The sequence below is a fragment of the Lissotriton helveticus genome, chromosome 8, assembly GCF_964261635.1.
Source record: "Lissotriton helveticus chromosome 8, aLisHel1.1, whole genome shotgun sequence".
NCBI lineage: Eukaryota > Metazoa > Chordata > Amphibia > Caudata > Salamandridae > Lissotriton > Lissotriton helveticus.
In genome coordinates, this window is record NC_136069.1 from 1,703,046,907 (window position 1) to 1,703,118,995 (window position 72,089).

General features: G+C 45.5%; 1 protein-coding gene across 1 annotated transcript; it reads left to right on the top strand.

Moving 5' to 3' along the window:
• Window positions 1-24,180: 24,180 nt before the first annotated feature.
• On the top strand, window positions 24,181-39,106 carry LOC144773641 (pepsin A-like). The gene is made up of 9 exons (XM_078658789.1): window positions 24,181-24,332; window positions 27,353-27,509; window positions 28,087-28,204; window positions 32,959-33,077; window positions 33,186-33,382; window positions 34,903-35,019; window positions 37,092-37,236; window positions 37,527-37,625; window positions 38,873-39,106. The coding sequence occupies exons 1-9, from the start codon at window positions 24,280-24,282 to the stop codon at window positions 38,996-38,998; spliced, it is 1,131 nt and encodes a 376-aa protein (XP_078514915.1). The 5' UTR covers window positions 24,181-24,279; the 3' UTR covers window positions 38,999-39,106.
• The last annotated feature ends 32,983 nt before the right edge of the window (window positions 39,107-72,089 follow it).

Here is a 72,089-nt window from a genome sequence, read left to right on the forward strand (position 1 = left end):
CCCTCCGTTCACCCGGCGTTTTCCCCCATACTCGCTGTTAGATGAGCAGTTTCGAGGAGAAATAGCGGAAGAGATAGAGCGCTACTTCGAGACCAATGTTTGTTCCGTGGACAGTTTTCAAACTGTGTGAGAAGCCTTTAAGGTATACATACGAGGCATTGCCATGTCTAACCACTCCAGTGTGCTCAAATCTATTAGACAACGGCTCGCGCGGATAGAACAACAGCTGACGCTTCTGGAGAGACGACAACAGGGCGGGGCCGACCCGGTAGTCGACGAGGAAATCAAAACTCTGATTACTGAGTAAAACGAGGAGGCGGACAGAGAAGTACAACATATGGGGAAATATGCTACTGCACGGACATATGGTGAGGGGGAGCGTCCTAGCTCCGTCCTAGTTAAAGTGCTGAAAGGCACGCGAGGTAAAACTCAAATCTTGGAAATGCTCGTGCCTGGTGGTGACGTGATCACGGAGGAAGCTGCAATAGCTGACGAGTTTCGGAGTTATTACTCGAGCTTATACTCCACTAAATGCGGTGACCTCTCAGAGGAAACAATGGACTATCTTGGGCATATAGACTTGCCTCTGCTCTCAAACTCTGACCGCGAGTTCCTCATGTCACCAATAGGTAAGGAGGAAATAACGGAGGCACTAGCGAGTATGCGATCCGGCAGCGCACCTGGTGCCAATGGCCTCACTGAGGGCTTTTATAAAGCATTTCAGGGACTACTTCTCCTACACTTGAATACGTTATTTGACGGTAGCATGCCGCATTCTATGCGAGAAGCGCTGATTGTCGCCATACTTAAGCCTGGCAAGCCCAAGAACGAGTGTAGCTCTTACAGGCCCTTGTCCTTACTCAATGTAGATGCTAAGATAAATGCGAAGGCTTTGGCTACGAGATTGGCGCTGCTGGCCCCCCAGCTAGTGGCACCTGAGCAGGCGGGATTTATTCCCACTCGGAATCTCAATTATAACATCCGAACAGTGCTGGGTACGATGCAACACATCAGGCAGGTTGCAAAAGCCATTGCGGTATTTCTCGATATGGAGAAGGCTTTTGATTCCATGGAATGGCCGTTCATAACTCGAGTGCTACGGCGCTTTGGCTTGGGCGAACCGTTTCTTCAGATGATAGGAGCTTTATACCATGGTCTGACAGCAAGGGTTCGTATAGGCGACTTAGTGACAGATGCATTCCATATCGGCAGGGGTACGAGGCAGGGCTGCCCCTTATTGCTGCTACTTTATGCCCTAGTGGCAAAACCTCTTGCCTGTGCGCTGCGAGAATACCACAGTAGCGAAGGGGTGAGCTTTCCAACATACAAAATAGTGGTGTCGACGTACGCGGATGACACCCTTCTTTATGTTAGGGACCTGGAGAATAATTTGTCATCTATGCTCCGGGAAGTGGTGCGGTTCGGAGCGCTAGCTGGATTGAAAGTGAATTGGTCTAAGTCGGTGGCATTCCCCTTAACCCCAGCGACCTGCAGATTTGACATGGAATTTCTGCTGCAGTGGACGCAGGAGCCGGTCCGATATCTAGGGGTGCAACTGCATACTGATTCAGACATACACCTCAGAGAAAATTATGGTGTGGCGTACAGCAAATTGGAAGACAATGTGGAGAAGTGGTGTAAGCTACCCCTATCTCTGATGGGGCGCATAGCCATCATGAAAATGGTGTTGCCCAGATTCCTCTTCCTGTTCAGCGCGTTACCGATTGTCCTGTCCAAAACTTTTTTCAGATCCATGACACAACTCATGATTATGCTGGCGTGGGGTGGCAAACAGCCTAGAGTGAAATGGTCGCTGCTTATGCTGCCGCACGAGATGGGAGGCCTAGGCACCCCAGACCTGGAGTTATACTACAGGGTCGCGGAGGCAGCACATCTGCATATATGGATTCATGGAGAACGTATCCCCCATGTTCGCATGGAGCGACTCTTCGCTGATCCCCTGCCGCTACCATCAATGGTATTCAAGCCAGCAGTCCGTAGGACAGGGTTGCTGGATTCCATCACTGCAATGAATCACGCGTAGCACTTCCTGCTACAAGCGCAACATGGTTCTCTCCTCTATGCCCCTACCATGCCGTTGGGATGGGCTTTGTGGCTGTCTCCAGTCAGGGAGAGGGGGGTGGTGCAGGCACTCCATACACTGGGAATCGAAAAAGTAGGTGACTTGTTCTTGGACGGACAGGTGAAGACGGGGGAGCAGGCGGCAGAGGCACAACATGAGCCCTCTCTGCTGCTTGGATTTCAATACCACAGAGTGCAATGTGCCCTCCTGGGCCTTCTAGGCCCGGACTTGGCGGAGCCGCCCGAGGTGCCGGAACACACGTACGTCATCAAGTCTGAAGCTCCGCGCAAGTTGGTCACAAACCTGTACAGGACGCTGATGTCACATAGAGAGCAACTCCTAATGAAAGCCAGAATAGCCTGGCAGTCCGATCTACAAGTCACAATTGACAATAGCATGTGGAGGTACTGCTGCACGAGCACGAAACAAATTTCACTGAATGAGAGGCACAGATTAATCCACTTCAAGTTTCTTCAAAGAGTCTACTATACTCCGGAGAGGCTGCACAGGTATGGACTCAGACGATCGGCAGAGTGCGAGCGTTGTCACGAGCCGACCGCTGACTTCATGCATCTGGCGTGGTGGTGCCCGGGGGTCCAGAGGTACTGGTGCACTGTTTCTCAGAGCTCAATAGAATACTGAAATTAGAACTCGCTCCAGATCCGGCATTGGCGCTAATCGGATACTCCAGAGGTTTGCCGGTCTCAGCCCGACGTCTCGTTGATATGGGACTGCTGATCGCCAGACGAGTTATAGCACTGTGTTGGATGAGGGTGCCACTGCCTATGGCCAAGAGATGGGCGCATGATATGCTATACTGTTGCACGCAATGTGAACATTACAGTGAGCTTCTACCCCCTATAAGCCGTCTGAAAAACTTCTGGGGACTGTACCAAGCGCAGTTAAGAGATAAAGATGCAGAGAGCTCCACGGAGATGGAGGTAGGAGGGGAAGATACACGGCCGATCGAGCCATTAGCTGAAGAGTAAGGTAGTAGCGCAGCTTAGAACTTTGCGATGGACCATGGGTAGGGTAGGACCTAGCTCCAATGGGGGCGGCACTGACACTAGTGAGGTTGGGAGCCATTTTGTGGGTTAGACGGGTTTCCGCTTCGGGTCCTTTCATGGCGGTGGCATTCGGGAGGGTGTAGCGGGGCCTTCTGGGCAGGATAGATGACCACACAGTAGTGTTAGGGACACACGACAGGTGACATTACGGGTTGCAAATAGGGGTCGGGGGGATAGGTGTGCAGAGATTTTCCAAGGGGTGGGGGGTTGGGGTAGTTTTTCAGCAGGGTTTTCTGATACAGCACATTACAATCTGATTAGGGTGTAGGACGATAGTGCAGGTGACAGGGTAGAAGCCAAGCGATACACAACCACCCCTTCTGGAGAGTACACGAGGCACAGTTTGGCCACGACTGGAGGAGCAAGTGATGATGTCATTCGCTGCCGGACCCTAGGGTTGTCGGACAAAGGGCTGTGTAAAGATCTGAACGTATATGATCCTGAATTTATTACTCATTGCTGCCGGCCTCCGGGTTGTAGGCTATGTGCTGTGTGTATATATATATGAGAATGTGCAATAAAGGTTTTAGAAACTTTAAAAAAAAAAATTGTATTGCATAAAATAAAACCATTCTTAATCCAAAAAAAAAAAATACCAAAAAAATTAAAACTGTGGAGGGGTATCGGATGGCAGACAAAATATCGATTTTTAAATATCGACATATGATAGCTTCTGCTGTACTTGTGTTGGGACCACTTATTTTGTCTTTCGCTTCTGCGCTTCTTGACCTGGAACCACAGATGTGCCCTCTAGCTTCTGGCTACTTGAGCTGGAACCACTTATGCCCCATTTAGCTTCTGCGGTAATTGACACAGAAACATGTGTGTTCCCTTTACCTTCTGCGCTACTTGACGTAGAGCCATTTATTTCTTTTTCAACTTCTGCAATGCTTGACGTGGAACCATATATGTGCCCTCCAGCTTCTGCCTCACTTGACCTGGAGCCAATGTCTGACAAAATATAGAAAGACATAATATCGAGGTACAAAAATATCGGAGCATTAATATCGATGTCAACAATATAGACATCCTATCTACAACAAGGTAAGTACAAAAATATCGAAAAAAAATATCACACAAACTATATTATTTTTAATAAAAAGAAATATCTAAAATAAATTAAATAATACTTAAACATATAATAAACATAGTTAAAATGTTTTATAATATTTAAAATTAATAATTGATATACATAATTTAATAAAAAATAATGAAACATACATTTAATATATAATATATATACTTACTTAATATTTACTTTTAATAATTATTTTAATAAATTATAAATAATTAAAAATATTATAAATTACAAATTCATCTATACACATAAGGGGGCCGATTCCAATTCGGGAAAAACCACTCCGAATAGCCGTACGAATCGTACCCTGCAACCTCCCCCGTACGTGCGATGAAGTATGATTCGTACCAGGAGGAGGACTCCGTACGAATCGTACAAAGACCAAACAACTCTTATCTCCTTACGATTCTCCCTCGGAACCCACTGTAAGCAACATCCGTACGGTTCGAAGCAGGTTTTCCCGACCCAGCAAGTACGATTCGTGTTGGGTACGCCTCAAAACAGATATGGAACGGCCCCCCCGGGTAAGGTGCCTACACTCCATGTTACCAGGGGTACGGTACGTACCCCTGCGATCATGGAGTGTACGCACCATACCCAATGATGCGGGGTGTACGCACCGTACCCCATGATCGCAGGGTGTACGGTGCATACACCCTGCGATCATGGGGTACAGTGTGTACACCCCATGATCGCAGGGGTATGCACTGTACCCCTGTGATCATGGGGTGTACGCACCGTACGGTGTGTATGTGATTGTATGGTTGTCCGTACGAATCGCCCTTACCTGACGTGGACCATACGAAACGCGTCCTCATAACCCGGTCCGGATCGTACTCATCGGGTCATACGGCATGATTACGATTCATAGGAGAGGGATCCGGATACGATTCAGATGGACGCTTTTTTTCCCGAATCGGAATCGGCCCCAAAATATTAACATAAATAACAATTAAATAATTATGCAAAACAAATTAAAAAAAAGAAATTAACTTTTATTATTTTTAAAATGATTAAATACTACATTAGCTAAAACTATACAAAATATATTAAATAACAGAGGGAATAAAATACTATTATCACTCCAAAAAAACAACAGTAAGTAAAATGTTGGATAGCATAGAGGTAAAAATTACTATTCCCACTCCAAAGAGTGCAACAGTAGGAAAAGCGTTGGAAAGTGTAGGGGTAAAAATTACTATTTCCACTCCAAAGAGTGCAACAGTAGGGAAAGTGTTGGATAGCGTAGAGTTAAAAATTACTATTCCAACTCCAAGGACAGCCGCAGTAGGGAAAGTGTTGGATAGCGTAGGGGAAAAATTACTATTCCAACTCCAAGGATTGTAACAGTAGGGAAAGTGTTCACTAGCTTAGGGGTAAAATTTACTATTCCCACTCCAAAGAGTGCAACAGTAGGGAAAGTGTTGGATAGCATAGGGGTACAAATTACTATTCCCACTCTAGAGAGTGCAACAGTAGGGAAAGTGTTGGATAGCGTAGGGGTAAAAATTACTATTCCCACTCCAGAGAGTGCAACAGTAGAGAAAGAGTTGGATAGCGTAGGGGTAAAAATTACTATTCCCACTCCAGAGAGTGCAACAATAGGGAAAGTGTTGGATAGTGTAGGGGTGAAAAATACTATTCTCACTCCAGAAAGTGCAACAGTAGGGAAAGTGTTGGATAGCGTAGAAGTTAAAAACACCATACTTATAAATAAATTAATATTGTAAAATATTTTAAAAAGTAATTATTAAATGAATCTAAACTATTTACAAATACCAATACATTATTATTAAAAACATAATTACCAATGATTAAGTAAAAAGAAATTAATAATAAATACCAATTAATAATAATGAATTACCAATTAATAATTAATCACCAATAATATAATTAACAAAACAATTCATTAAAATACATTATTACTTAATTACATTTAAATTCCTCCCACCCTACTCCCCTATAAACTCATAAACCACTACAGAACATAATTATCAATTAATCAATTAATAAAAATGAATTACCCATTAAAAATTAATTAACAATTATATAAATAACAAAAACAATTAATTAAAATGAATGATTACTTAATTACATTTCAATTACTTCCCACCCTATTCCCCTATAAACCCATAATCCGCTACAGAACATAATTATCCATTATTCAATTAATTTTAATTAATTACCAATCAATAAAAATTAATTACCAATTAATTAAAATGTATTTATAATTCATACAAATTAATAATTAATTTAGTATAATTAAATTACTTCCCACCCTATTCCCATATAAACCCACAACCTGTTACGGAACATAATTACCAATTAATCAATTAATTTAATTTAATTATCAATTAATATAAATTCATTACCAATTAATTACAATTAATTTATAATTCTTAAAAAATAAAAATTAAATTAGTATAATTAAATTACTTCTCACCCTATTCCCCTATAAACCACAACCCGCTACGGTACTAAAATACAAAATTTAAATAAATTACATTACAAAACAATTAATTCATATTAAATATATAATATTATACATAAAAATCCTATAAAAATTGATATTAGTAACATCGATATTACTAACATCGATATTAATAACATTGATATTACTAACATAGATATTAACAAAATCGATATTACTTAACTTCGAAATTCGGTCCCATCGATATTAAAAATATCAATATCACTTACCTTTTATATTCTGTCCCTTCGATATTTAAACATCGACATTATTGTATGTCGATATTTAAAAATCGATATTTTGTCTGCCTACCGATACCCCTCCACAGTTAGGAACAGTTCTGTAACTCCTCATCACCAGTATCTAGACCACCAGGTGTTACACATTGTAGCGCTGCGAGGTCCTTGTTAATGAAGTGACCAGGTGTCAGACATGCTGCCCAGAGTGGATCTCACACTCGTCGCTAGTATGGAGTCTTGCGATCTTCAGTAGAGATGACATACTGCACCTGTGGCTCATAGAGTTGGGTTGGTAATACAAGCATGGTGATGTCGGAGTCTATGTGAGCTGCTGTGGTGGCAGCCACTGAACCATTCTTGAGGTGGCAATGTTTGGCTGGGCAGCCCCTGCTTTGATTGTTTGATCTTAGAGATTTATAGCACACAGCTATGCTCAAACTGAGCATCAAGGCACTTAAAACCACTTGTCAGATCAGACAGCAGCAGACAAAAAGGAGTTAAACTGCAGAGAAAAAAAAGCTTTTCAGGTTCTTGGTGAATCTATGATAGTCATCAGTGGCACAGAGTGAGGAGAGGAAATAGTTCCAAAGAGTGGAGCCCAATATTGTGGCCAAATTGCTGCTTCTACATGCTCCACGCTATGTCAGAGGAAGGATCAGAAGTGCATTGGTCGATCTACGGACTCTAGAAGGAGCAAGCGGTTTTGGAGAGTAAGCGCACTCTTAAGGTAGACTGCATGATGAAAGTGCGAAAGAAGGTAAATTTGATCCGCTTGTGAACTGGCAGCCAAGTGCAAATCAGAAAGTCAATGTAGATTGAACATCTTCTCTGAGGACACACAAATCTAGCCAGCCCATTCTGACCATGTTGAAGCTTGATGGTTAGTTTTTTTAAGCAGGCTGATGTAGAGGGCATTGGAGTAATCAAGCCTTGAGAGGAAATCAAGGCATGCTTTACTGTTTTCCAAGCACTCATGGGTAGGAAGACGAGTACCTTACTTATGGGCTTCAGAAGTTTGAAACACATGGATATTACTACGAGAATTAGAAGTGTGAAAAAGAGGAAACTATCAAACTTAACTTCTGGACTGAACTCACATGGATGGAAGGCTGGCCTAGTTCTGAAGGGTACCAGCTGTCAGTCCATCTTGCTGTGTTTTTGCCTACCAGGAGGACCCAGCATTTGTAAAGAGCACAGCAACCTTCAGAGAGGTGTCCCGGCACTGGGGGCAGTCGCGTAGATTAAGCAAGCTATGTTGGAATTAATTTGAGAAGATTGGCATGCATCCATGAGGCTGCTGAAATGATCCACTGCCTAAATCTTAATTGTCAGCAGGCATCCTCCTGTGAAAGGGAGATAATCAGCTGAGTATCATCAGCATACAACAGCATTTGGAAACCGAAATCTCGGATAAGGGCTGCAAGAGGGATCATGTATATTAAGGAGCATTGGGATAAAGGCTGAGCCTTGAAGGACTCCACTCTTGAGCTCGGCTGGATACGAAATAAAAAGATGGAGTCTCACCGACAGGGTTCTGTACGAAAGAAAATTGGCAAGCCAGTCGGGAGTTGTGCCCTCAAAAACAATCTGTGTGAGCCTCTGAATAAGAATGCTATGAGAGGTTGTTTCAAACAAGATACCCCAGGGGTGACAGTGCTGCGCTGTACGCTGTCAAAGATCCAAAAGAATAAGTGCTGCAGCAATTGGATAGGGTGTTCCACTGTGGAAAGCAGGATTTTATGTGAATATGTAGAGCTCAGCTAATCACTCGTTCAGGATTCAGAAACATTCAGGAATTTGGATAGAGAAGACTCTAAGAGGTCATGAGCCTCCAGGTATTTGAGCAGCTGTTGGTTTATATGGATCTTTAGCACGGAGGAAGAAGTTAAGAAATAGAGGGAATATTAGTATCTGCAGTAGATTTGGGGTGACAAGAGATACTTTCCACTGTGTGGAAATCAACTCGGAGTGGATTGAAGTGGATTGAAGTGTTCAAGATGTCGCACAACACAGGACTGATGGCAGAAATACCGACATTAAACACAGAGGAGGGAGGGCAGGATCCATAGGTGAGCTGGATTTTCAGTTAGCAAGTAAAGAATCCATTTAGGAAGGATTGACTTAAGAAAATTAATGAAGATGGTTCTTCACCTTATGATGAGAAGAGGAAGAATCATCAGTAGAGGGAGGTTTTTGTACTGTTTAGCTTGTTTGATTTTGTTTGCATAGAATATAGCTTTGGTTGATCTAATTTGCCTGTGATGGATTTTCACCGCGAATCAATGTTGAATCTTATTCTTCTCCTCATGCGACAGGCGCCATCTATTCTTGAGCTTATGACTCTTACTTTGAGGAATGAGCAGATACGAGTTGAACCAGGGATCCGTTATGGTCTACTGTTGTTTTAAGTAGTTTTTAAAGGAATGATGTAGTCAAGGGCAGACGTGAGTCTTCGTATGTGGGGACGTCCAGATTACTATCCTAAACTAGACTGTATTACTGTACCAGGGCAATTAAGGGGTAGTGCTTGACTCCATCGACAAGGATGGCGTGTCACATCTCAAGCCTCATTTTAAGGGTCTGACGCTTACCCCTGAAGGCTTATAAACTCCTTGATAACCCATATTGTGGGCTTTCTTTGCCTGAAAGCTCCGTCACCTGGTGACCTTCCAGGAAGCCCTGTGATCCCGTACTGTTGTGAGTCAATTTTAAAGTGCCTTATTGCCCTTTGCCACCAATGAAGGCCCTCAGGTCTGCGATCTGTAGCATATCCTGGCCTTCCTGATATCAAGAGAACTTGAGAAATTGAATTTGAGACTTCTTCCTGTCCCTACCAAAATATGTAACTTAATCTCAAGCTTGACAAGTCAAATTAAAATACTCCCATCTAAAGCAGAGCTTTCTAAGGTTGTCTAGGACCAGTAAAATCCCCTTAAGGGTTGTCTGGACTGGTGCAGGGTGCCCAATTACCTACGTGTACACCATATACCAAGCCAGCTTCTCACAGTGTGCTATCATGACTGTCAAAACACAGGAGGAAAACTACACTACTGTGACACAGAAAGCTTAAGCTCAACAACAGTTCACCAAAGAAGTAGGCCCACGAGACAAGTGATGTGGTGAGGACAAAGATCTTGGTCACCGAAGATTCTTGAGGCTGGGGCTAATACGAGCCTGAAGATATTTGGTGGAAGGGAGCCACCAAGCCTTTGCAACTGCTAGTCAACCTGGTGCACAGAGGTTCGATTCCTGCAGCTCTGACGATTGATACTCGCCTCAAACTTGGTGAGAGGACAGGGCAGGCCTCAAGAGATGTGATGAATCACAATCTGTGTTGCTGAGCCTTTCGGAGTCTGTGGGAGTCCAGAATCAGCAGACCAGTCAGCTTAGTTGCGGTGCCTGCAGATGCAGGGAAGTGACTCCTTCACTTCAAGTGAGATACCTTCAGGATGCCCCCAGGCCTTGGAATGTTCCTGTATGAAGCACAGGCACGGATGTTGTGGCAGATGAGCAGGGCAAAGAGATTAAGAGCAGCAGGAGTCTTCCCAGTTGCAGCCTTGATGCCAACAGCAAAGTCAGCAAAGTCCAGAGTGCCCAGATAGTTGAAGAAGAAGTGGTGTCTTGAAATCTTGTCCCACGATGAATCTAGGATCCCACCCTCAGGTAAACCCTTAAGTACCCCAGGACAAGGGTTGGTATGATTCAGGGTTGCCTCGCAGGGGAAGGGTCGGACAGTGAGGAGGATACTCCCATGTCATTTGTCCAGTTTTGCACCAGAGTGGGAGCCAGCGGCTCCCTGAGCTGGTTTGAACTGGACTATGGAAGGAGAACACCAAGTGTGCGCTTAAAGCAGACAGCATGGCGCTAGTTAGCAAACCCACCAGGCCCAAATACACTAAGCCTTTTCTGGGAGGTAGTCACACCTTACTGTGGCAGAATACCTATTGGTCTGACTTTCCCTGCTCGATCTTGGCTCAGCAGAAGGAGGGCAGAATTATGTCTCTGGTCGGCAGCAGCCATGTTGTACTGTCCGGGTCTAGAAGACTGGTACAGGGAGCACTGAGGGCTTCACGGAGGAGCTTTACAATGCATGGAATCATACCTCCCACACCGTTTATGGTGTGCTGGTATGATTGCAACATGTTTGATACCAAAGATGATGGGTTTTGTTACAGCCAGTTTCAAGAAGGTCATCGCATAATGACACTGTGCCCCTCTATATGCTGCCTCACTTACAACCTGGGACAATGGACTTCGTAGGCTGTAGGGGTGTCCCATGCTTGCATGGGCAGACGGTCTTCAAGGCATGTTGACATGTGAGTCTTTGTGCCATCCATGCATGGCAGATAGCCTTCAAGCTGCGTTGGTACGTGCAGAGTCTTTGTGCCATGCTTGCATGGGGACACAGTCTTCAAGGCAGGTTGTCACGTGCAGAGGGTCTTTGTGCAATACTTGCATGGGCAGACAGTCTTCAAGGTGCATTGGCATATGCAGAGAGTATTTTACATCCTTATAGGGGCAGACAGTCTTAATGCCATCCTCACATGGGCTGAGAGTGTTCGCTCAATACTCCCATGGGCAGACAGTCTTCCAGCTGCATGGGCACTTGCAAAGTGCTTTCATGGGTAGACAGTCCTCAAGGCATGTTGGTGTGTGCAGACAGTCTTTGCCACCCTCATATGGGCAGACAGTCTTTATGAAATCCTCACATGGGCGGAGAGTGTTCACGCAATACTCCCATGGGCAGTCAGTCTTCATGCCATGCTTGCATGCGCTGAGAGTCGTTATGCCATGCTCGCATGGGCTAAGAGTCTTTATGACATCCTCACATGGGCAGACAGCCTTTGTGCCATGCTCGCATGGGTTAAGAGGCTTTATGCCATTGTGGAAAAGTAAATTTTGCCATGTTCTGTGTCCCTACGCCTCATCCATCATATGTTATGTGTGCATGACCAATATGCATATGTTATTCCCCATGTCCGATTAATGACGCAATTACAGTTGTGTCCACCTCTGGTATGTCATTTTCCAGTCCTCGTGAATACTACGAATATCAGGCCTATGTAAAGTAATGTTGCCACGTTTCCCAGTGTGCACGTTATTCCATTATAAAATCCCCGTTTCCAGGCCTCAAAAGGGCCCGGACCACAGATTCAGCTCCTGTCTCCTGAAAGCCTCGCTGAGGAGCGATACAGCCCCCACCTGTATCCTCGACCCTTCACTTACTTCCTGCCTCGCAGTGCCCGGTGCAGCTTGGCTCTGCCTCTGAGTCTGCCAAAAGTATGTTATAATTCCAGTTATCAGTTCAGTCCTCCCCTTCTGCATTCCTAAGCTACTGAACTGCATCAATAGTTCCCGTCATTGTCTAGCCTTCTCGTCTCCATGTTAGAGAAATACTGTATTTAATAGTCATTTAGTATTCTTCATCACGCACTACATGTAGAATAATGCATGGTCCAGTCTTAGAATCAAGTTAGCTTTTTCCCTCATGACTTCTAGTTTATATCAACATGTTCCCTAAACATTAGATACCAGATAGGGTTTAGGTACATGTCGCTCCGACCCTCCAGACTTTAGTCTCTGCTCCTAACACAGAGTTCGTAGCCCCCAGCTTCTCCTAGTAACACGTCATTGCCAGTTTTCGCGCACCATTAGGTTAGAGGTCCCGGCTCCTTAGGTAGCCCCCTCCTATGTTTCCGCCCATTCATGACATATTCTGTTACGTTTGCATCACATGTCTATGTATACTCCCAGTTACACCTCTTTTTACTGTTATCTTTCGCGACTGCTACGCGTCATGCCTTTCTGCTCCACCCACTGCTACGCCTACTGCAATGTAATGCTATGTGTTCGCGCTATGTATATATGCCTGTGTTTTGTTATTGAATGTTAGCGCGCTCATCCCCGACCTAGCCCCAGCAGCTGCTGGGCCTCTTTTCCCCTGTTGGGCCCCAGTTGTCCTGCTGGGCCCTGTCATTCTGTTCCTATGCAGGTTGTCCTGATCCTGTCCTTATGCTGTAATAAACCTGCAGAAACTCCTACTACCTCGAATCTTGACTCTTATTTATTGAGCTATCTGTTATGCTATAAGTCTAGTCAAAAATAGGGTATTATTTATTTATTTACCACATAATGGCGCCCGAACAGGGACTTGCCCTTTCCCCACGCGTCGGTGAAGCCACGCCGACCCCCTGACCCTCTGCAGTCGTGACGGAACTCTTCTGCGCAGTGGCAGATATTTCTGCTCAAGTATCCCTCAGGCCCACGGAGGAGACGGAGGAGGCGGTCCAGCATCCGAACGAGACGGTGGAGGAACGCGGCGAGTCCCGACCAGAGCCCAAGCCGAGAGTCCAAGGTCCGAGGTATCCGGAGGCCCACCTGTAACTGAAGTCCGAAGTTCGTCGTCCGTCGTCCAGTCCAGTCCGAGGCCTTCCGTTCCGTGCTGCCCGGTGAGTACCATTGCTGGGGTAGTATCTAGACAGGACCAATCTATATTGACTCCTGGTCAGTGGGTTGGTGGTGCCCAGACTCACAAACGAAGTGTTCACCTAGGTGGATACGGGTCTTGATGTGTCCCTTGATGGGACCGGTATGTTCCGTACTGTTACAGCAGTGCATCCAGTAACTCTAGTCTGTTCCGTTCTCGAGAAAATCTGTTCTATTTCTGTTCTCAGTATTCCAGGTAATATTCTGTTCGAACTGTTATTTATAATGTTCCTCATGTATTTTACTGTTGTGGTATGAGTGCGATGTGATTTCGTGTTTTTATTGTGTATTGTATTGTGTCCAGATTACAGTTCAGTCATGCCTATATTTTCCAAGTTACGTCAGATAAAAACTAGAAAAGGTTTATTAGAGGAAGCAGTTCCTGTCCCGCCTAGGGACAGTCCAGGTCACTTTATGTATCAGAAACATGGCATAAGCGCCATATTGTATCTAGATTTATGGGTAGAGTATACCAAACAGTTAGAAGAAAAGTACAGATGGCCCGTATCGGGTACATGGGATGCCGAATGTATCATGCGAGTAGAAGAAGCATTATGGAAAAAGAAAGCCAGACAGTCACAGAAAGATGCCATCGAGTTATGGCGTAAGGAAGCGCATAGAAGAACGGAAAAGGAAGTCAGAAAGTCAGAATTATGTAGAGAATCCCAAGAACGAGCCCAAGAAAGAGAATTGATCGAGATAGGTGAACAAGTCAAAGCCGAACAGTCAGACAGACAGAGGCATGCCCTTATTAAGGGTATGTATCCTCTCCTTGCCGAAGGTTTGCCAAAAGCGACCCCAGAGGCATCCAGTAATTTCCCGCCACCATTAGTTCCGACTAAGCTACGTCACAAACCGACCGCAGCTGATATTTTTATTTCGTCCTATCTGGACGACACAGTCCCCGAATATGCAAATCCTGTTCGCGCTCCGCCAGTCCCTGTAAACCAGGTAATTCATGCTCCTCCAGACACCGGAGTACCTGTTACGGTACCCCCGGTCCAGCCTACAGTTCCACTTCCCACTCTGCCAGGACGTAGAGCCTCAGTAGACGACTCCAGTCTAGGGGCCGCAGGAGGAGCTACTCCTCAAACCCCGCCGCCACACAAGCGTTTATCAGCACTCGAATTACATGCTCAAGCATCACAGCGTACTCCTAAAAGTAATAAGTCTGTCACAGAAATCAGGCAAGCCCTTAACGAATGTGTCTATGATCCAGTTCCAGGCGAATATACTATGGTTTTATATTCCTTACGTGTAAGAAGAGTGACCGAGTATCTAGTCACCTTACCGAATATGAAAGAAGATCTAGACAGAATATATCGTTTCATCCGTACAGGGGATGATCCAGAAAGTATTGGCGAGATTATGTCTCAAAGGAAAGCCGAGATTCAGCTCATGATATTAAAGTTCCTGATCAATTGTCTAATAAGAGAACAAGATTACCCGTCTAAAGATTCCGCCGAAATGAGAATCCTGACAAGGTGGAGTGATAATATAGCCGAGGGTAAGCACAAGACCGTCAGTGCCATGGAGAGTATGTACAAGAAAATTCGTAAAGAAATAATAAGGTTACACGACCAGCGTAAAGCAGCACAAGTAAGCGAGAAAGAAAGTATCTCTGATCCTGAAGAGGAAGAGAACGAGAATCCCGCCAGAATAGCGTATGTAGGAAAATCCAGATTTCCAGATCGCCATTTACGTCTAGAACCCAAGTCTATTTTTCATCTAGCACCCGAACAAGGTTCTCTAGAACAAGTATTTCAAGCTACCGATCACATTCTGAAATCACGAGTCGGTTACAGTGAATTAAGTACCATGCATGAACAAGAACTAGCCCGATCAGCAGTCCGATGGATTACTGATTCTACCACTTTTCCAGACGAAATAGTGGCACAAATGTTTCTGAAACTGCCCCCAGCCGAGCAACGACTGGTGGGTATGTATATGATCCAGCACCTCATCACTCTGTATGAGGGTCAACATTCTGATCCAGGTCCGTTGCACGATATCCTGAACGAGTTACTCCAGTATAGATGGAGAGGTCTAGGTACTGATTTAATTAGTGTCATTCTAGAACAGCGCCACAAATATAGAACGTTCCTGAACCCGCATTTTGTTCATGTCTCACCCCCAGAAAGTAAATCGTTTTACATAGACAGACAGAATCCGTTACGAGAAGTCCACCCAGTCCAAGGGGCGGGTGGCGTAATGCAACGAGTGTTTGTATACACTCCGATTTCAAAGATGGAACTTCTTGAAATGAAGAAATTAATTCCCTGTCATGACAAAGATCCAGCAGGGTTCCATAGAGAATTAAAAGACATGCTCCGTATGGGAGAATACACTTACCCAGATATCATTAAAATGTTAAAGGTCCTGTTACCCGCAGGGGTGTATGAAAAGTTAAAGGAAAAAGAATGGGAGGTGGGAGAGAAAAAGATCGATTGGACAGCTCTAGAAGCTGAAGACAAGGCACGAGTACCAGGTACCGGTCTTGGAGATAAATGTAAAGAATTACCAGAATTATTGATTCAAGTTTTACCCAGATTATTGACAACTAGGAAAGAAGACTGGGATGCAATCTCAGCCTGTAAACAGAAACAAGATGAAGATATTAGTGATTTTTATTCTAGATTTGAGAAATGTTTCAGTATCAACAGTGGTCTCAAGACAAGTAGTGAGTCATACCCTCATCTTTTTGTTACTAAATTAGTCGAGAATTCAAGCCCACAAATTAAAAATCGAGTTTTGAAAGTCGAAAGCACCTGGCAAGCAAATACTCCGTCCCAGATGCTCCAGATGCTCCAGTATCACCAGAATAGAATCAGAGAAGAGCAAGAACACGAAAGAAAACGTATGAAAGACACGAAAATGAAAGTGCTAGTTGCACAATCTGTTCCTCAAGACAGTCAGAAGAGGGGTCCGAATCAAGCCAGTCATCCTGCAGCTCCCGTTAAAGGGAACTGCAATTATTGTAAACAGCCAGGTCATTTTATAAACGAGTGTGCAGTTCTGAAACACAACATAGCTACTGGTAAGACTAAAGAAAGACCACGTCCGCCTAGACAAGAACAAGTTTCACAGATTCCTCAGCCACAGAATGCACAACAGACAGTTACAGTACCGCAGCCTATTGCTGCAACACAGCACGTTACATCACAGATGTACCAGTATGCACAGTCTGAGTATCCAGAGTACCAGTCATATTCATGAAACAGCCTAGAGAGGGAGGTAGGCTTGCCTCTCATCGAGATACCTGTAGATCAAGAAGGCCCTTATGTTCACAGTCAAGTATTAGGGAAAGACAGAAAGTTTTTGATCGATACAGGGGCAAGTAGGACCACAATTAGTCATGCCGAAGTTCCAGGGGCTCCGCTCTCAGGCTCAAGAAATGTTTCCCTTGGATTTTCAGGAAAACCAATAGTTAATGAGATATCTAAGCCAGTCACTCTAGAGGTAGGTCCATTGTCCCGTACTACTGATCTGTTACTTACTAAGTCATGTCCAGAAAATCTGTTAGGCATTAGGACACTGAAAGAGTTAGGTGCAGTTATTTGCTGTTCCCCAGAGGGAATACGTCTGTTCCTACGTGACTTTAAGGGTCACTATGTATTACGAGATTTTGATTCAAGACTGTCTAATGTTCCGCAGCACTTATGGGCGCAAGGTCCAACTGATGTAGGTTACATGCAAATCACACCCCATCGTGTGACTCTCAAACCAGGTGTAGTGTTACCACGAATCAGACAGTACAGATTGCCACCTGAGGCTGTAGCAGCCTTATCCAAAATTATTGACGAGCTCATGGCTCAAGGAGTAGTTGTAGAAACTGACTCCAATGTATGTAATTCTCCGATCATTCCAGTCATGAAACGTACTGATCCAAATGCACCCCCAGTATATCGATTAGTGATTGATTTACGAGAGCTTAATAAATGTATCATTCCTCAGTACCCAGTTGTCCCAGATATTTCTTCCCTGTTAACAGCCATTGATTCCGAAGCCATGTTTTTCACTGTCATAGACCTCAAGAATGCATTTTTCAGTGTTCCAATTCATCCAGACAGCCAGTTTCTTTTCGGATTCTGTTTAAATGGAAGGAGCTATATGTTTACACGCGCTCCTCAAGGTTTCACGGAAAGCCCTAGTATTTACAGTCAAGCACTCAAGAGACAACTAGACAATATTCACATGCCAACTGACACTGCCCTGCTCCAGTATGTCGATGATCTACTGATCACAGCCCGTTCTGAACGTGCTTGCGAGCGAGCATCCCTTACAGTTCTGTATTTTCTCGCCGAGATGGGGCACAAGGTGTCACCTTCGAAGCTTCAATTCTGTGTCCAGCAAGTGGTATACTTAGGACACTTGCTGTCCAAGAGGGGTAGGCAGTTGACACCCGACCGTATCCAGTTAATAGCGAGTCTTCCCCAGCCCAGAACCCAGAAGGAGGTACGTGCCTTTATCGGCCTTACTTCTTATTGTAGACAATGGATTCCCCAGTATGCATTTCTAGCCAGGCCACTGATACAGTTAACGACACAGGAGGCAGCCGTATCGACTGTCCTCCCTTGGACATCTGAACATACACTTAGTTTTAACGAGTTAAAGAAAGCCCTATGTCAAGCTCCAGTTCTAGCTACACCGAACTACAGTAAGCCTTTTACACTTTTTGTTACTGAACGCGAAGGTACAGCATTGTCTGTTCTCACACAAGATCAAGCAGGACAATACAAGCCCTGTGCTTATTTTTCGAGCACATTAGATCCAGTCGCCCAGGCGTTGCCTGCGTGCCTCAAGTCAGTTGCAGCCACAGCACTAGCTATCAGACAAAGTGATTCCATAGTTTTAGGACACTCCCTGACAGTACAAGTCCCACATTCAGTAGAAGTTCTTTTAAACCGAACACAAACTCAGCACTTGACAATTGCACGTTTAACAGGTTATGAATTGACACTGTTCCAGCCACACATAGAAATCAGACGCTGCAACGTTCTGAATCCTGCTACACTGTTACCATCAGTTAATTCAAATCCAGACCCACATGATTGTGTGGAAGTAGTTAACATTACGACTAAACCAAGACAAGACCTGACAGATATTCCGTTATCAGATCCTGACCTGACACTTTATGTGGATGGTTCATGTATGAGAACTAGTACAGGAGAACTAGTCGCCGCGTATGCAGTGACTACTGACACTGAAGTTATTGAAACACACCGTATTGACACCCTGTCCGCTCAAGCAGCAGAGCTAGTCGCTCTGACACAAGCCTGTATACATGCCAAGAACCTGAAAGTTAATGTTTACACAGATTCACGTTACGCATTCGGAGTTGTACACGACTTCGGAGTGCTCTGGCAGGAGAGAGGTTTCATGACTTCTCATGGAACCAAGATTCAGCATGGTCTCCTTATTCAAGCCCTGTTAGATGCCATACATTTACCGACATCCATTGCTATCATGAAATGCAAAGCACATACGAAAGTCACTGACATTATTTCCCAAGGTAATGATCTAGCAGACCGCACAGCCAAGCTTACAGCACAGACTCCAGACATTCCAGTTAATCAGACACGTACTCCAGATCCGATTACATGCATGACAGTTAAGGACCCTACACAAGATGTCATAGATATCCAGTTACATGCTACTCCCGCTGAAATCAAGAAATGGTCTGAACAAGGAGGGGTCCAGACAGATCAAGGATGGTTAACGAAGGGTAGAGCCACATGGTTTCTCCCCGATTCTATGGTTCAAGTCATTATCAATACCGCACATAGTCCAGCACATTTAGGAGAAAAAGCTATGTTAGACAGTATCCAGAACATTTGGTTCAATAAGCATTTACGAGCTGCAGCCAAGCAGAAAGTCCGTACCTGTATGATATGTTGTCAGTTTAATCCAGGTAAAAGTGTCCCGGTGGAACAAGGTGGTTTCCAGCCCCCTGACCACCCTTTTGAGGTCCTCCAGATGGATTATATTCAGATGGAGCGATGTCGAGGTTTCAAGTATGTCCTTGTAGTTGTATGCGCTTTGTCCAGGTGGACAGAAGCATATCCAGTCCCAGATTACACAGCCGCGACCACTGCCAAGCAGTTGGTTCGTGAATTTTTCCCTAGATACGGACTCCCTAGAGTCGTATATTCTGATAACGGTCAGCCATTCTCCTCAGAGTTAATGAAGCACGTTTCCCTTTTGTTAGGGTACCAGTGGAAGTTCCATTGTGTACGCCATCCTGAAGCAGCCGGTCTCGTAGAGAGACATAATCAGACTCTGAAAATCCGCATTGCAAAAGTCTGTAAAGACAAAGGTGTGGACTGGTTAATAGCTCTGCCAGTCGCTTTATTTTATATGCGCATGGTCGCACATTCCAGACCAGGTCTGTCCCCGTATGAGGTCGTATTCGGCCGCCCCCCTAACATGTGGGGTACTCCTAGACCCCGAAGTATTACCGATGTTTCATGTAATATGCTGACAGATTACCTAGCTTCCTTGATGTCTGCCCTCAACTCATGTCGTTCACAGGTTGCCGCCGCATTTCCAGACAATACCGAGGTGGCACCGCACGAGATCGTTCCAGGCTCCCTTGTGATGGTCCGGAATTTCGACAGATCAAGTCCGCTGGAACCACGTTGGAAGGAGCCACGTCAGGTCCTCTTGACCACCCGTACTGCCGTCAAGTTGGAAGGCAGGAAGGGGTGGGTCCACCTTTCTCATGTAAAACTTTTCAATGGATTGAAACCAGCCTCTAAAAACATTTCCAAGGATTTCCAGGATTCGAAAGATTGCCAGAACATTGTTTTAAAGGACTGTCCCGCACAAGACATTATTACAACCCCTCCCTTGTTAGAGAAAACTCCGCAACAGGAGTATAAGCTCAAATTAAGGTCTAGTAAAATAAGTCAGTCAGTTTGATTGTATAAGTCCTCCCCTAGGTGAAACGGTTAGATTGTTTCTGACATGTATAAAACAGACCCCCATAGTGAGAGAGTCAGTCGAAGTTCACTTCAATGTATCGTTTTTCTGAGTTTCATATTATTTCTCAGCATAATGATTTCCTGCACTAGTTACGCACTTTTCCTGTGTTTTCCAGTTCCTCATGTAAATATGTCTGCTAATGCTACAGTAGAGCACACGTTTAGTGATCTGCCTCCTCACGAATATTCTTACCGCCTCGCTATGCGCAACAACACATTCATCCGTATGTTACATTATTCACACCAGACCAGCAATGCCACTAATTGTTGGGTATGTGGTCGACTCCCCCCTTTTCAGACACCGAAGGGAGTTCTGCCACTCTTTCCTTATCCATTCTCACACAATGGTTCGTGTGGAGCATGGTCCACGTTAACGTCATCCTCAACAGATATGTCTTTTCTTAACAGTACATGTTTTCCAGACAAGCAAGGTTTCCCCCACAGAACAGGTTTAGATCTAGAAAACGAAGTATATAATTTAGGTAATTATTCGTCGAATTTCATGGTCCTGAATGTTCAGTCTGATACTACTCCAGACTTACCTGCTATTTCAGTACTACCAGTCAAAGGCGAATTATGTGTCCGTAGTTATGGTTCTGTACATATAGGTCATAGTGAATGTACTACTGTTATCAAGTATAGTGACAGTGGGAAATCTATTTTCAAAGCTTCACGTCATTCTTATTTTATTTGTGGTCAAACTGCATATGTCCGTCTGCCCCTCGATTGGGAGGGAACCTGTTACATTGCTTTCCTACTGCCACCTGTTTTTCTAGCCCCATCTGATTATCACAGAAACACACATCTAGTACACATTAGACATAGAAGGGAGTCCCCAATTGTCGATTATACTGAAACTACTCTAGAACAGTATACAGATTTCAATAAAGGTTTCTTCTTCTTTGTAGGACCTGTCCAGAATAGTAAACTGATCCGTAGGTTAACAAGAACCCTTGAAGCTGTAGTTAATGAGACTGCTTCTGCTCTAGGTAACCTAACCGAGGAACAATCTGCTATGAGATTTGTCGTTTTGCAAAATCGTCTCGTCCTTGACGTCATACTGGCCGATAGGGGCGGGGCCTGTAGAGTCATCGGATCTAGTTGCTGCATTTTCATTCCAAATAACGCGCCGTCTGTTTATTCAGCTATAACCAGACTCCATAAAATTGCCCATCTGTTACACCAAGATCCAGGCACCTGGACATGGTCCGGTTGGTTCTGGAATATAATTTCCGCATGGGGATGGAAAGTCCTGTCCTTTCTAGGTATTGCAGTAGCGATCATATTTAGCTGCTGCCTCTGTATACAATGTGGCCCTGCGATTTGCAGCATGTGTGCTACCTCTTGTATTCCTAGTCCCAAGCCCCGTTCTAAATCCCGTTCCAAGACAATTCGAGACGAGCAAATGGTACTGTATGAAATGATAGATGGTATCATGAAAATTGATGTTTCCTGATGGAAACGTAGTGACAAGGAGGGAATGTGGAAAAGTAAATTTTGCCATGTTCTGTGTCCCTACGCCTCATCCATCATATGTTATGTGTGCATGACCAATATGCATATGTTATTCCCCATGTCCGATTAATGACGCAATTACAGTTGTGTCCACCTCTGGTATGTCATTTTCCAGTCCTCGTGAATACTACGAATATCAGGCCTATGTAAAGTAATGTTGCCACGTTTCCCAGTGTGCACGTTATTCCATTATAAAATCCCCGTTTCCAGGCCTCAAAAGGGCCCGGACCACAGATTCAGCTCCTGTCTCCTGAAAGCCTCGCTGAGGAGCGATACAGCCCCCACCTGTATCCTCGACCCTTCACTTACTTCCTGCCTCGCAGTGCCCGGTGCAGCTTGGCTCTGCCTCTGAGTCTGCCAAAAGTATGTTATAATTCCAGTTATCAGTTCAGTCCTCCCCTTCTGCATTCCTAAGCTACTGAACTGCATCAATAGTTCCCGTCATTGTCTAGCCTTCTCGTCTCCATGTTAGAGAAATACTGTATTTAATAGTCATTTAGTATTCTTCATCACGCACTACATGTAGAATAATGCATGGTCCAGTCTTAGAATCAAGTTAGCTTTTTCCCTCATGACTTCTAGTTTATATCAACATGTTCCCTAAACATTAGATACCAGATAGGGTTTAGGTACATGTCGCTCCGACCCTCCAGACTTTAGTCTCTGCTCCTAACACAGAGTTCGTAGCCCCCAGCTTCTCCTAGTAACACGTCATTGCCAGTTTTCGCGCACCATTAGGTTAGAGGTCCCGGCTCCTTAGGTAGCCCCCTCCTATGTTTCCGCCCATTCATGACATATTCTGTTACGTTTGCATCACATGTCTATGTATACTCCCAGTTACACCTCTTTTTACTGTTATCTTTCGCGACTGCTACGCGTCATGCCTTTCTGCTCCACCCACTGCTACGCCTACTGCAATGTAATGCTATGTGTTCGCGCTATGTATATATGCCTGTGTTTTGTTATTGAATGTTAGCGCGCTCATCCCCGACCTAGCCCCAGCAGCTGCTGGGCCTCTTTTCCCCTGTTGGGCCCCAGTTGTCCTGCTGGGCCCTGTCATTCTGTTCCTATGCAGGTTGTCCTGATCCTGTCCTTATGCTGTAATAAACCTGCAGAAACTCCTACTACCTCGAATCTTGACTCTTATTTATTGAGCTATCTGTTATGCTATAAGTCTAGTCAAAAATAGGGTATTATTTATTTATTTACCACACCATTCTCACATGGGCAGACATGCTTTATGCCATGCTCGCATGGGCTAAGAGTAAATGGGTGAGTGAGTGCATGGGTAGGAAATTATGGAATACATGGAGGGAGGGGTGGATGAATCTAGTAACATATGAATGGGTGAATAGGTGAGTTATGTTTTTTATCGCAAGGCAGTGGATCAGTGCATCTATGGCCGCAATCTCATTAATGGCATTGTTGCTTCTTGCTCAAGGATGCACCTGTGAATTGATCCGGCTATGCACCCGGCTACTAAAATGTTTATCCATCTGCATTCATCCACTCACATGGCTCCTTCTTCAAAGAGAATACACCCTTCCAGTGTGGCAATGCACTTACAGGCACACCTAGCTGCTCCTAATCCCTCTGTATCTGCCAATGAGTTTTACAACATTTGTTTTGGTGTGACTCTTTCTGTTGCTCCAGTGAACTTACTGTGGTTCTCCCAAGCACTCACAGTTCTGTGGCTTGCAGTACCTGAAAACTAAGCACAAGTATTAACATTGGAGAAACACCTAATGATTCCATAATAATGACTGCACATGAACATATCCGCCTTGAAACTCCCTTGGCTCCTCTTCTGTCACAGAGAGATTCCCTCTAGGGTGAGGACATGACACTGGCTGGACTTGAACACAAGCTCTGTGGTTTGTGAAATGCATGAGTATTCACATGTGAGCTAGTCTAATTCTTGGCCACAGAAGGCTTCTTGGAAGTTGCCTGTGTGTCTGACTATTGCACAACACACACTAGCTCGATGTGTCCTTATCTCAAGGCCCTGGCAGTATCCAGAGGACACGTGCACCGCTACTCTCCCACAGGTATGTACATTTCCAAGAATAGCAGTACACACCGCATCTAATCTGTACACATGATATGATGTCCACAAAGGCCTGTGTGCATTATTAAACATTATAGAGATCTACTGAGATTAGAAGTCTGTGAATAGACTCTCTCTTTGGTGTTGGATAAGAGCCCCTGGTTTATCTCACACACGCACTCCTTGATTGCACGTGAAGGTTGTCCAAGGGACGCCTTCTGCGGTATATAAGGAGCCCATTCACCTGGGATTTTCACAACTGACTCCAGAGTCTGAGATCTGCCTTGGATACTGTGGACAAAAAGGAAACCATGAAGTGGCTGCTACTCCTGGGGCTGGTGGCCCTCTCTGAGTGCCTGGTCAAGTGAGTATTTGCTATGAATCTCTAAGTGTGCTGTAGAGTCATGAGATGGGAGATTAGTCAGAGCCTTAGTGTCTGGTCAAATGAGTATTTTGTAAATACGATGCATCCATGGTGGCAAAAGGGTTTTGCAAACAGGTGCAGGGAAACTGACACATCTCTGCTTTAGAGCACGAGCTGAAATTGGACACATCCTTATTTCAGACCACGCACCGATTCACACATTGTTTGAAACAAACACGGGGCACAAGTCGGGGATAGACACAGGTACACTGCATCCACCCACTATTTTCCCAGTGTGGGTGCCGTCCCCCCTGCCAAGAAGTTGGGCCCCACAGAAATATGCTGAACTTGTCCTGGTGTCATTTTCAGAAACCGGGCCACATTCACTAGCGTCTGCACATTGTCTGCTTTACATTCCCAGCAGCAACTTGCATGGAGCTTTTTTTCACCTCCAGCTGGGCCGAAGTTAAGGGGCCATTAGGTCTCCTTGTATTTGAATATAGTGACTGGAGGTAGCCTGGAACCTCACTCTTAAATGTAAATGCCAAGGAGGGGACATAAAGGCTCACAGCTTGTTATCTCTTTGCAGGTACCTAAGAGAGGAATGCTTGTGCCTTTGTTGAGTCCCTGTAATTAAGAGATACATGCACTGTAAAAATGTCAGGTGTGTCTGTATGTCCCAAGTATTTACACAAATAACAATTTCAATAGTACCATTGTATTTCTTTTATAGCGCTACCCAATCCAATGCAAGGTGTCAGAGCTTTTTATGTAACATACACTTTATACATTAACAATAAATCATGCACATGTGTAAACGAATGCTTCTCAATGGTCCACCTGTGAGAGACAAGGTCACTGTATGCACTACTAATATCATAACAGAGAATGACAAGCGGATGGGGATGATGGAAGTCTATGGGATGCGTCAAAAGGTGTGCTGAGAGGTTTCCTTACCTCAGCTTCGTCTAGGCTGAACACCTGTGAGGGCACACCTAGAATCCACACTAAGGGAAATAAATAAAAGGAGGGGTGTGCTTAATCTCAGTTGCAGAATGCTCACTCTGAGGGAATAAGTGAGAGAATTGAATATGGACAAAAAGGAAAGCACCATGTTCACCGCTAAACAACGATTGTACGATCTGGGCAACAAAGCTGGATGGATAACTGCCTGAAGGCGTAATTTATTAATTTATTTTGTGTACTTATAGAGCGCGATCCTGTCACCCAAGATGAAGTGAGTGAGTGAGTGAGTGAGTGAAAACACACTTGAAATACTGGAAAGTGGTGGTAGGGTATTCAGGATGAGTTGCTAGCATGTGTAGTCATTTCTACTTGAACGTTGATACAAAAGAAACTGTCAGATTACAACTGGTCCAGCTGTATTTAAAAGACACAAATGTACATGTGCTTACACCAGGCTGAACTGGGATGCCCCACATTGTTGTAAGGAACCAAATATAGCTTTTATCACCTGAAAACGGGCAAAACTCTGCAGCTGTGAGGTTGTCACCTTATTTCATAAAAGTTTCACCCATGTCCCGATCCTGACACAACTTCTCAAGTCCTTTTCTGACTCTGTCTTTGGAACATTTCATTTGGAAACAGTCCTCTTGGTTCATCCCTACACCGTGGAAACATTGTTTTTCTGTAGTTCATACCAACCAATCTCACTCCTTAGTCTTGATGGAACAAATGTTATTGGTCTATTAGTGGCTGAGCTGATGCCGGTGATCCCTGAAATCATCGACCCAATCAATCTGGCTTCATGAACAAGGTACACTTTGGAGATGATACAAAAATGGTATCACACATGAATGTCAATATCTGAATCTAGTTATGTTAAAACATTTGGGTGTTGAACCTTTCTTTTTCTGACAACACCATTTGTTACAAACCAGAGTGACACATCCTGTATACATGTCTCAGTTTCATAGAACAGGATGGCTTTGTTTCAGGTTTTCTGTTTTAAAAAAATGTGTGGCACTGAAAATTGATTTGAAAAAAAGGCAAACTGTAAACACACTACAGATAAGTAGTGCACATATACCACATTTGTGCTAATTTCCTGTGGTTAGGACAGACTGATTCCCTAAGTGAGGTGGATCCTGTAGAACAACTGCATGTACCAAAGTATGGATTCATATGTTCCAACCACATTTAAATCCTTCCTCAAGGTCAGCACCAGGTTGTGTTTAATGACTGTTTCGCTTTGTATTTCTTAGTTTGAATATAAATGTAAGGGCATATACAAAAGTGTTTCAGTTGTTACAAGTGAGTGAATGAGTGAGTCATTGTTAAACATATAAAGAAAAGTCAACCATCCTTTGATATACTACAAGAGGACAACCATGGTTTAAGTCAATGTGTGAAGCAATGTTCCCTACATACGGGGAAAAGCATAGTCAACCCTCAATGTAGCTAAGGCGCTTGTTACTATTGAGATAATATTGGGGAAAGGGTAATGTATGACTGGAGCTGAGTACCACTGGTACGCAAACATATTTGGAGTAAGGACTTAAGAATAGAATAGGATTGTACATTGTACATTAGGTTGTGTATCAGGTATAAAAGGATAGGGCACAGTTAGAATCAGGAGTTTGAGCTCACTGTGGTTTAGAGGCCGAAAGTTATTGTTCGTCTCTGTGGTCATCCCTTGGAAAGTGTGAGTATAGATATTGAAGCTGACCGAGGTGTCCAGACAAATGGCTGTTAAGTGGGTGATGTTGAAAATATATTGAAATTTGAGTTAGTTCAGAATATGATGCTAATCTTCTAATGGTGCTGCTCCTAAAGCTATTACATGTTCTAAAGATGAACCTTAGACACAACTTGCCTTTATTCCTTACTACTAGATACATTTTGTTATTCCATATTACCAGTAGGAAGCTCCTCTCATATGGGGGTCCTCAATGGTTCACTATTTCAATTAAAACCACCTGCAGACTACTCATTGAATTAATTTTTTTGTCTTCCTTTTCCTATTCATGAGTTTCTTTCTTTTCCCTCTCATTTAATAGGGTCCCCCTGATAAAAGGGAAATCCCTGAGGGATCGCCTGAGAGAGAAGGGCCTACTGGATGAGTTTCTGAAGACTCACAAAATTAATCCTGGCAGCAAATACTTCCCAGAGTTGGCTGCTCAAGTGGCCAGTGAGCCGATGACCAACTACATGGATGTGAGTGAAAAATACCTCCCCTGTGCGTGTTTTCACATTTCCATTGGAACATTCAGCGCTCTGTACATTGTATGGTGTGATGTGTCAACAGGCATTGACACAATGGCTGTGGAGGATGGTGGATCTGTAGGCTGTGCTTGCGTGGGATCTCAGCAATGAGTGTGCAGCCATCCTCTGAGGTCTTGATGCGATAGAGGTTTGCTGGATGTGGTCGATGGATACCTGTCATTGACCAGCAGGAGTGGAGGCCCCGAGTTATTCAGGATGAGCTACTGGGGTTGAGTTAATTACAAACTAAGCACCAAGAGACAGTGCATGACAGACAATAGAGCAGTGAGGAGTCTGTGCAATGGTCTGTGACCTCTGGTATGTGTGCATTTGTTGTGCTCAGGGATGTTTCTCGAGGTCCTGCTCAAACACTAGAGCCATGTGCCCAGCATTTCTTGCGTGGTAGTAAAGTGACAGACATTGGAATCATGTGCACTCTGACATAAAAAATTTATTTCACAAGAATAAAGCTGTTTATGTGACCAACACTGCTAAACATAATTTAAAATCCCCTTCCAATACCCATTAGATGTCTTATTATGGGACTATCTCCATTGGGACTCCACCTCAAGACTTCAACGTGATCTTCGACAGCGGCTCTTCAAACCTCTGGGTCCCATCTGTGTATTGCTCCAGCTCAGCCTGCTGTAAGTATCTTTTGAGGTCTCAGCCATCCATAGGAGCCTCTTTCAAAGACTAGGAGTTGCCATGTGTTATGCCTGGATGTATGACGTTACAACGCATACTTTTACCACGCATACCATTACAACGCGGTTTTTACCACGCATACCATTACAACGCATAGCACTTTGGGGTGCTGGATAGTGAATAGTTTAAATTACTATACCAACTCCAGTCCCCGTGGACACTAGGGAAGGTTATTGGATAGTAAATTAACCTATTCCCTATCCTAGAGCGCCCCCCAGCGCAATGCGTTGTAATGGTATGCGTGGTAAAAACCGCGTTGTAATGGTAGTGCGTGGTAAAAAATGCGTGGTAAAGGTTGTATACCGTTATGCCTTAGCAGAACCCATTCCATGACTCTTCGGAATGGCCAATGTAGTTCTCAAGATCAAATAGAGTGAGGAAAGTTATGATGTCATCTTCTCAAGGTGCTCACATGTGTTCCACTCCAATCAAATCCCTTCACACTGTTCACTACAAGTGCTTGTCCTAATCAATGTCCTTGTGGCCTCTGCTTTCACTGATGTGGGGCATGTGAGACAAGAGGGCAGATCAGTGACTGAGTAGGAAGGAGGCGGTGTAAGGGGGTAGGTGTAAGGATGAAAGGATGCAGGATTGAGTAGACTTTGGAGAAATAAAACCTTCTGAAGATGAAGCTATGGAGACAGATGTTTCATTGTTTCTCAGGTCAGTAATTAGGGAGTGATCTCCCTTGACTATTACAGACACAATCCCCAGAGTGGAATGTTCACCTATAAATAATCCATATTCGGTGCATTTATTTAATGACTTCAACATCAAGAATGTGCTCGGTTACAACACTGAAGTCCAAGGCTGGGAAAGGTGTGACCAGAATAGAGGTGGTCACTCTGCCCTATACAGGCATTAGGAGCAGACTCTCCAAACTCATGATCCGACTCATAAACCTTCAACACTTGAGTGTTTGTTTGAAAACTCTTCTATCAGCACTCATAGAATGAGGAAAAAACGAAGGTAAATGTTTACTGGGGTGGTGTAGCATTCTGACACATTCCCAGGTTTCCGAATTCTCGTAAATCTGGAAATGCGGCAGATGCTATGGTTGTTGTGTGGGAACACCCACAGAAAAGCCCGTGGCATGCCCCTTTCACATGTCTGTAAAGGGGCCATATTTACAAGGACACAAAAAGCATACAGGGTGGCTTTACATGTCCCTTTAAATATGGGACAACATGTTGCTCCGTCAGAGCGTCACAAAAAGTGACGCACCGGCAGCCCAAGGGTCTTGTAAATAAGCCCCGATATTTCTATTATTTTTATATTTCTTAGTTAAACCCAAAATTATTTGTTTTATCATCATACAAGGTTGAGTGAGCTGGAATTAGCTGCTGATAAAGATGAACCTGAGAGACGGATGTCTCTTCAACAGTGTCAAAAGAGTGAGCTGTATATCTCTATTCCTGAATGGGTGTATGGAAGAGAAGTTTGTCTGCATGCATCAGTAAAGACAATGCTAAGAAACATATTCTATGTTAGTAACAAAGGTAACATCAAGACATGTGTCTCAAGTTTCCACTGAGGGCAAAGTCTAGCATCGAACTTTGTCCACCACACGCGATAACATTGAGTGGTCGAAGGATCAACATGAACCATAGAGGTACCCAAAAATAATGCAGAGTGGCACAAAACGCTGCTTTGCATTACTAAGCATCAAAGGGGCTTTGCATGGGCAGTACCTGGGAGTGCTCATGCAACCACCCATGCTTTTTGATGCTAAATCCTACCTACTAACATTAGTAGCCAGCCTTTGCCACCAAAAATGAACACAGCTAAACACTGCTGAAAAGCAGCGGTTAAAAATACAAATATTGTCATTTCTCCTTGCTTTTCTGCCTATGCATGTGTGCTGCATGATACATCACACATGGAAAGCAGGATAAGGCGTTACACTTGCCTAACCATATGGCCTAATTTACAAAGAATTGGCGTGGGCAGCGCGCAAGTCTTTTTACTGCACTGCCTTGTTCCAATTAGAAAAGGCAGGAATGCACTGTATTGACAAAATACAGTGCATTTCTGTCCTTTCAGCGGACGCACAATTTGTAGACGAGAACCAGCGCAGGCACCCTTGCACCATGGTGCAAGGGTGTCTGTGTTGTTGCCATGGTTGTTTTTGTGCAGGAAGGGGTTCTGGGTGTGCAGCTGAATGCAACACACATGGAAAGAGTAAAAAACAAGAAAGAATTAAAATGTGTCTCCTCATTACACCTGCTCTGGGAAGCGATAAGGTTTTGTGCCTGACCTAGTTTTTATGTGATTTGTAAATCTGGGGCAGGGTCATAATTCATGGGTGTAGCGTGGAAACACCCAAGCAATGCCCACGGAACGCCTAATTTACACAGAATAAGACAACGCAGCATTTTGTGCTGCTTTCCCTTACTCCATATCCATGATAAAATGCAAGGCCACCCAGAGTGGGTTTTCGTTGCGTCGTAGGTATGAAGCCTGAGTGTCAAAAATAGTGCTGCTCTGGCAGCGCAGGCCTCTTGTGAGTGAGGCCCATTATGTTCTGTACAAAGAGGGTAAAATGTTTGAGCTTCTCTAGGCATAGTTCTTTTTATGGGAAGGGTAGAGTCAGGCACACACCATAGCACTATGACGCTAAGGTGTGTGCCTGGCGCCCGACAGCTGAAATCAGCGCCGACGCTAGCGAGAGGGGAGAAGGTAGCCATATCTGTCCTGCTCCCTCCCTGTAACGCAACGCAGCACAGCATTTGTGGGTGCTATGATCCCTGACTCTTTTGAGAATCTGGGCCCTGATCTCATTGGCAGCAAGTAATGCATCCCAGGCTAATGTGGGGTACAAAGACAACTTTATTTGTAGACGGTTAAAAAGATTGGGAGCCTCTATCTGCCTATGACCTGACATGGTTTGTCGGTAGTCCTCATTTCCCTAGTACCACTGACTGGCATGGACTCCGCCCAGAAAGAGCTCTTGTTACCTCTTCTCTATCAAAGCCATGAAAGGTCAAACGATTCCCAGACCCAGATGTACCCAGTGGAGGTCTTTTGGTCTCTATGAGTCTCTGTTTGAATATAATCCTGACATTAATACTCTAGAAATTAATTTACAGCTTTTTATAGGGTTATTATATTGGTTCAACCCTTTAGACTTATATCAACTTTATGGCACATCTGGGAAACAGTGACTGTATCAAAACTGTAAAGATTCCCAATTTCATTGTAAAACCTGGTATTTCAGTTTCAAGGATGCATGAGCGAAATGCGTCGGTCTCGCCTGCTCCAGTATCATGGGGTCGATTATGATGGCGGACGGACTTGCATCTGTCCGCCACCCCCGAGGTGGACGGACCGTCCGCAGAGGCAGCGGCGTTCCCTCCATTGGAATTAGGATGTGACCGCCACCCTGGCGGTCACATCCCATGTATTTAACATTGCGGCGGGTGCTGATTTGAGCAGCACCAGCCGTAAAGTAAAAAATGCATGCTGTGCATTTGCATGCACAAAGCGGCAGGCACCGCGCGCAACGGGCCCCGAATGCAAGGACCGTATGCCTTTTCGTGGCGGCATTGCCGCCACGGAAAGGCATAGCCCCAGCACACCCTAATATGGCTGGCGGTGTCTGATAGACACCGCCACCATATTAGAGCTTTTACGCCGCAGTCGCAAGGAGACCGCGGCGGAAAAGCCGCGGACGATCTTCCCGTCCGCCACGGTCCCGTCTGCCATTGTAATATGGCAGGGGGAAATAGGTGGCGGACGGGCAAGGATGGCGGACGGATCGCCACCGCCTGCATGGCAGTGGCGATCCGTCCGCCATCCTAATTGACCCCCATGTGTATGGACTGCAAATATTTCTTTGGGTTCTTGTTCAGTCTTTTTAGACATTAAATCTAATTGCTCATTTTCTGTGCGATAGGAGCCTGTGCTGAGAGTAAAGATGCTACAGGAAAAACATATTGGTTTTTTAAAGTATTGAAAAAACCTTAGAATTATTTCTCCATCAAATTAGAGATGTTAAACTAAAAAACTGTTTATATCCAATAATGCCCTTACCTCATCTAGATTGATGGAAATAACTGTTGCAAAATACCTCCCTGCACAAAAACATCCTTTGAGGCATATTCCTCTTTGCATGTGTGCTGCAGAATGCAAAGTGGAGGTAACACGGAGATATTTCTCCCCGAGACACCAGACTTGGGGAGCTGCACCATTTTGGTACAAACCCAGGTTTGCAAGTCTTTGTAAATATGGGTTTGTGTCAAAATCCATGGCTGGGTTTATTACAATATCGGTTTTTACAAAGCCAATCAAAGCACACAAATTAGGCTTTGCAAGGATTTGTATATCCCGAAGTTTCATCTGGCCCTTGCCAAAAACATATCCGGGCCAATGTGTGGTGGACTTGCAAGTCAGAGAAGGACAGCCAAGGTGGGCCTGGATGGACAACAGAAGAACAGATCATATTACAAGTTAATAAAAAATGATTGGAAACAATCAACACTTTGATGTTTTAGTTATTTTTATGAATTGCAAGTACTGCCTCTTGGCTTGTTATACCTTTGTATTTTCTAAGGGGAAACACAAGTCAACAGTCACACTTATAGGCAGAGTTTGTAGCCTCAAAGGGCCGATGCCAGGGTTGAGCAGCTCCAGCCTGTCCTGGAGGAGACCCTTCTGATGATTCTGCGCTAATGATGCCTTTTTAAACCCACAGCCAATCACAACAGGTTCAGCCCTTCCAGCTCTTCCACCTTCCAGTCCACCAGCACCAGCCTGTCCATTGGGTACGGCACCGGAAGCATGACCGGAGTCTTGGGATACGACACTGTGGAGGTAGGAGGACCAGGGTCATCACCCTAAGCTAGGACAGATGTGTCGTAAGGACGTCCACAGCTGGTCTTTGCTTCATTACCTTGACCATCTCTTCCCTTCTCCTTGTAGGTTGGAGGCCTCACCGTCACCAGCCAGGTCTTCGGCTTGGCCTACACAGAAGCAGATTTCTTTTCTGAAATGCAGTTCGATGGCATCCTGGGACTGGCCTTTCCAAGCATTGCATCTGATTCTGCCACCCCTGTCTTTGACAACATGTGGAGTCAGGGGCTGCTCTCTACAGATCTCTTCTCCGTCTACCTGAGCCCGTAAGTCAGGTTGTCGTCACACATCCTACCCAACATATGAAGGAGTAACCACATCACATAAAATGAGTATTTGTGTACATTGATTATCTTGTCCGGGAACACCAAGTGTTTATTGATACCCAAGCCAGTGGTACTCATCCTATCAAACTCAGGAGAATGAAAGGCTGTGTGGACCTGCCGGGATTCAAAGCTGTGACCAAGAGGTAGCAGTAGTGTTTCTAGGGGTTTAACTAGAATCACTTATAATGTCAGTGTTAAGGGTACATTCAGGGAGGCTGCATGTAGTAGCACAGACACTACAATATCACTAAGTGTAGTTAAAGAACCAGCAGTCATGTTACCAGAAAAAATAATGAAGCTATCAGGAGTAGTGTCATAGTGCTAGGGTTAGAACTTTGTATATACTAGAACTAGTAATACTAATAGCAGCAGCAACATAGGTTATGGGTTTGCAATAGGGGTAGTACGAACTGTAGCATTACTCACACCAATGGCATCAGTAGGAGTACTAGTATTCTAGTAAAGTAACTTAGAGCATTTGTAGTCAAGTAAGGTCACACAACTAGTAGTACAACTAATTGTGGGCAATCTTGGCCTGAAGGTAACACACTGAGGCTCCGCCTGCTGTGATGGCAGTCACCATGACTGAAAAACAAGTGGGCTGGGACTTAGTTCCATAGGGTGCACTTTATACCCTACATAACTGCACACATCAAATAAAACAGGGACCTTTACTTCCAGGCACACACAATATCCATCTTAGCGTTCCTCACGGTTCCCCTCGGTACCCCATCTTACTTAAGACTTATACGCCCGCTTCAGCAGCTGGTATGGATTCCGGTACGTCTGTATATCCCACGCATGCAGATGGCACCCAGCTCCTTCTGATGGTTGAGGACCACTCTGACAATGGCGGTTGATGGCGTTGGATCTCGCCATCCTGCTAAATCAAGCACCAACCTGGGCGTGATCTTCGATAGAGACCCTCCTTCTGTCTGCAGATAAAGGGGGTTTGTGAGAATGCCTTAAAATCCTACATTGTCTCCCACCACAGGGAAGGCTAAAGCTTACCACACTTTACCACATCAAAGGTGATGAATGACTGCACTCCAAATTAAATGACTAGTCCTTTGTTCCCTACCAACCACCTGGAGTCCCACCTCTGTCAATAACAAATTCTTAACATCATGAGTTCTGATATGAAAGATTTGCTGGCCACTCCTTTCTTTATCAAGGGAACTTCCACAGGAGCCCCACAATGTGACAACTTGTTATGAGTAGAATTTACACTTCCCGCAAGTTAGACATTGGTTGTCAATCTGAGAGCCACATCAACAAAGCACGTCCCTCTGACTTTGCACAGGTGCGAAGGTTGCTCACACCGATGTGGCGCACATTGAAATAGACGGAGAAGAGTTTTCCACTCAGAAGACAATACCACATACTGTTGCATATGTGAAGCCTCTCATGTTTGTACCCTCATCATTTGATCCTCAACTTTCTCTTCTTTGTGATCACAGGAATGGAGCCAGCGGGAGCGTGGTGATCTTTGGTGGCTACGAATCTTCCTACTACACTGGAACCTTGAACTGGATCCCTCTCTCCGCCGAGACCTACTGGCAGATCACCCTGGAGAGGTAGGTGCAACAAACAGCATGTCAGGAGTAACAAAGGACAGGTCAGGTGTAGGGACGGTCAGTTGCAGACAGGCGGCAGTCAGCAACTCAATAGATCAGTGATCTATGGTTAGGGAGAGAACCACTCCACACAAACCCACCCGGCTGTTAACAAATGTTAGCTCTTCTGCTATTGGTGCAGAGGAGGAAGTGATGAGCGGGCCCCTGAGCACCACCTCTCTGCCCCACTGAAATTGACACCAAACCCAGTGACAGTTTCAATAAAATCCTTGGAAATTTCCACAAATTATCAATGTATGAGGATTGAGGACTCAAGGGAGCGTTTGATCCATGCTAGACACACAGGAGGAGGGCCTGTTTCACAAAGGTAAAGTTGGATCAAAAGTCTACATTCGACCAAAAGTCTAACTTGATTACATTTTCAAAATTCTCAAAGGTAAGTTGCAATGAGTAAAGTTAGACTTTTGATCTAAGTTAGATTTTTGGTCTAACTTTTATCTCGGTGAATCAGGCTTTCTTCACAACAGCTGCTAAATACCCATATGTCCACTGCAGCCAGGCCCAGAACATTTACTTTGTGGGGCAGGGGAACATCTTCTAAATCTTTTTTTTTATTCCACCCAAATACAGACATTTGGTCAGAAGTTTCTGACCTTTCTATAGGCCAGTTTGCTAATCAGGCCATTGATAATTAGATACCTGTACAGGGGAAGTGGATACCTGCACCTTTGTGTGCAAAGTCTCCCTGCTCCGCACAGGAAGTACACACATGATGCTCAAATAGTGAACACGGTTGGTTATAATATGGAGGGCCTCATTTGGAGAAGGGCCTTAGTGGGACATCTGACAAATGTAGTCAGCGGCCTTGCCGCCTCCTTTTGTTCCCCTCACTGAAATTGCTTTCAGATTGTGGAATAACTGCCAGCTGCCCTAGTGAAAACTCAGGGGCATATTTATGAGCCGCTTGTACCACTGTAGAATCACTTATTACAAGGCTTTGTTGGTGCAAACCACAAAATCCTTTCAATGAGGCCACACAAAGCAAATGCCTCATAGATATGGAGTGAGGCAAGACAGCACAAATCACTGCGTTGCCTTACTCTGAGTTAGGGAGGCGTTCCATGGGCGTTGCAGTGGGGGTTCCCAGACAACACCCATATATTTGGACACTTCCCTATATTTACAAGACCATTTAAAACAGTGGATGCGTCAAAACCTTACGCATCTCCAAGCGAGGCGTAACAAGGGGAAATACCTTTGTATCTCTTCTTTCTTTCTTTCTTTCCTCTTTCTATGTGTGCTGCATCCTGCAGCACACATAGAAAGAGGAAAAATACTCCTAAGATTGTTTTTGTGCAGGAAGGTGCCCCATCCTATACAAACACAATCCTGCTGACAACACAGGCACACCTGCACCATGGTGCAAGGGTGACTGCATTGTCACTTGGCTGATGAAACGGCATCCGTGCAGGGAGAATGGACAGAAATTCACTGTATTAGATAAATAAAGTGCATTCCTGCCCTTTCACTTTGACGTAGGGCAGCACAGCGGGGTGACTTGCTGCGCTGCCTTACGCCAAATCCCCATAAATATTCCCCTCATTTTTTTCCAGACCTGAGGATGGGGACGAATTTCGCCAGAGTTTCCACCCAATTTTCATGAGGAAGTTTTCTGTCTAGGTATGCCATCTATATCATGATGGCCCCAGACAAAAAATGTTTTAAAATGTCCAAGTCACTCAGGGACAGAGCTCCAAGCACTTTTGGGACACTATTGATGCTGTCCCTGAGGATGGTCTCCTGTTGTGGCAGATCCCTCAGGCGGCCTTCGCATGGGATGCTGGATCTGCTAACGTGGTTTGGTTTCCCAGATGCACCATCTGCAGTTGCTATAGGAAAACGGGTTGGGGGACACAGTGTGCTGGCTAGGTAGACAAAATAATCTCATATATGCACCATAAAAGTGTTAAACCTGTACTTTTTCTTCAAGACTTGCATTCAAAGATGAATAGTTAAATTCAATTGGTAGTATCCTTGTTGTAGTCCAATTCCTCTTCCATCTCTACCTCTAGTGTATCCATGAACGGGAATGTTATCGCCTGCAATGGAGGCTGTCAGGCCATCATCGACACTGGAACGTCCCTGATTGCTGGTCTGTCTCCCGGGATCTCAAACATCCAGAATGCGATTGGAGCTTATCAGAGTTCAAATGGCGAGGTAAGGGATTGGCTACAGAGGGGGGATCATTCCAGGACCTTGTCCATCACTGGGAGATCATGATGCCTGAAGCTGCATACTAAGGAAAAGCCAATCACCTGCATCTGAGGTCATTCCATTGAAGCATTTCTGCTCTTCTCATCTCGTTACTCGCTGATCCATTAAACAACCTTGCGGATAATTCCACTTTCCATATCTTCATTCTATAATCCATCAAATGCACATCAATGCCTGGATGAGGTTCTTAGCACATGTTGTTCATTGTTTTTTTCTCCTTTCATGCTCCTTAGTATGTGGTGAACTGCAATTCCATCAGCTCCCTGGCTGACATCATTTTCACCATCAATGGCGTCCAGTACCCGGTGCCGGCCAGTGCCTACATCAACCAGGTAAGGAGCATAAACAGCCTATGTGTGTCTTCCAGGTGCTAGCACAGAGCCTTAAAATCTGAAACACTCTCCCTTCCTACAGACAGCACTAATGAAACCTGACTTTGAAGAGCCTAATAAGATAGGCAGAAGAACAGGCCCATTTCCCACTTCTTATACAATAATATGATGCTTCCCACCCCCTCCTGAAGAGTCAGACTTCCCGCTGCTTCTGGTCCCAGCCACACAGGACTATGCATCAGAAGATTGGGCGCCAAAGTATGGTGACCCTTTTAATTCCCTCTTAATTCAGCCTCTCTTACTAGAATTGTTGGTTGCATCGGAGAGCTTTACCTCAAGCTCTGGGCCCCATCAATGGACCCAAACCAAATTTTAAGTTATCTGCATTCATTTTAAATTAGAAAACATGGGGGGCATAAATGCTATTAGTACATTGGAATGTTGGGAGCTCCATTGAAGACAATTGAGTGCTCCATGCTTTTATGGGCCAGTAAAGGCCCGCAAAGCAACATTCCAGTGTTGTTTTCAAAGGCCTCTCAGAGCCCGAAGGATTTTAAACCCCTCAAACTCTGAGAGGCCTTTGTTTTATTTGTTGGAACATTCTGCCCTCTAGTGGCAGAATGTTCTAATAGCCTTCAAGCCCTTTGTAGCTTGGCTATACCTGCTATTAAAGTCCCGCTCCCTTGTTCAAGTCCCTCGCCTACGGCTCGGGCCTTCAATGTTGGAGTGGGCCTCTAATGGCCGGTACAGTCCGCGGGCTATAAGGCTATATTATTGTCTGATTTCATGTGTATTAACACCATGGGGACATTATCTAGTCAAGCTCTATGACTGTGCAGCCCTTTAACAGAATCCAGTTTTTAACGCAACAGTCTTGTTACTCAGTCAGTTAGTTTGTGATGGCAGTAGTAAATCTTTGCTACCTAGTTCATGTGAAGCGCTGCAGGGGATGTTCAAGCATGGCCGAATAGTCATAGGCATGAAGGTGGGCATTCGCTGACCACTTGAAACATCATTTTAGAACATTGTCGGACAGCTGGTGTGGGTGAGCTGTGTGGTCAAAATAGCAGGTGGTGATATAACAATAGGGGCCGTATTACAACTTCCGTTGGATATAATGTAATTGTAATTTGGAGAATGGAGTAGCTGTCACATTTATGACAGACTAACTCTATCCGCCAAACTCATAATCAGTCCCTATATTACGATCTAAATCTTTACGTGTGTATATCTTCCTGTCTCCCCAGAACTCCTGCAGCAGCAACTTCCAAGATACCACTGGAGTCTGGATCCTGGGAGACGTTTTCATCAGGCAGTACTACGTCGTCTTCGACAGAGCCAACAACTACATCGGCCTCGCCACCGTTGCATGAACATAAAGCTTGTTAGTTGTTTTGTGTGAGTTAGAAGCAGAGGTTCTGTATAATGACTGAGTGTGTACAAACTTTGAGTGAATAATAAACCATCATGGTGAACCACAACAGCTTCTCTCCTTTTACTGATCAATTAGCTTTAGATTCATTTAGATTAAATCTGAAAAGTGTCTTAAGAATTCCAGTATGTTCCTTTATTTAATTACTTATTCATTAGAAAAGGGGTTTATGTCAGCCTTCTTACACATAGAGTCCTCCCATGTTGGTCATCTGTGGAATTATAGTACATTCTCTTACTGGATTTCAGCTTTTCAAGTACAGTTGTTACTACTGCAAAGCCTTTTTTTGGGTCATTCCCTAACACAAGTGTCTACAGGTTGTACCTTTTATCAGAAGACCTTATCTCAGGGTCCCAGCGTGCTTCTTGTTACTTCTATCAAGGTGGATGCAATGGCACAGGAAGTCATGGTTGTGAGAGGTCCACTTTCCTCATCCTACGGACGTTTTTCTACGCAACTGCAGATCGAAAAGATCATTCTATGACAGTGGTAGTTAAGAGAATGGAGATTACAAATCCATTCCAGTTCCTGCCTCTCTCTGTACTCCCAAATTCCTCAGCCCAGAGTTCCTAATACTAGGAAGACCTAAGGAGTTTGGCAAGATTGAAGGAAAAGAGGGGACAGTGGTGACCTCACCATGCACCCGCACATTGTCATTAAATGCCAGATGGAATATTTGTATGACAGAGTGGCCACCGCCACCACACCTGCCATTCAATTGAGGGTGGGTGAAGAATGAGTTTTGCCCATGGCAGGTCGCGACTGCTCAGGTTGAGAAATCTGTAGCACGCATTGAAGAAGCTGCCACTCAAGTAGAATATCTACTCAAACAGCAGAAAGAAGCAGCACCCTTTGGCACGACGCTTAGTGCTATTCACTGAGATTTTTCCAGCGCGGGACAAACTCCAGGCACTAAAAATCGGTGCAAGCAGGGAGACTTCCACACTCCAGGGCTCTCAGAACTCCACAGACCATGGCAGAGATTTACCCAACACTTTGTGACATTCCCTGGAGCAGAACTCTGCGAACTTCGGCCATGCCTACATTCAATGTTGTCTGTTTCAGGACATGTTTATGTCACAGTGGCTGTGATGCATCGCTACTCCGGAAATAATTTCTTAAACCATGACACCTTTCCCTGAAGTACAAAATCATACATACATATACTCGACAGTGGGGCCCATGACACAGCGAGTCACTCACAAAACACTTACACCCTACTTCATGGATCGGTGAGATTCAAAGGAGAGCTGCTGTATCATAGTGGAGTGTCTAAACTATAACTGAATATTTATACTATTTACACTGCAGTTTAAAGGAGTTTTACCATGGTTTTTATTAACAAAACATTTATTTAGACACACCACCTCTGTGGTCGATGAATCTGCTAGTAAAAAATTAGGCATATGAAAACTCAAGACCAGCTTAATTCTCCATTTATCTAATTTGTATTAAAAGCAAATTTAACATGTCTAAAAGTTTATTCACTTTATTTATCTCTTTATTCAAAAATGACATTGAAAGGAAAATAAGGATTATATATTCAAAACAGTTAATTTCATTTATTTTAGTAAATTCAGAAGTAGGCATTTTATTTAAATTTTCAGAAATGCAAGTATTAGTAAACACCATGCTCAGAGGCTGACTTCTAAACTAAAACAACGAGGTTAGCCTGAGAGGATCACCAATAAGGCAAAGAAAAGGGCACGCAAGCAAAACAGAGAGAGTCTACTAAAACAAAAAAAACACGAACGGAAACCTCCATCCCTTTAACCTGCGTGACCACGTACAATCCTGTATCAAACCAAGTGTCTAAAATCATCCATGAGCAATGGAAAATACTCAACACTGGTAACTAACAGTGGGAGAAACTCTTGTTCTCCTATCAAAAATGAAAAAGTCTCAAGGACAGTTTGGTACACACAAGACCACAACAATACACAAAACAAGCAAATACAATACACAATACATGGGGTCTCCCAAGAATTAACGGCCATCATCCATGTGGGGGGTGCAGTGTGTGTCACCTGACTAAGTCAACAAAAGCACTGAACTTAGAACCAGGAAAGGTATGGGAAATTTTCAAGCACCCAAATTGTAACTCAACCAATGTCATTTATCTTATCACCTGTCCGTGTGGGCTCAGGTATATAGGTATGACAAGCCGGAGAGTGAAAACACGTATCTGCGAGCACAGAAGTACAATCTGATGTAAACGAAACACGACTCGCATGAGGAACCATTTCCTGGAAGAAGGTCATACAACCAATGATATGGAATGGGTTGTGGTGGAACAACTTGAAACAACAAGCGGTAATGTACAACAACAACTCATGGTTTAAACAACAACATATCCTGGAACAGTTTGAGCAGATAAGATACCTTGAATAGCACTCCATGTACTTCAACTTCATGGACTACAAATTAGATTATCTTAAGCCAGTATTTGTCCTTCAATGATAACCAATCAGCAACAGGCGGTCTACACTCACAGTGTAGACAAGACGTATTTGTCCCCTAATGATGTGACACTAAATGGGTGAAGGATCTTCACAGTGTACACACTTTTTAGGTGTACAACATTCCTCCCCCTTTTTTTTACCAAGCACTTTTTTACCAAGCACTTTTTTCAGATTCGCACTAGTTCTACAAAGTGACCAAATGTTAATTATTATTAAAGGGGTCTGTAAAGCGCCTGGTGACGCCTCCCGGCGTGTCCCCGCGCTGTGGAGATAGAGTCAAGGGAGGAAAAAGGGGAGGGGAAAACTAAAGGGCGAACAGATGTGTTTTCAGCAGTTGTCTGAAAGAGGACTCATTATTAGCTAGTCTAATGTTGATGGGAAGGGTGTTCCATCTGTTGGCTGCTAGAGAACGGAAAGATCGTCCTCCCATTCTAGCTTTTTTTGTGCGTCTTGAGCAAACCCATTCCCTTGGAACAAAGGGATCTGTTGGGCTCGTAGGACATGGCTAGATCGGACAGATAGGATGGAGCTTTCTGACAGATAATCCTATAGCACCAGAGAAGTGCCTTGAATAGGATTTTCTTCCTGATTGGCAACCAATGGAGGGTAGCCAAGGTGGGTTTAGAAGGTGCTCTTCTGGGAAGTCTTAGCACTAAACGTGCAGCTGAATTTTGTAAGACCTGCAATCTTCTGATGTTCTTTTCGGAGGTACCCAGCAGAAGCACATTGCCGTAGTCTATATGGGAGGTTATAAGTGCCTGAGTCATGGTACGCCTGGAATCTAGAGGGAGAAGATCCAGGGTACGATTGAGAGTTCTCATGACTCCAAAGCACTTTCCTACAGTTTTTTTAACATGGCTGTCGTACGAAAGTTTGTTGTCAATCCAGACACCTAAGTTCTTCGCTTCCCGACTGGGAGTGGGTAGAGGCCCTAGACAGGGAGGCCACCAGTCTTTGGTCCAGTTGGTGTCCTTACCTCCTATTATGAGTACCTCAGTTTTTGTGCCATTTAGTTTGAGGCAGTGATTAGTCATCCAATCTGCGAGATTGCTCATGCAGGATTTGAAGTTGTCAGCATCAGAGGTGGGGGCTTGGGACAAAGAGATCAACAGTTGAGTATCGTCGGCGTAAGAGACAAGCTCTACGCCGTACGATTGAACCACCTCTGCCAACGGCGCCATATAGAGGTTGAACAGGGTGGGACTCAGGGCAGAGCCCTGAGGTACCCCCTGTTCTAATACCATGCTGTCCGAGAGAAAGTTTCCTCTCTGGACCTGAAAGCTCCTGTTGGTAAGAAAGGCTTTCAGCCACCCCAGAGCCTCTTTGGTGACCCCCGCTTTGTTTAGACACTGTAGCAAGATGGAGTGTGCTACAGTGTCAAACGCGGCACTGAGGTCCAGCATGATGAGTGCCATGATCTTACCCTCATCGGCTCCTTCCCGCAGAGTTTCGGTCGCTCTCAGGAGCGCTGTCTCTGTGGAGTAGCTCGATCTAAAGCCCGACTGCGAGCTATGAAAGGCATTTTGAGATTCAAGGTGGGCCATGAGTTGGATGTTGGCTACTTTCTCGGCAAGTTTTGCTAGATAAGGTAGCAAGGAGATGGGGCGAAAGTTCTCCAGGATGTCCTGGCTCACATTCGTTTTTTTCTTGATGGGGAGTACAATTGCTTTCTTCCATTCTACAGGCAGACAGGCAGTGTTAAAAGAGACTTGGAGCATATGTCTAAAGTAGGGCTCTAAGACCGAGAGGCTAGCTGCTAAAACTTTAGGGGGAGTAGGATCTCGGGGAGAGCCAGATTTAATACTTTTACAAGTCTTCATGAGAATTTCGGAGGGAGGAACAGTAAAAGCACAAAGGCAAGATTTTGTAAGGATGGTATCTTCCCTCTCAACAAAGTCAATGCCAGATTTTATATTACTGGAGAAATTGGCATAGATGTCCGTGATCTTGCCGGAAAAATACTTCGCAATTTTATTGCAAGTATCTACTGAATCATTGTGGGATGTAGGATTCGTGGTTATTATAGAAATTTCCTTGAAGATCTGAAAGAGCTCTTTCGAGGAGTTTTCAGCTTCCAGGATACGGTTATTATAATGGGATGCTTTAGACACTCGAATCATTTTGGTATATTCTTTTTGCGCCGTTTTATATAGGGTTTTGATTTTAGGGCAGAAGTTATTGCGCCATTCCCTTTCGAGCTTTTTACAAGCAGTTTTAGCTAGCTGAAGCTCCTGTGTAAACCACGGGGCAGTTTTTTTAGTCCTTTTAGAGTTGGTTAAAGTGCGAATAGGGGCAGTGATATCTAGAGCATTAGTGATGCAATTCTGTAGATGTTTATATGCTGTCTCACTGTCAGATCCTCTAGGAGGTCCCGCATTTTCAAGGATTTTTTATAAAGGTGTCTAGAGAGAAATGTTTCCATTTCCTACGTTGATATCGTTGTGCGCTATCTTTGTTGTGATCAGTTTCATCTAATTGAATTTGCATGGGGATAACAAAGTGATCGGACCAGGGTACTGGTTGGGGAGATGAGGTCTGAACTCCCATCCAATTCCCAAATATAGGGTCCAATAAATGTCCCAGTTGGTGTGACGGGTCGTGGTTCTTTAGCTCTAGTTGTAGAGAGAGTAGTTCAGATTTAATGTCTGCCGCCTCTTTATCAAGGGGATCGTCAAAGTGGACATTTAAATCCCCCAATACTAACACTCTGGTTTTTCTAAGTGCTAGATGGGCTATAGCCTCCATAAGGCTGGGAGTAAAGTCATAGAGCCTACCAGGGGGACGGTACAAAAGGATGCCTGAAAGAGAGTGTTTCGGACCTGTGATGATGGTAAAAGAGCCGGCTTCACTGTGATCAATCGTAATGGGAGAGAGTGAGCATTCTAAAGGGGCTTTGGTAACAATAGCAATACCCCCACCTCTACCATCCTTTCTATCAAGTCTGGAGAGGGAATAACCGGGTGGTAGAGCCTGTATAATGTCAGGATCAGAGTACTCGTCCAACCACGTCTCAGTGAGAAACAAGATGTTGATATTCTCATCCTCAAGTAGATGGAAAATTTGAGTGCAGTGTTTTCGAAGGGATCTGCAATTAAGCAGTGCTGCTTTTAGTTTCCCTACCGTGCTTATTTTAGTAATCGTATTCACAGGACTAAAAGTACATGTGGGACAGTTCTGGAGCGATAATGCCTCCATAGAGTGTTTGCAAGATAAGGGAGTGTTAGGCCGCATATCCAGCAGTTCTTGCCTACCATACCGTATATTGTCGGGCATAGAAGAGCCAGGGTTTATGGCCCCGCGCCCCGTCCGGCCGCGGACAGGCGCAGACGGGCTTGCCCTAGGCGCGCCTTCGGCGCGCAAACGGCGCTCCCGCTGCGCTCATCCGCTGCGCTTGTGTGGGAAGCACATTTAGGGAGAGAGGGGGTGGGCGTGGCCTGGCAGGGGGCGTGGCCTCGCGTGTAGCAGCGATGGCGGGCGAGTAAAGCGTCCCACGAAAACAGCGCTAGGTCAGCTGATTGTGGGGTGCCTGCTTGGCGCTTCACACAGAGAGGAGCTCAGGGTGAGATTACAAGTTTTAAAAATTGCTTCAAACACAAATGCAAATAAGTTTAAAAAACCGAGTGAACACCACCTCCGGCTTCCGCCTCAGAGGACTCAGTTTCCAGCGAATGCGCTATCAGTCAGCGCTTTAATAGGTGGGGGGTGGGCGTGGCCTGGCAGGGGGCGTGGCCTCGCGTGTAGCAGCGATGGCGGCCGAGTAAAGCGTCCCACGAAAACAGCGCTAGGTCAGCTGATTGTGGGGTGCCTGCTTGGCGCTTCACACAGAGAGGAGCTCAGGGTGAGATTACAAGTTTTAAAAATTGCTTCAAACACAAATGCAAATAAGTTTAAAAAACCGAGTGAACACCACCTCCGGCTTCCGCCTCAGAGGACTCAGTTTCCAGCGAATGCGCTATCAGTCAGCGCTTTAATAGGTGGGGGGTGGGCGTGGCCTGGCAGGGGGCGTGGCCTCGCGTGTAGCAGCGATGGCGGCCGAGTAAAGCGTCCCACGAAAACAGCGCTAGGTCAGCTGATTGTGGGGTGCCTGCTTGGCGCTTCACACAGAGAGGAGCTCAGGGTGAGATTACAAGTTTAAAAAATTGCTTCAAACACAAATGCAAATAAGTTTAAAAAACCGAGTGAACACCACCTCCGGCTTCCGCCTCAGAGGACTCAGTTTCCAGCGAATGCGCTATCAGTCAGCGCTTTAATAGGAGGGGGGTGGGCGTGGCCTGGCAGGGGGCGTGGCCTCACGTGTAGCAGCGATGGCGGCCGAGTAAAGCGTCCCACGAAAACAGCGCTAGGTCAGCTGATTGTGGGGTGCCTGCTTGGCGCTTCACACAGAGAGGAGCTCAGGGTGAGATTACAAGTTTTAAAAATTTCTTCAAACACAAATGCAAATAAGTTTAAAAAACCGAGTGAACACCACCTCCGGCTTCCGCCTCAGAGGACTCAGTTTCTCAGATGTATCACTCGAGTAATCTTTGAACAGTTTCAACAAATTTTCCATCCTCCGTGAGGTGCCAGGCACTGAAATCGCCACAGCTCCTCTGAGAATTAAAAACCTCTGCAATGAAAAAACCGGACACTAAGAATGCCCCAACTCCTCAATAGTGACCTGTATACGAGAGCTATCGTATCGATCATGCCGCCTCACGCCCTTTACGTCAGGTAGGTGAGCGGTCTAGTTCTCCGTACACGTGGAAGACGTAATAACACATGATGTAACAACAAGGAAGTGCTCCCGCACCAGAAACAAACATAAAATCTTGGCACTGGCCTCGGAACACATACTGTTCCTGAGCACCCTGGAGTAGGTCGCAATGCATGCGAGCACTGAGACATAGTAAGACTTTTCCTTTTCACGCAGACTCTGTGACTTTTAAGTTATCATGTAACTCTTCAGGATTTAGTAATCTTTTCATTCATTTTTTTGACTCTCCCTCAGTGTGTGGCAATAGGGGCTCACCCCTCCAAGAACAGATTGGCAATGAGTATAGCGTAAATAACACAATTATCAACATGTGATTTACTTATGAGCAATGATAATAGAGGCATTTTCAAGCCCACATCTAACACTTACCACTATTGTTACCGATAATACTGCACGTGCTCTGCGCTTTTCAGCCGGCTCCACACGGTTAGTTGACTGCCGATAATGGTCACTATCACGTATTGACACTGATGGTCGACACCCCATGCAGCGCGTAATTCAACCAAAGAGTCCAGGCACGCCCACCAAAGCGGACACAAGCATGCCGGTTGTTGTATGTGTAACATGCGTGTGAGTGCCTTACACGCGTGCTTGACACTGAATGTTTCTGTAACCACAAGGATATTAATAGAATGAAATTGGTATGAATATACAAATGAATTACATTTTTATATGTTATGTGTTGTATCTTCTTGTCCTAATTTCTCTGCACAGGTACACGCACGACAGTGGACCAAAATTACGGTCAGTCCACTAAGCATAAAATGCACTCCTTAGTGAGTGTGCAAAAATGAACTAACACGTGGTTAAAAATCTTCTACCATTCACTTTTTTTCGCATTCACTTATATTTATTGTAGAGAGGTCCTGAAGAAAGCTCCTTTTAATTTTCTGTTGAGAGCTGAAACATGTAGAACAAAGGATAATTTAGACACAAACTATAAGTCTTGGAATATTATCTACTCGTTATTTTAATTTATCCTGGGCCATTGGGAATAAAGTCACTATTAGTGAGTTTCCCAGAGGTATTTTTAAACCACACCACTTCATCACTATCACACAAAAGCACAAAAAAAACTCCACTGTAGTCAGGTGTCACAGCACAGCTGGGAAGCATTCGGCTACTCAGCTGGGAACCTGATGATGAAGATGACACCAACTAAGTTGGTGTGTGAGGGTTCTTTTAACAAATCCTTGTGGTGCCAGACACTACAGTGTTGACTACACACTTCCATGTGAACCAACTTAAAGGTTGGACATGTACTTTAAAGTTTTACCGTAGTGAAAAACTCCTAAATTCGTTGTTCACTATTGTAAGGCTTACCCAATCCATAAGGTTTTTCAAAGGCAATTGTGGAATTCCTCAGAGCTTGCTCAACGACAATCAGGCACCACCAAGTCTGAATGCCATAATGGTGCAAACTATTGGACTGACCAGGTGAGGGAATAGGTGAGTGGGGAAGGAACTGCGGGGATGGAGACCTGCAAGAACAAATGAGAAGGACTTGTTATTATCTCAATACTTCTGAACCCCATCCCTTATAAATACTGTGGTAGAAAAATAATCACATGTCTTTAACTGGCGTCATTTCTAAGGCTGACAAGTATGTTCTGTGCACTTTGAAAAGGAAGGACACACTATTATTAGACCGATGACAATCCTGTATACTACACACACAAGTAGTGAAATACCATCAGATGTACTAGTTAGTTATACCTAAAATACTACAGTGCTTTAGTCTTTATTCTCTGTGGAAGGTCGGCAATAGATGTGAGCAGTACCTATGGTTATTGATGGGCTAAAATACCCTCTTTCTGAGCAGTTCTTTAGAAAGGTCCAAATATTGAAATATTATGGGACCAGCCTCTTGTACAAGCAAGGGTTTTACTGGTTGCACTGTACAAAGTAACACACTGCTGCACTAAAGCCAAAGAAGTCTTTCATGCACTGCTGCACTTGACGACATGACAAGAATCAGTGTTCCAAAAATTAGTACACTTCTGGTACTCTATACCTGTAGCAATTGAAGCGTTACTGCGCTGCTACCAGAAAAGGCCTGTTCAGCCCCATACTAGTAATGCGGCATGCGCAACTGTGGACTGAGAAGCTAAGTTGTGATATCTGCAGTTCTATTCTCACTCAGAAAGATCGAACCGCTGCTTGGATCTCACTCAGCAGAGCGCAGCACATGGAGAGCCCTATGCAACCTTTCTAAATGACATCAGCAGAATAGCAAGCATACAGTTTAGGACAGGGCTGTATTTATAGGCAAGACCCCATCCAAATATGGCCACCGCTCGAGCCTGATGGGACTTGTAGTCACTGTGGGAGTTCCAGCACCCATTTGCACTATGAAAACAAAAACCAAGGTTATACATCACATTGCTTATACAAAACATAAAGAATAACAACTAAGGAGTTACATTACCAAAGATTTCCTCAGTAACTGGACATGGCGACGTGAATGGAAATGACAATGGATTCTGGGCTTCTTCCTCTGATTGTCCCCATGAACCTTTCCACAAGGGATCATCCTTATGGCGCATGCAGCAAAAGCGTCCGGATCAGCTGACAGATACCAAAAGCCGCCAGCCATGGCCATGACAGGATAACATTGGGGGTTCCAGATTATATTTAATAAACTGTTATTTCATATTGGGAGTAGGTAGATATATCTTGTTTGATACCCTTACAATTGTCATGATAAACCCTGTTTAATGGTGAAGTCAGATTTTTATTGCAATTTTGAAGATGCCACTTTTGGAAAGATCCATTAATATCAATGGGGTCACCATGTGTCCCTCGGAACATGACATAATAGTTATAAAGCTACAAGTGGTTCTGTTGGGTAAGTACCACGGGGTACTGGTTCAGAACCTGATTATTTCTTTCACAATCAATAGTGATTTTATACTAGACGTTTATAAATGTATCACACCTCTGTACGTTTTTATAAAAAATATATAAATGTATTAAATTATTTGTTTTGTTTCTCTATTTAGTATCTCTAATTGTGTAAACAGTTTTATACAAAAATAAATACCAACGGAACCACTTGTAGCTTTATAACATTTAGAAAGTTTTTTTTTGTTGCCTTTCGCCCTTTGTGCCTGCAGCCTGTCTTGGGTCACATGACTGTGTGTAGCTGACAGACTTTGTGACTTCCTCCCAAACAGTCATACAATAGAGGGATTAGGTGTGACTCAATGGGCCATCTGATGGCATTTACATATGAATAGTCTGTGCTCTTCCTCCACACAAAGGACCCAATGTCTAGGGGTGGGTGAAACTCACAAACGGCACCATGTATTGCCCATGGCCATTTGAGTTTAATTTGCTGCATCTCGAGTAGAAAATATACTCGAGAGGCAGCAAGTCCACTCAAATGGTGGCCCTCTGACGGCAACCGCTTGCGAATGCCAGAGACCGTCCACATTGGAAAATCTTGCAAGGGGATGCCAAATATTGCCTGCCAGCTTGCATATTCTCGAACCTTGGGGGGGGGGGGGTTCTGTTAAGCAGCGATTGGTGGAATTTGGCCAGAACTCCGCATTATCGAGTAACGCAGAGTGGCCAAAATGGAGCTAATTCCACAGGTGGAATGGAGCATTAGACCCAACCCTGCAAATGGTGCGGTATTGTCACTACAGCATGCTTGGAGGCAGGGCAGGGGAGTTAGGAAACCTTTTCCGAAGTTTCTCTCACCTTCCAGAAGAAGGGCACCTGGGTATAAAAATAATGATGTTTAGACTCAATCTCCAGTTCACTACTGGGAGAAGGACTCACAGAGTGTTGCTGTGACCTGATGTGCACTATGTCAGACTGTTGCTGTACCTGTAAGGACTGCTTTGCTGCCTGGAGCCTACAGTGAGAATAAAGACTAGTTGCATTTGGAATACACAGTTTCTCAGATGTTTTTGGACATTTGATATGGACATGTATTACACACTGTATGAGTTACTAAGAGGTCTGGGAAAAAGCAGTGAGCCCATTTTCCTATTAAAAAGAGGATCATTTCTAATTGTACCTTGACAATATATGTATCACATATATGCACATACATGGAGTTAGATACATAATATATAGACTTATTTACCAGTCAAAAATGTTTTTTAAAATATTTTTTCCTCCCCTTGATATCAAGACTTCAATATTTAGTGTGCACACTGAAATAGGTTATTTGAGGTTGTGTTGTACGAAAACCTCTTGTGTTTGATTTAGTAATATATAAAAATGTTTCCTTTTTAACAGGAATCTAGACCACATGTAAGTTCCACGTGACAACTGTCTTGACTCTTAATTCACTAAACGCGTTGCTGTTGTTGGGCTAGGGATGCATGAATGTTTACAAGTTCATGTTTAAAATCCCTCTCAATGCAGTGATATAATATCATGTGCTAAGGTGAAATGCTTCTGCGTGTTAAAGAAATACACTTTTTGGAATCCTGAAGAGACCTAGTCATATTTTTACGCAATGTTTATTGCAACAAATGTTCCCATGGCCAGATCCTGCTTGGGCTATTAGAGTCAAACCTAGCTCTTGGCTCAGTCCTGCCTCCTTATTGTTTGTTCACCCATTTCAAGTTTCCATCTCCTATCACAAGGTCGTGCCGCAATCTCAAGGTCAGACGTCTGCCATGTTTTCCAGCCGACTTGCAGAGAAGGGGGTGGATGACCAGTGAGTACTTTAAAAAAGGGGCAGAGCCTAGGTTAACGCTTGTAAAATGTTTGCTGATTTATTCACAAAGTACATTTCTTCAAAGACGTCCACAGTCCTGCTCATATCTCACTTCGACTGATATGCGCTATAGCGTTCACTGGATTAGCAAACAACTCGAAATGGCATGCCAGATTGTGCCCTTTTCCACCTCCTTCAGCTGTCTTCTGGAGCAATGTAACCCATTTCAAAGCTGAGTTCTGCTCTTGTACTACACAATATTCTGGCAGCCCCAGGGAGAGGGGGTATATGAATACTATACTGGAGGTACCGCACCATAGACATCAATTCACCAAAATGCCAGAGATAGCAGAAGTGACATCACACAACCTTTGGCCTCAATGACATCACAGGGAGATACATCATTGAACCTGGGAGTGGGTATGACTGGCTTAACTCTCTCTATCATAATTATTTGTAATTACCACAAAATTACTCACAACTATGTGTAATAATGTGAGAAGCACAATTAAGCGTTTAGTGCTATTTTTGAAATGTAAAATGCACCCTCGCTATCAAAATGGACCTGAGGATGAATTTTGCACTAAGAAAATAGCACTAAATGTTGCAGGACACAAACAGCAGTAACCCACAGTCCCTCCCTTGCTCTTAGTTCATTGTTGCTGTGTTCCTGTGGTTGGATTTGTGCCACAGATTACTTTTAGTTACTCAAGCTGGCGTATTCGAGCAACTTCAGTAATTTCACATCAAAAGAGTAATGCATAATTACTAAAATTACTGTGATTACTCTGACACAATTAACATTGCTCCATGGCCTAATTTGACCTTTGATCTGATCTTTGATCTGATAGCATCCTAGGAAGTGACGTCACTAAAATTAACAACCATGAAATAAGTACAGTGCCTATTTATGTTAAAACCTACATTTTAGGGAGTAGGATTTAAAGATATGTAAGGTTGTCCTAGAGTAACATCGGGCCATAACCCTATTTCGTTATCTTTTTATACTCTGTAAAAAGCAAGAGGAGGAAATGTTCCTTCCCTCACCATTTATTCATGGAGAAGGAGTAGTTAATAACGGTACAAAAAGAATTAGCAGAGTTTTTAGAGAATAATGCGGGGTCCACATCCCCACAGATTGTGTGGGACGCTATGAAGGCCTTTATAAGAGGTGTTTACCCAGCAGTATATATTACAGAAAAATAATAATAGAGACTTCACATGAGGGTAACTCGGCGGGCAGTTACACAGTTAGAGGTATCACATGCTGGTGCAATTAAGCAGAGGGACAAGATCAACAGGTCATATATCTCTCTCTCTGATTGAGAAAGAAGTACACTTGGGAAGTGTACTAAGGGAGAGGGTAGCAGTTATCTACAATAAAGCTACAACATATATCACAATCACATTTTACATAAATGCAGTGTAAAGTTTAAGAAGAACATCCAATACATATGTCAGAATTGATAATACACTCTTGATTATGATCCTGGAGACTCTTTTAGTGTCTATATCCGGTATCCCAAATAATACAAGGAAAGTTCTTATTTTGTGGAAAATGGAAATGTTCTCTCTATTCACAGATTAGAATTATTCATTGATCCCCTGTATTTTTATATGCACATTTATGTAAATTGTGATTGTGATATATGGTGTATAGCACCTTTATGCTTTATTTATTTATGTTTATTAAACCATTTTTGTTAACTAGGTTGTACAGAGTTTTGATATGACCAGACACTTGACTTTTTTTTACACTGAAAAAAGTAGCGAAAAAGTAAAAATCTAGTGAAAATAAATAGGTTCAAAGAAAATACCAGTTAAAACTGAAATCAATTGGTTTGACTATTTAGCGAAATTATTTAGCTCATAAAGAACGCAAGGTACAGGCTCATTCCCTTTTCCGATGATATATTACGGCCCTGCTAGTGTCGTGCCCCTCGGGCCTAACTCCCCCCCCTTTTCTTCTACTTTTAGAAAGTTGGCATTTTTCTGCGTTAGCCCTTTGTGCCTGCAGCCTGTCTTGGGTCTTAATACTGGGTGTTGCTGACATTTAGACTTTGTGAATTCCTCCCAAACTCTCACACAATAGGGGGATTAGGTGTGACTCAATGGGCTATCTGCGGGCATTTACATATGAATAGCCTGTGCTCTGCCTTCACACAAAGGACCCAGAGTCTAGGGTTGAATGGAACGCATAGAGTTTCACTCTATAAATAATTCCATGGAGTAATAGAAAAACTCTGGGGAGTTATAAAAAACTCTGCAACATTCTATGGAATTTCACCAACAGGCAAAAGCTATGCTGCTTGCGCTATAATTTAGCTGCGTGAGCAGCCATGAAAATAATCATGAACGACACCATGCATTGCACAAAAGCCAATGGCCATTCCAGTTTAATTTACTGCAGCTCGAGTAGAAAATCTACTCAAGTGGCAGTAAATCTACTCGAATGGTAGCCCTTTGACTGCAACCACTCGCCAATGCCAGAGACCGCCTACGTTAGAAAATCTCGCTAGGGGATGTCAAATCTTGCTCGCCAGCTTGCATATTTTGGAACCTTGGGGAGAAAAATTCTGTCACGCCGTGATTGGCGGAATTTGGCCAGAACTCTGCATTAAAGAGAAACACGGATGGCTAAAAGTTTGCTAATTCCGCAGGTGGAATTGAACATTCTGTCCAACCCTGCTAAGGTTGCTGTATTGTCACTACAGCCAGCTCAGAGGAGGGCATGGGAGTTAGGTAACCTTTTCAGAAGTTTCTCCCTCCTTCCAGAAGAAGGTCACCTGGGTATAAAAAAAACAGGATGTTTAGACTCACTCTCCAGTTCACTACTGGAGGAAGGAGTCACAGAGGACTGCTTGTTGCTGTGACCTGCTGTGCACTATGAAAGACTGCTCCTGTACTTCTAAGGGCTGTTTTGCTGCCTGGAGCCTACAGTGAAGAATAAAGACTAGTTGCATTTGGAATACACAGTTTCTCAGATGCTTTTGGACTTTTGATATGGACATATATTACACACTGGATGAGTTACTAGTGATCCTGGAGTGAAGCGCCGGGAACATGTTCCTATTACCTAGACGATAATTTCTAATTGTACCCTGACTATATATGTACCACATAGGTACACATACATGGAGTTAGGTACAGAAAATCTAGACTTCTTTACCCGTCAAATTAAAACAAATATATATTTTCTCCTCAATATTTCCTCCCCTTGATATTTAATATTCAGTGTGCACACTGAAATAGGTTATTTGAGGTTATGTTGTACATATAACCTCTTGTGTTTGATTTATTAATCTATAATATTTTTCCCTTTATAACAGGAATCTAGAGCACATGTAAGCTCCATGTGACAACTGTCTAGACTCTTACTTCAGTAAATGCGTTGCTGTTGTTGGGCTGAGGAGGCGTGAATGTTTACAAGTTCATGTTTAAAATCCCTCTCAATGCCGTGATATAATATCATGTGCTAAGGGGAAATGCTTCTCTGTGTTAAAGAAATACACTTTTTCGAATCCTGAAGAGATGTTCTCATATTTTTGCTCAATGTTTATTGCAACAAATGTTCCCATGGCCAGATCCTGCTTGGGCTCAGCTCTGCCTTTTTATTGTTTGTTCACCCATTTCTAGTTTCCATCTCCTATCTCAAGGTCGTGCCGCAATCTGAAGGTCAGACGTTGGCCACGTTGGCCTGTTGACACGCAGAGAAGGGGGTGGACGACCAACGAGTACCTTATAAAAGGGATAGAGCTTAGGTAAACTCATGTAAAATGTTTGTTGATTTATTCACAAAGTAAATTTCTTCAAAGACATCCACGGTCCTGCTCTTATCTCACTTAGACTGATATGCTCACTAGCGCTCACTGGAATAGCAAATAACTCGAAATGGCATGCCAGAATGAGCAGTTTTGCTACCTCCTTCTGATGTATTCTGGAGCAATCTAACCCATTTCGAAGCAGAGTTCTGCTCTTGTAATACACACTATTCTGGCAGCTCTAGGGAGAGGGGGTATATGAAAGCTATACAGGCGGTATCGCACCATAGATGTCAATTCACCAAAAGGTCAGCGATAGCAGAAGTGATATCACACAACCTTTGGCCTCAATGACATCACAGAGAGATACATCATAGAACCTAAGAGTGGGCATAACTGGCTTAACTCTCTCTAGCATAATTATTTGTAAGTAGCACAAAATTACTCACAACTATGTGTAATTATGTGAGAAGCACAATTAAGCATTTAGCGTTATATTTGTAATGTAAAATGCAGCCTCGCTATCAAAATGAACCTGAGGATGCATTTTGCACTAAGAAAATAGCCCTAAATATACCGGACACAAACAGCAGGAACCCGCAGTCACTCCCATGCTCTTAGTTCATTGTTGCTGTGTTCCTGTGGTTGGATTTGTGCCACAGATTACTTTTAGTTACTCAAGCTAGCGTACTCAGGCAACTTCAGTAATTTCACATCAAAAGAGTAATGCATAATTACTAAAATTACTGTGATTACTCTGACACAATTAATATTGCTCCATGGCCTAATTTGACCTTTGATCTTTGATCTGATAGCATCCTAGGAAGTGATGTCACTAAAATTAACAACCATGAAATAAGTACAGTGCCTATTTATGTTAAAACCTACATTTTGTGGAGTAGGATGTAAAGATATGGAAGGTTGTCCTAGAGTAACATCGGGCCATAACACTATTTTGTTATCTTTTTATACTCTGTAAAAAGCAAGAGGAGGACATTTTCCTACCCTCGCCATTTACTGATGGAGAAGGATTAGTTAATAACAGTATAAAAAGAATTAGCAGAGTTTTTAGAGAATAATGCGGGGTCCACATCCCCACAGATTGTGTGGGATGCTATGAAGGCCTTTATAAGAGGTGTTACCCTTCAGCATATATTACAGCAAAATAATAATAGAGAACTTCACATGAGGGTAACTCGGCGGGCAGTTACACAGTTAGAAGTATCACATGCTGGTGCAATTAAGCAGGCGGACAAGATCAACAGGTCATATATCTCTCTCTGATTGAGAAAGAAGTACACTTGGGAAGTATACTAAGGGAGAGGGTTGCGGTTAGCTACAATAAAGCTACAACATATATCAAAATCACATTTTAGATAAATGCAGTGTAAAGTTTAAGAAAAACATCCAATACATATGTCACAATTGATAATACACTCTTGATTATGATCCTGGAGACTATTTTAGTGTCTATATCCGGTATCCAAAATAATACATGGAAAGTTCTTATTTTGTGGAAAATGGAAATGTTCTCTCTATTAGAATTGTTCATCGTCCCCCTGTATTTTTATGTGCACATTTATGTAAAATGTGATTGTGATATATGGTGTATAGCACATTTATGCTTTATTTATTTATGTTTATTAACATTTTTTTGTTAAAAAGGTTGTACAGAGTTTTGATATGACCAAACACTTGTCTTTTTTTTACACTGAAAAAAAGTAGCGAAAAACAAAAAATCTAGTGAAAATAAAAAGGTTAAAATAAAATACCAGTTAAAACTGAAATCAATTGGTTTGACTAGTTAGCGAAATTATTTAGCTCATAAAGAACACAAGGTACAGGCTCATTCCCTTTTCCAATTATATATTACGGCCCTGATTGTGCCTTGACCCTCGGGCCTAACTCCCCCCCTTTTCTACTACTTTTAGAAAGTTGGCATTTTTCTGCGTTTAGCCCTTTGTGCCTGCAGCCTGTCTTGGGTCACATGACTGGGTGTTGCTGACAGTTAGACTTTGTGAATTCTTCCCAAACTGTCACACAATAGGGGGATTAGGTGTGACTCAATGGGCCATCTGCTGGCATTTACATATGACTAGCCTGTGCTCTGTCTTCACACAAAGGACCCAACGTCTAGGGGTGGGTGGAATGCATTGAGTTTCACTCTTTAAATAATTCCGTGGAGGAACAGAAAAACCCTGGGGACTTACAAAAAACTCTGCGACATTCTGTGGAATTTCACCAACAGGCAAAAGCTATGCAGCTTGCGCTATAATTTAGCAGCGTGAGCAGCCATCAAAATAATCATGAACGGCACCATGCATTGCACAAGAGCCGATGGCCATTCCAGTTTAATTTGCTGCAGCTCGAGTAGAAAATCTACTCAAGTGGCAGTAAATCTACTCGAATGGTAGCCCTTTGACTGAAACCACTCGCCAATGCCAGAGGCTGCCTGCGTTAGAAAATCTCGCCTAGGGATGCCAAATCTTGCTCGCCAGCTTGCATATTCTGGAACCTTGGGGAGAAAAAGTCTGTCACACCGTGATTGGCGGAATTTGGCCAGAACTCTGCAATAAAGAGAAACGCTGATGGCCAAAAGTTTGCTAATTCCGCAGGTGGAATTGAACATTCTGTCCAACCCTGCTAAGGGTGCTGTATTGTCACTACAGCCAGCTCGGAGAAGGGCATGGGAGTTAGGAAACCTTTTCAGAAGTTTCTCTCTCCTTCCAGAAGAAGGTCACATGGGTATAAAAAACAGGATGTTTAGACTCACTCTCCAGTTCACTACTGGAGGAAGGACTCACAGAGGACTGCTTGATGCTGTGACCTGCTGTCCACTATGCCAGACTGCTGCTGTACTTCTAAGGGGTGTTTTGCTGCCTGGAGCCTACAGTGAAGAATAAAGACTAGTTGCATTTGGAATACACTGTTTCTCAGATGCTTTTGGACTTTTGATATGGACATATATTACACACTGGATGAGTTACTAGTGATCCTGGAGTGAAGCACCAGGAAAATGTTCCTATTACCTAGACGATAATTTCTAATTGTACCTTGACTATATATGTACCACATAGGTACACTACATGGAGTTAGGTACAGAAAATCTAGACTTCTTTACCGGTAAAATTAAAATTAATATATATATTCTCCTCAATATTTACTCCCCTTGATATTCGGAATTCAATATTTAGGGGTCCATTAGGATGTCAGGCGGTGGCACCACCGCGGTGGTGGCGGGGCGGAAAAACAGCTTTTTCTGCCCGCGAGCAGCGGAACTCATGTCCGCCATATTAGGATAGGTAAACATAGGTCATTTCCCGTCCGCCGCAGAGCGACGCACACCGCCATCAAAGTGCGCCCGCCACCGCGGCAGCGGGAGCCAATCGAGACTCTCCGCCATGACGAATGACGTCCGCCCCGCTCGACAAATTAGGATGGCCCAAACAAGCAGACGCACCGCAGCGGAGACACCGCCCAGCCTGAGCAGGCGGAAAGTCGACAGCGCAGCGCGAACGCCGAGACCCGGTCATGAACGCCATGAACCCAGCCCTCCATATGCATACGGTGATGTTCCTCCTACAACACTATCGTCAGAGGGTCCACCGCGGATGACGCCGCAGGTACGCAACTACACAAATGCAACACACAACACACATGCCTACACAGGGTCCAATCACCACACAGACACCCTGCTGGGGGACACAACACATCCATACGGGCACCCACACATCACCCACCTTACAACAAGGCACCCCTCAGCATCCGGGACACACATCGACCGCCAACCAGTAGCAACGTCCCGGTCCCGGTCACGTCACCGCCGCGGTCAACACATGCGCACTATGCAGAAGGCAGGGCCACTCCAAGGCATGGGCAGGGCACAAACACCACAGGGATACACAGCCCCCAACCACACAGCAACACGCCCCATCAACCCACAGGCCAGGTGCCCATCCGTGCACCCCCATGCACACCAACAAGCACTGCAACAACAAGCACAATCCACACTCCCTGCACCACACAACACACAACCAGGGAGACAGCCACTGCAGGAGTGGCGGACAAGGAACACACCACACCACTGCCACACACACTCCAGGCTCACAATCCTTGCCAGCACACACACACACACAAACAAACACACACCCTGGGTGTAGCCACAAACACAACACACACACAGGGATGCCACAACCGATGCCTGCACAAGACCAACACACAAACAATACAGGAACATATACAGAACTCTAACAGAAACACACATACCCTGTCAGCCAAACTGGGGAAATCAATGGGAGAACAGACACAACAGGAGTACACAACAACATCACTCAGGAACAAAACACACACACCAAAACACAAATCACACAAGAAGTGCATGTGGACCAACACACACAGCCACATCAAACCCATCACAGATGCACATGAAACCTGAATCGACAAACACCACAAGACATCAGGGGATGCACATCAGGCAATGCCAAGGCCACATACACTCAGCACCGCATGCACGACAAACATTGTCTGCCTAACAGGCATGATTGACACAACCGCATCACACACCACAAATCAGCACTGCACAAATACAACACCACACCCAGGAACTGAAGCAATACCACACCCTACATCCACACATCCAACACAACAACTACAAATGCACCACTCTGGGATACAAGCGCACAGCCACCTCCATCTGAGCACTGGCCAGCACACACAGCTGAAGTCCACATGACCACTACAGAATGACCAATAGCACAAGGACAGCACACATAAACCATTGGGGCAATGTCCAGAGTGGAACAACACCTATGGCCCAAGAACTGCACCACAAAGCACAAGCCCACATATGAAGTGATGGGGAGGTACACACACATGGAAACCAAGGGGAAAGCTGACATCTAAGTTAAACAGCCTGCATGTCAGTAGCAGACAGGTAAGGGGTGTACCACACACAAATATAGGGACGGAACACCCACTATGGCCAAGCACAAGTGGCACACATAGGGGATGGCCTAAAACCACACACACCATGCCATACAGGAGTGGAAAAACCAACATATGCCTGCAATGCATGACAAACACAAACCCAATGCCAGTGTGGAGCAGCAGGGCCACACAGTACACACAAGAACACCCAAGACACATTGAGGACCAATCAAACACAACACTGATGTGCAACTTTCACACTTTGTACACTCCAAAGTGACAAACACAACAAGGAGGAGCCTCACACAACACCATGGATACAACTACACACAGCACAGTGCACTACAAACAGCCAACACAAGGGCATACAATCCTCTACCCAGGGCAAGACAAAACAAACAACAGGCATACTACTCCTGGGTGACACATGAGTGTCTCACACAATACAGGGGCACACACACATGCACTACAAACTGACACCCTTCACACTGCACACCTCTGCTAGACCCCACACCACGCCTCTCATGTAGGCCATGGCACCAGGACCAAGCCCAACACAAGATGACCATACACATACAAGGCTGGGCACACAGAAAGCAATCTACATTACATATCCCAGCCAGCTTCGAAACATTTGCACAGCATCACACCCTGTGCTGGCAGTGTCCCCCAACCACACATGTGAACAGTGTAGGCAACAACAGCAATTCACTAACAAGATGACTTCATGCCAGGTAAAATAGCCATCACAGATCACACAATTTGCAGGTTCATAATGGACTTAAGACCCTGTCACCACTGCGCAAAATTATGATGGCTGCAGAGAGCCTTGCAATGTTGAAGTGATACATGGAGCATGGTGCACAGGCAATCAAATGCGAACAGAAACAGAACTTTAATCAGCAAGGACGCCGACAAAACACACACCAGAAGTAACTGTATTAATTCACATATTGCACAGATGCAGCAGTACAACAATAGTAGACAACAGCAAGGCTCAAAATGATGCAAAAATGCTATATACAATGCACAGGTGAAACACAAACAGGAAGGCCAGTGTCCATAGTACAGGTGAGAGGCCAGCACAGCAGAGCAACAGTGCCAGTGTCCAAGGCACAGGGGAGATCACGACACAGCAGAGCTACAGGGCCAGTGTCCATGGCAGGGTAGAGTACAGCACAGCAGAGCTACTGGGCCAGTGTCCATGCTTGTAAACAATGGTCAGGACTAGCACACCTGTATGAGGCACAGGCGCATGAGGGGGATGTCAACTCACTCCTGGAAGTCATGCAGACTTGGACCTGGCTGTGTGTCGGTGACAGTAGGCCCACTTAACTGGGGTGACAGAGCCTCAGGTGATGTGGGGCTAACAGTGACTTGGCAAGCTGGAGGGCTGTGTGGACCAGGTGGCATAGTGGCACGTGGAGGTGGAGTCATGCAGACTTCTGACACAGTGTGGGTGGGAGAGGTTGGAGGGGTGCCCTTCCACTTTTTGGAATTTGAATTGGCTTCCCTGTCTTGGGGTTGATGGGAAGTGTTGATGACCCAACAGGCACACACACCAACTGTCCCACATCAGGTGCAGACACTGGCACTACCTCTGGTGATGTGCTGGATCCTGCGGAATGCTTGGTCTGCTAACGCCTCAGGACCTCCTTCCCCTATTTGCCTGGTGTACCCCCTACAGTGGCCTGCTTTGCCTTTGTGCCAGGGGTGGTGTCTATGGTGCCCTGCTTTGCCTTTGTGCCAGGGGTGGTGTCTACAGTGCCCTGCTTTGCATTTTTGCCAGGGGTGGTCTCTGCAGTGCCCTGCTTTGCCTTCTTGCCAGGGGTGGTCTCTACAGTGCCCTCCTCCACCTGCTTCAATGGACTCAGAATTGGGGTAGATGTGGTGGGTGGATGTGTCCCTGTGCTCTTCCTAGGTGTACCCCTGATATGCAACACCTCCTCAGTGGACACAGACACTGCATGGGTAGGTCTGTGTGAAGTTTCTGTGACAGGAGAGTCTTTTGCTGGTGATGCCTCTGCGGCATGTGAGCCTGATGTCTGCCTCATTGATCGCCTGGCCTTGATCTTCCCTGACTGGTTCTTGTCTGTGCATTGTGGGGTGGCCCTGCTCTTCAGTGGGGATGGTGTCTGTGGACGGGAGTGCCTGGGTTGTGTCTGTTGTGTGCTCCTTGTGCTGTATCTTTTTGGTGACGCAGGCGAACCGTGGTCACTGTCACCTGATGTGGCCACTGACTGGGGGGTGGACAAAGGCACCAGAGCTGCAATGGGAGCATGTGCCTGTTGAAGGGCTGACGTCACTGTGGATGACAACGCCTGGACTGTATGGTGTAGCCCACCCTCGTCAGAGTATATGCCCTCCATGTATGGAACCACCTGGCCTAATTTCTTGTCATGGTCACTGAAGGCATTGAACAGGGCGGTCTGGCCCACACAGAGCTGGCTCAGGAGCTCTACACACTCTGCAGTGAGGGCAGCAGGGGGGACAGGTGCAGGTGCAGTTGTGCCAGGTGTGAATGTGACCCGTCCCCTCTTAGTGACACGGATACGGGCAGCACCAGATGAAGTGGATGGGAGGCTGGGCAGTGGCTGCTGGGTGGGTGATGATGATGCAGACTCCCCATCGCCTGTGCCTGCCAACATGGATGCATCCCCGCTGGCATCAGATAATGTGGTACTCTGTGTCTCAGCCACGGATTCCTCCTGCATACTTCGGTCCCCCTCAGATGCGCTGGTGGGCTATGTATCACTGGCCTCCGCTGCAGCTGTAGTGCTACTCTCGCCACCACTGGGCTCGGGCTCATGTTCCTCCGTGGTCTCTTGCGAATCTGCATGAGAGAGAGATATAGGGTTGTGTAAGTGTCATCATCTGGTCACACAAATTCAAGACAATGCACTACAGGAGAGGCCCAAATCTACATGGTAACCACCACTCCCTGCAATCACTGTGCAGCTACACACAACATAGATCACAACAGTGCCTGCAACGCTGAATATCTGCCATAAGTGAGCCATGTTGATGACACACAGCACTACACCCTGCCCGTAGATGAAGTGTACCACACACACAACTTGGCCTGCCCACACCTTGTGACATGATGAGGGTACAACACTTGTTACCACTAACAGACCTCCAGGGAACATGGGGGGACAACACACACACCAATTAGGACATCACAGTCCCCAATGCCACGTAGGCCATAGCAAGCACCATGTGATAATCTGGGGAACATTATTTGCAGATGTTGGGGCACCAACGATCATGGTGCAGGCAAAGTCGGCATACATGAATTCACACTCAGCAAGTGGACACTGCTGTTCACCCCATAATAGATCACACACACCATCCCAACGCTGAATGACCATGTGGAGCCCAACACATCTGGCAATGTGAAAGTACAGAAGGGAGTATCTGCTCAGTAAGGCCAGGGTGGCACAATACCTGATACAAGCACACATCACAGCAGCCACTCACATGACACAGCACAGCACAGCAACACAAGCACATCACATGGCTCACCGCTGCCACAGGCCCTGTACACATGCATCCACTCCAAGCAAAAGTCACGCTCCCCAGATACTCACCAGCCCTGCCTTGCTGGCGATGCTCCTTCAGACGTGCATCCAGGTCTGGATGAGTCACTGCCAAGATGGGGCCCCTCACTGGAGTCATGCTGCGCCGTGCCGCCCTGTGCGTGGTAGCATCCCCAATGTCATCTCAGCCACGGTTTTTGCAAGCCGATTGATGTCGTCCCACCTCTTGTGGCAGTGTGTGTGTCGGCGGTTGGATACCCCCAGGGCTCGCACCTTTGCCGCAATGGCCCTCCACACGGCCTTACGCTGGTTTACCTTGAGCTGCAGGTATGAGAGAAAAGAAGGGTAAATGACCAGTTCCACAATGTCAGGTACCAACACATCTATCAGTACAGTAGCAAGACCCAGACCCCAGACCTATTGTAACCTCCCTCCATCCCAAACTGGGGGACACCTCACAAGGGCACTTTGCATGGCCCACACAGATGTGATTGCATGCACACATTGGGGCGTAGGGGGCCCAGGATAATCTCACAAATGCAAGATGCATCAACATAATATGCATCAACAGAAGTGTGTAAGTCTGCAATTACACAGGGCACAGATGTGGCATATCTATTATTCAGTGGGAAGGTACTGGGGCAAGGAACATGTAAGTCTGGTGGTGTATTTCATTTGTTTGGGCAGCCACTGGTCTGACTCCCTGGGTCACACTGAGTCAGACAACAGGGGCACACAGAAATACTCACACAAGCAATTAATGTCCTGGCACCTACATGGCAAATATTTGGTGGCTCTGTATGGCTGACAAAGTAACACTCCCCACTCACACATACAGGTGCAGGCATGGGAAAGAGTGACATTGTGTCACACACACTCCCTTGCCCTGGAGTCAGCTTGTCGGTCAGTGTTTGACACAACCCCACACCCTCAGGCATATACTGCAGCAGCACAACTACACATCTGACACCCCTCTGCCCGACGGCTTCCTTCTTGGTGACTTCCCATGACATTGGGACCACCAAACAGCCTTGGGTACTGTGCCAGCACCTCGTCCACAAGGACCCCTAGCTCCTCACTGGTGAATGGACTGGCACGGATCTTCTCCGTCCTTGCCATCCTTGTGGACATGGAACACCTGTGGCGGAAGTGAGTGGTGAGGGGTCCCAGGCAGCAGGCTCAGGAGGCAGCAGCAGGAGAAGGTCCCAGGCAGCAGGCTCTTCAGGCAGCAGCAGGACAGGGTCCCACGCAGCAGGCTCAGGAGGCAGCAGCAGGAGAGGGTCCCAGGCAGCAGGCTCTTCAGGTAGCAGCAGGAGAGGGTCCCAGGCAGCAGGCTCTGGAGGCAGCAGCAGGAGAGGGTCCCAGGCAGCAGGCTCATGAGGCAGCAGCAGGAGAGGGTCCAAGGCAGCAGGCTCTGTGAGCAGTGGAAATGTGAGGCTCACTCCCACAAACTTATAGCCCCCTGGGGTCGTCTGTAAGCTGCAAAGCAGCACCAATTGGTTGTCCAGGTCTGCTTCTTTCAAAATCATCCAATGACTGCCTCCGCACTGGCGGAGCACACCTTCCGCGTTTTTCAAATCTGCCTCATGCCACCGCGATCATCGCTCCCATTGGCTGTAGGCACTGCTCCATGGCGGTGATGCACCGCGGGTGCCCGGGGTGCGCTACCGCGATGGTGCATCATTCAAATGCATTCAATGACCGCCTACGCGCTGGCGGAGCATGCCCACCGCCATGTACACATGTCCATATGCCAATGGCTTCCGCACTTGTGAAGGGGGTGGTGCTGATGTCACACCGCCGGGGACAGGCGGTAGGTACCACGATTCATACGGTGGAGCATGCCCACCGCCATGTCCACATGTCCATATGCCAATGGCTTCCGCACTTGTGAAGGGGATGGTGCTGGTGTCACACCGCCAGGGACAGGCGGTAGGTACCGCGATTCATACCGCGGAGCATGCCCACCGCCATGTACACATGTCCATATGCCAATGGCTTCCGCACTTGTGAAGGGGGTGTTGCTGGTGTCACACCGCCGGGGACAGGCAGTAGGTACCGCTATTTTCATAACCATTCATGGCTATGTCAATCCTGAACACTGTATCTGTACACAGCAGCAACATGGTGAAGGGCACATCATTGTACACACAATGCATTACTTCCATGTCATCCACAGGTGGACGCACGTTCAGTGTGACACACATTGGTCTGTGGTCCCTGCCATGTTACTTATGCATTTCATGGCTGATGATGCTTGACACTCTTGAGCTGTTTTTCATGATGTGGTACTAATCAATTTGTTGTGGGTCAGTGATGACCTTGACAAGGCTTGTGTCACTGCATTGTATCGTATCAGACTGGTGCATTCACAACAGCTCATGCACACAACTGAACGTTTTCTTGATACTGTGATCATTGTGTTGATGGATCTGTGCAGAGTTTACATGATGCATTGAGTTGTGACTGGTACAGCAGATGGGTATGATACAGACATGGTACTTTCCTTACTTACTTGGCGGATGTTGCAGCACCTTGCCTGCACATGTGAATTGTGTTCTCCAGTATGTGCGCATTCACATTCGCCGATGTGTTTGTGGCACTTGTGTATTGTCAGTGGAGAGGTGTGCCCTCTGTGTGTATCAAAAAGCCAGCCATGTAACCTTGTGTGCCATGCATCTCTCAGGCAGTCGATGTTTTTCCATGATATCATTGATGGTATGTGCTGTGGCCATCTCATGATGGTTGTCACTGATATTTCAAATTTTACATCTCAACTAGGAGGAGGCCAAATCTCCTACATCACCTGACAGTGCTGGAGGACATGGAGAATGAGGCAATAATACGGAAATTCTGCCTGGATAGACCAACACTGAAGATCCTGTGTGATCTATTGAAGCCCCACCTGCAGCCTCGCCGCCACTATCCAACGGCATTCACACCACCTACAAGGTGATGACAGCACTCCACTTCTTTGCGACAGGTTCTTTCCAGGAGACCGTGGCTAGCGCTGGAGGGATGTCGCAGCCCATGTTCAGCATGGTGCTGAGGGATGTTCTTGCTGCCATGATGCTGTATCGGAATCGCTACATCCATTTCCCTAGGGGAGGAGATTTGGCTGCCGTGAAGGGGGACTTCTATCCCCTTGGGCGCATCCCACATGTTGTTGGTGCCATCGATTGCACCGATGTAGGTCTGGTGGCACCACAGGCGACGGAGCACATTTATAGGAACCGCAAACATTATCATTTCATCAATGTGCAGGTGGTGTGCCTTACGGACATGACCATTTCTCATGTATGTGCGAAGTATCCAGGCTCGTCGCATGATTCGTACATCATGAGGAACAGCATGGTGCCACGGATGAAGGAGAATCTGCATCCTGAGCGTGCTTGGATTGTGGGTGAGTATGCCTACTGATATGGCATGCTGTGTGTTACCTGATGCACTCTGGCTGTGCAACATTGCAATGGGTGTTTGTCATTCACAGTTGACTCAACATATCCCAGTAGGCCATGGCTGTTGAGCCCCCTCAGGAATCCCAGGACCCCGTCTGACATCCGCTACAATGAGGCCCATGGTAGGACCCGACTTGTAATCGAACAGACTTTTGGCCTGCTGAAGTGAAGATTCCGCTGCCTTGACAGGACCGAAGGTGCACTGGCATACTCGCCTGGGAAGGTGTGCAAGATCGTTGTGGCATGCTGTATGTTGCACAACCTGGCCATCCACTAGAGGGTGCCCCTGCTCCTGGACGATGGTGAGGAACCAGGGCCACCACCTGCTCAAGGACCGGAGTCTAGTGATGAGGACAGTGGAGAGGAGGAAGGAGTAGACCAGCGCCAGCAGCTCATCGACCGCTACTTCAATTGAAGGTGGATGACGAGGTACAACGTGTACATTGTCTGGTGTGGTTGCTGTTGTTGTGAAGGGCTATGCGCGGATGTATTCGACAGGCACACGTTCAGTGACTTGTGTGTGGTAAATGTGACATTGACGTTCCATATGGGGACGTATGCTGGACCCTATTTGTTCACACCTGCAGCCCATTGTCTAGTATGCCTGTTGTGTCTTGTGTATGTTTTGTGTAGTGTTCTGCTTGTGATGCCACAATGAGACCAGTGACTGTTGGTCTGGTATGTCTCCCTAGGTGCTACAGACGAATCATGCACTACAAACTGTACAGCATTTGGACACATCATGGACCTTGTCAACATTGTAAATATTGAACTAAAAACGATAATTGCACAAAATCTGGTGCGTCAGGTATTTTATTTTGATAGTGGACATGTGATTTGTGCGGGAATATTTACATGACAGTGGGAGATGAGCAGTGAGTTGACAGTCCTGTTCGATGAGATGCAAGAGTAGAGTCCACATGGATGTGGTGACCCAGTCCAACAGACAGGTGCCATTGCCAAGGAAATGTGGGGAAACGCAGTCCAAACAGTAAATACAGTAGGGAAGAAGGTTGTGATCACGTCTGGCTCCTTGACGGGCGTGTGGCAGGTGCTTTTCCTGGAGACTCCCAGGCTCTTCTTTGGACGCCCCCCTAGATCTTTTTGGCGGGGGGGCCTGCTGAATGGCCAGCAGCATGAGAGGACTCGCCCCTCTCTGTTGGCGCAGGGAAGGATGGTGCACTGTCATCCTGCGGTACAACAGGAGGGGACGGAGGTGGTGGTTGGGAAACAGGCCTGTCCCTCTGCAACGCCACTTGCTGGCCCATGAGGTCCACCATCTGTCCAAGGCAGTTGTCGATGGACCTCATCAGCAGGAGGAGCTCCCTTAAAAGTTTGTCCGACCGGCCACTTTGTCCCTGGACCTCTTGGTATGCCTCCACTACTCTAGTGAAGTGGTCCAGGGATGGTGTCCACTCCTCCCGAGGTCTGGTGGTGACCCTGGCCCTCCCACCTGCTCTGCTGCCACGGACCACTTGCCTCGCCACTGTGGGTCCACGCACTCTCTCACTGCCCTCAACAGTTGTTGCTGTGGCCTGGTCGTCCCCTGGGACAGGGAGGGTGCTGCAGGTGGTACTGGTGGTACTAGTGGTAGTGGCGGTGGCTGCGGTGGAGGCAGAGGCCTTGACAGCAGGGGTCTGCTGCACTGTTGTTGCAGCAGCCGTGGTGGTGGGGAGGATGGGAGCCTGGGACCTCTGGGTCTGTGGCACACCAGATGGGCTGGGCTGGAGCTCATCGTCCAAACTGTCCTGGGAGTCCACATCTGAGAGTCCATGTGCCGGGGGTGGAGACTGGCTCTGCTGGTCGTTGGTGTGGTCTTCAGCAGTGAGTTCTTCATCACCTGTGGATTAGATGGAGAATGGTCAGTGTTGGGCACTGTTTAAGTATTGTGTCAGCTGCGTATAAAGGACTGTCTGTACACTACGCAAATATGAAGTTACCAGTAGTACAATTCATGACAACACTGTGTGTAATTTCATAGTGCAGAGGAACATCATTTACTCATACATGCTGGATCTCGATGCATTGCATGCAATTGTTGCTGCGTTTAGGAATGTAGGTCTACCACACACACACACACATCAGGAAGAGTTAAGATAGCTACCTACCTGTTAGGTGAGGGTGAAGAGTGCAATGGCTGACACTTGCTCCTGGGTGGGGGAGGCCTCCATGCTGCTGGAGTGTGGGCCAGGGGGCATGATGGGAGTAGTGATACAGGCCTCCCTCCCCCAAACACCCTCCAAGTAAAGATGGCTACCTACCTGTAAGTTTGTTTGTTGAACTGTGCAATGGCTGACACTTGCTCCTGGGTGGGGGAGGCCTGTATCCTGCTCAGCTGTGGGACAGGAGGCATGGTGGGAGTGGTAGTGCAGGCCTCCGTCAAACAGACAGACATCACAAGCAAGATAGCTACCTACCTGTTCGGTGAGGGTGAAGAGTGCAATGGCTGACACATGCCTCCCTCCCCCAAACAGTGCTCCAATACAAGAATGCTACCTACCTGTAAGTATATTTGTTGAACTGTGCAATGGCTGACACTTGCTCCTGGGTGGGGGAGGCCTCCATGGTGCTGGAGTGTGGGCCAGGGGACATGCTGGGAGTAGTGATACAGGGCTCCCTCCCCCAAACACCCTCCAAGTGAAGATGGCTACCTACCTGTAAGTTTGTTTGTTGAACTGTGCAATGGCTGACACTTGCTCCTGGGTGGGGGAGGCCTCCATGCTGCTGGAGTGTGGGCCAGGGGACATGCTGGGAGTAGCGATACAGGCCTCCCTCCCCCAAACACCCTCCAAGTGAAGATGGCTACCTACCTGCTCAGCTGTGGGGCAGGAGGCATGGTGGGAGTGGTAGTGCAGGCCTCCCTCCCCCATACAGGCCTCCTAAGCAAGATGGCTAGCTACCTATTGTGTGATGGTGGACAGTGTAATGGTGTTTAGGTATTGCAAGGAAGTACTTCTCAGTGTGTTGTTTGGCATTTGTTTGTACTTACCAGCCTCCGCTCCCCCGGCCACTCCTGTGGGACTCTCAGGAAGCAGTATGGTTAGCACCTTCTCCTCCCATGGTGTGTGAATGTTTTCGGTGGGATGGGAGGGTAAACATCCTTCACAACGCGGTCAAAACACCGCGGTGCCATTACGACGCGCCTTTTACAACGCAAGTCGTTACCACGACTTGCGCTGGAGGGCGCTCTAGACTAAGGAAAAGTAGATTTATTATTTCAACACCTTCCCTACTGTACGTAGGCTGGAGTTGGAATAGTAAATCTTACTATTCCTACGTCCAGCACCCTAGAGCGCAAGTCGTGGTAACGACTTGCGTTGTAAAAGATGCGTTGGGATGTACTGCGATCATTTTGATCGCGTTGTAACATCATACATCCGATGGGAGGGCCTCTGCCAGTCACGTTTGCCAGCGTCCAGTTCTTACTCCTCCTCTCCTTGACAACCCTCTTGAGGTCATGCCACCGCTTCATGATCTTCTTGGATCTTGGGGTGGTCCCTACTGCATTCACCCTTTGGACTATCCTTTCCCACATTTGTGTCCTCGTGGCTAATGGTGTCTGTTGGACCAGGCTACCAAAGAGTTGTGGCTATACTCTCACAATCTCATTGACCATGACTGTCAACTCACTCTCGATGAATTTGGGCATTTTTAGTGTTGTCATGGTGTGTGGTGGTTGAGGTGTTTGTGGGTGCAGGGGTGTGGAAGCAGGGGTATGGTGTTGAGGTGTGAGGTGTGTTGTGTGCTGGGAGATTGTTTGTGCTGGTGTAATGGTGGTAGTGATAGTGGTGGTGGGTGTGTGTGTGTGTGCTGTGCTCTTTTGCCTCTCCTGTCAGATGTGGTGTATGGCCTTCTATTCTGGAGTGTTGCAAAAGATTGTGGTCAGTGAAGGGGGTGGCTTTATACTCAGGTGTGTGGGTGTGTCCAAGTGGATTTTGGGTGTCAGGTGTGTTGTGGGAGTAGTTCTGTTTTTTTAATTCTTTTTTTATTTGTTTTATTTGTATGTGTCCTATGGATTTGGGGGGCATGGCTGATTTTATTTGTGCACTGTTTGGCATCACTGCGGTGTTTTGGCATCGACCGCCATGTTTTTCATGGCCGTCCGCCGCGGTGTCTATGCTGCAGCTCTTCCGCTATTTTTCCCATTCACTCCTGTGTGCGACCGCAGCGGTCGGTAACAGCAGTCCCGACCGCGAGACCCTCGGGGTTATCTTAATTTCCCGTGCGGTGTGTCCGCTGTCCTTGAGGCGGTTTGTTGCTTTTCCGCAGCTTTTCCGTCAGCCGTGGTCGGTTTTTGGCCATCACCGCCAGCGTCGGACGGCCTTGCTTGGCCCGCTACCGCCGCGGTCGGTCTTTAGTGGCGGTTGATCCTAATGGGGCCGCCGGTGTATCCGCGGTGCAGGTGGGCGGTTGGTTTCCGCCTCCATTGCGGTCGGGGTGGTTTTCCGCACGCTATCCTAATGACCCCCTAAGTGTGCACACTGAAATAGGTTATTTGAGGTTGCGTTGTACATATAACCTCTTGTGTTTGATTTAGTAATCTATAATATTTTTCCCTTTATAACAGGAATCTAGACCACATGTAAGCTCCACATGACAACTGTCTTGACTCTTACTTCAGAAAATGCGTAGCTGTTGTTGGGCTGAGGATGCGTGAATGTTTACAAGTTCATGTTTAAAACCCCTCTCAATGCAGTGATATAATATCATGTGCTAAGGTGTAATGCTTCTCTGTGTTAAAGAAATACACTTTTTCGAATCCTGAAGAGACGTTCTCATATTTTTGCTCAATGTGTATTGCAACAAATGTTCCCATGGCCAGATCCTGCTTGGGCTCAGCTCTGCCTTTTTATTGTTTGTTCACCCATTTCTAGTTTCCATCTCCTATCTCAAGGTCGTGCCGCAATCTTAAGGTCATATGTTGGCCACGTTGGCTTGTTGACACGCAGAGAAGGGGGTGGATGACCAACATGTACCTTATCAAAGGGGTAGAGCTTAGGTAAACTCATGTAAAATGTTTGCAGATTTATTCACAAAGTAAATTTCTTCAAAGAGTCAACGGTCCTGCTCTTATCTCACTTAGACTGATATGCTCACTAGCGTTCACAGGAATAGCAAACAACTCAAAATCCAAGCCAGTATGCGCCTGTTTGCTACCTCCTTCAGATGTCTTCTGGAGCAACGTAACTCATTTCAAAGCCGAGTTCTGCTCTTGTAATACACAATATTCTGGCAGCCACAGGGAGAGGGGGTATATGAATACTATACAGGAGGTACCACAATAGCGATAGGTTGAACGGATTGTTGCCCTAAACTATGAGACTCTTTTACAATGTGTGATGAAAAGTTTTAGAAGGTGACATAAGTTGCCCATCAGTATCATAGGTAGGTGTAAGCATGACCTCTGGTCAGGGACCTGCTCTCTCCCCCACAGCTCCACAGTTGTGACGTTGAG

Bases quoted from the DNA above. Each gene is read 5' to 3' on its own strand.
- LOC144773641 (XM_078658789.1), top strand. From the start codon at position 24,280: ATGAAGTGGCTGCTACTCCTGGGGCTGGTGGCCCTCTCTGAGTGCCTG. The intron at 24,333-27,352 runs GTGAGTATTTGC...CTCATTTAATAG, and splicing joins CTCTCTGAGTGCCTGGTCAA to GGTCCCCCTGATAAAAGGGA. The intron at 35,020-37,091 runs GTAGGTGCAACA...CTCTACCTCTAG, and splicing joins TGGCAGATCACCCTGGAGAG to TGTATCCATGAACGGGAATG.